Source organism: Acanthochromis polyacanthus, chromosome 12 (assembly GCF_021347895.1).
Source record: "Acanthochromis polyacanthus isolate Apoly-LR-REF ecotype Palm Island chromosome 12, KAUST_Apoly_ChrSc, whole genome shotgun sequence".
Taxonomy (NCBI): Eukaryota; Metazoa; Chordata; class Actinopteri; family Pomacentridae; genus Acanthochromis; species Acanthochromis polyacanthus.
In genome coordinates this window covers 7,934,375-8,006,463 of record NC_067124.1, presented here as the reverse complement: position 1 = coordinate 8,006,463, position 72,089 = coordinate 7,934,375, and the positions used below count along the sequence as shown (strand labels likewise).

Genomic DNA, 72,089 nt, shown 5'->3' with positions numbered 1-72,089 from the left:
CCTGGACAATTGTAGTCACACGGGGAAAGCAACAGTATACTATTAGTCCACGAATGTTGGTTAGCAGTATGCAAACCTACTAAGTATTAAAGATATTTATATTAAAAATATCTTTACACAACAAAATGCTTCTGCAATCATCTTAGTGCCAAATTCAAACCAGACACAGGAAACAGTATGTCCTTATTGATCTGTTTGGAAAACAAAAAGTGCAGAAGTTTGGTGGACTGGTGTGCATCGCACTGTACTTTCAAGGGTAGACTGAGTTCACAGACATTAATAATTACTGTTCAAAAATATTGACAATATTCCAAATTTATTTTACATCAAAGACGACAATTCCTACCCCCATTACTTAAAATGGTTGTTTGAAGAAATGCCTGTGGAAAGGGTGAGGAACAAATTCTCCCTATTGAACAAAACAAAGTGAATATTCATGCCCTTTTGAACAACATTTTCTGGTCTGATGCAGCTATCAAGAGGACAACAGTACTGTTTCAAAAATGAAAACATTTTCAGATTGAGATTTGGGCAAATAAAACAGTGTGGTTAGGATTACAGATGAATCCCATTTAGGGTTGTCAAGATTAACCGGTTTCACGATTACCGCGATTATAAATGGACACGGTGTGATAGTCGTAGCTATATTTAGAAGCCACGATAACCGCAGAAATGTCTCGCGAGAGGCGCAAAGCGAGAGACGTAAGTTTCGGGGAGGCAGACACAGTGGCGCCACGCCAGAGCACATGCTGCAGTCAGAGCGGTCAGAGCACAGAGCGGGCTTGCTTTCACTCACCGGTGAGAATGGCAGAAGGAGGAACTCCCCGGCCGGAGTTGCATCCACCAAAAAAACGTTTGAAATCAGCTGTGTGGGATCACTTTGGGTATCCAAAAGATGATAAAGGTGAAGTAATTGCAGATGGACACCCGACGTGCAAAGCTTGTCGTCGGAAAGTTGCAGCAAAAGGCGCAAATACATCAAACATGATCCAACATCTTCGAGATTATCATCCTTCTCTCTTTGTTCAATTCAAGGTAAACGCACAGTTCCCCAAAAAGCATGTAAAAAGTTACAGCGCATAGGCGAAACAAACACACACGGGTCCTGGAAGCGCTGTGGAGCGGGGGAGAGGAGAGGTGCGGGAGGAGGAGGAGGGGTCGGGGGCTTACGCGCAGCATCTCCCTTTCAGCACGAGTGTTGATTCCACATATAGTGTATAATATATTGATAGCAGACAAGTAAAATAATGAATAGCCTCTAAGAAGTAAGAAATACTAATGTTATTTGTTTATATTTGATATTACTATATTAAATAGTTCAGTACATATTTTATTCTCTTATTCAAAATTTAATATAAACGTATTCATTAATTTATTTTAAAGATTTATATTTATTTATTTCTTCCAGCAAAAAACTCCAGGTGCCCTTCCTGCTGCTACTGCCCAGCCAACAGTTGAAGAGTCATTTTCCAAATGCATTAAATATGCACCTTCGTCCAAACAAGCCAAAGAGCTCAATCATGCAGTTGCATATTACATAGCCAAGGACATGTTACCGTTTCATAGTGTGGAAAAACCTGGATTTCAGTATTTGATGAGAAAAGCCGTTCCACAATACAAAGTGCCATCACGAACCCACTTTTCCACAAATGAAATACCCAAATTGTACATGGAGGTGAGAGCAAGCATCGAGGAACAAATAATAGGAGTGGAATGGTTTGGGGCAACAACAGATGTGTGGACAAGTAGTGGAGGTGGAGGAGAACCTTACATCAGCTTCACTGTTCATTATGTGAACGCTGATTGGGAACTCAAGGCTCATTGCCTTGAAGCCTTATACTTTCCTGAAGATCACACTGCAGATCATATAACAGAAATGGTTGAAAACATGCTTCAGGACTGGGGCCTCTCTACAGAAAACCTAACTGGCATCACCACTGACAATGCAACAAATATGAAAAAGGCTTTCACAAATTTTCCTTGTGTATGGTTTTCATGTTTTGGGCACAATCTGAACCTGGCGATAAGTAAAGTTCTCAAAATCCCAAGAGTGGAGAAAGCTGTAAGAGCATGCCGCCATCTTGTGCAAGCTTTCTCACGCAGCTGGAAGAAGAAAAGAGAACTAAAGAAGAAACAAGGAGAGCTTGATATCCCTGCACATGCCCTAATTAATGATGTGGTCACCAGGTGGGGATCCACATTTGCGATGATCTCCAGATTCCTGGAGCAGCAGCAAGCAGTATGTGCTGTTTTGGCTGCAGACAGAAGTTCATGGCATCTAATGCCATCTGATTCAGACATCACTGTCTTGGAGACAGTGCACGAGCTTCTGAAACCACTGAACGAGTTCACAGATGTAATGGCTTCAGAGAAACAAGTCACACTCTCCTCCTTGAAACCAGTGCTCGAACACATACAAGGTCAAATCCTAACCCAAAACCAAGAAGACAGCAAACTTACTGAAGAAATGAAGAGTGCTGTTCGAAATGACCTGCTACTTCAGCTGAGGTACACAGAAGAAATGAAAAAGGTCATTGATATTGCTTGTTTTATTGATCCCAGGTTTAAAGGCAACTTCACAGAAAGCCTAGAGGACACTGTGAAATCCTGTGCAGCAGAAGCTGTTGCACTTTCTCCAACTACTGAAATGGCACAAGAACAACCTCATTCAAGCGCCACTGCTGGGGATGATGACAGTGCAGACGAAGGCACCAGCGCTGCATGTTCTAGAAAGAAAAGCACAACGTTGTCAGGACTCCTTCGAAGAATCACAAAAGCTCACACACCAGCTGCGGTACCCAAGACATCTCAGGAAAAAGTAGACTCAGAGTTGAAACTGTACCTATCACTGCCAGTGATTAGTGCAGATGAAGATCCATTGTCTTGGTGGAAGACACGAAAAGAAGAAATGCCTCTTCTTTCAAAACTGGCCAAAAAGTTTATGTGCATTCCAGCAACAAGTGTGCCCTCTGAGAGAATATTCAGCACAAGTGGCCACATTGCATGCCCTCAACGGTCCAGGCTCAGCACTGAGAATGTGAACATGCTTACATTCTTGCATCATAACTTGCAATGACTGAATAAGTTCTGAAAAAAACTCTTGTTCAACAATCTATATTACCTCTGTTATCATGTTATTTATTTGGTTAAATTGACATATTTGTTTTGTAAATTATGTCTACATTGTATTTTTATTCCAGTAAAGGCAGCAAAAGTAGCTTAAAATCTTGTGCCTACAGTTCCTAAAGTTAATTTATGTTCATGTTCTATTCTATCCTTTATTATATAGTGTGTAGTTTTGTACCTTAAAACACTGGATGTTTTAAAATTTCACCAATAAAAATGTTTAAAGTAAAAAACATAATATTTCAGTTGTTTTCTTTCAAAACGCCGATAATCGCGAATAATCGCGAAATCGTGATTATTTCTCTGACAATAATCGTGACTGAAAAAATTGACATCGTGACATCCCTAATCCCATTTAAGGATAAAAGTACTACTTCTTCACTGTTACTTAACAATTGTAGTCACAGATAAAAGAAACTAGTGCTGACCCATACATGTATCTGACCCCTCTCTCTCGCTGTGGACTCTATCACTATGCCACCCTCCATTGTTCAATTCTTGGCTGCATACTTGAGCAAAACCCTTCCACATTTATTTTACCACATGTTTACAACAGGATGAATTTGGACAATTTGGAGAACACTGTGGGAGTTTGGCAGCGGTGGGCACCATGGCGGGGGCTTCTGTGGTGGTTAATGACCTCCAAACAGCGGTCATACATTTGAGACAAACTTGGATTGATTTGGACACTGTATTACAGCTGATGGAGGCGTCATTCGGAGGACAGACAGTTCATGTTGGCAAAGTCATTTATTAAAAAGAGATAGAGCTCCATAGGCATTAGAGAGGTCCTACGAGCAAGCAGCACCATGACACACAGACTTATATGATGCTTAATGGCCTCCAAACAGAGGTCATACATTTGAAATAAACTGGGATTGACCAGGACAATATTTTATATCTCAGTCACTTTCCACTGTGTTCAATTTGATCGATATTGATCAATGAAGCTGTAATGAAAACTGTTCATAATTTGCAGCTCTAACATTCAGCCACAAATTGTGTTCTCCCTTTATGACATGTGTTTCGGTGGACGGAGATGTCACTCAAACAGCAGGCAGTTCGTGTTGGCGAGCTGGGAGCGTTGTGGGACTTTAGCAGAACAGCATCAACAATACAAATCATGGCTGTACATAAAGTTATTTGGGAGGTTTTATGCATGGCCAAACAGCCATAAATATAAGCATGGGTGAAAGCAGTTAAACATGAATAAAGTCCCAGCTGATGACAGATAAGGCATCTCCAGACTATGACAGAGTGGCTCCTGGGGAATGACTAATATATGCTGCACTGAATTTCCTTTCTATCATCCTGATAAGAGACAAGTGATAGCAGATAGCGATCTGTGTCAACACAAACTAAATTAAAAATGTAGAGACTTAAAAGTTGATAGTATCTCAAAACATAAAGCAATTTATTCTGCTGGCATTACATTTTTAACTTCTGAGGTGATGGTGGGACGATGGAAAAATAATGGCTGCTGATTGACAGCTGCTGGTGAGAAAATGTATTTACAAGGACAGGCACTTTTGTTAGCTCATGTTACATGCACAATCTTTAGGATTCTTACTATCTCAAAGCCATTATTTGTGCTCAGAATAGCATTTACAGGGTTATTAATATCACAAAAATGTACTAATTGTGTAGTAGTAAAGGTCAAGATAAGAGATATTTCATGTTAAACAAATGAACATGTGCATGTAGAAATTTTTATTAACTTGCATTTTATTTTTTAACAATTTGTTTATTGGGTTTTCAAATAAGCCAGCAGTTACAAAATTATTGCACTAGTAAAATATTTGGCAAAAACAATAACAATAAAGCTGCAAGCAGCATTGAACGGGTCCTCGCATCTTTGCTGGTCAGCGACCCGAAGCATGTCCATCAGGCGATGTTGCAACTGAGAGTGTATTTAGGCCCATGAATGTGACGAGGGCTGAATTCTGAGCACATAGGTCAGATTTCGGGCAGATTGAAGCATGTACAGGCTATTTATACAGCACTTCCTGTCCATCCACCAGGTGGTGCTATCACTGTGACTGTAAATTGGCCTATGGAATTCATAAGGACTGGACTGTGATCACACATGTAAAGTTTGAGGCATATTGCAGCATGTGCAGGGGATTTACACAAGTCTTCCTGCTTGATAGTGAAACATCAAGGTTCAGTCGGCCTCTATGGCCACGTCCTTTGAGTTTTGTGTGCAATTTTCACAAATTTTCAATGTGAAGGTGTGTTGTATATATTGTCCCAATTTGATGTGTTTTGGAGTTATTGCCTGTGAGAAATCAATTGTTGAAAATGATCAAAAACACCAAAAATCTGACATTTAATTCAAAACGGCGGACTCCCTGTTGGATTTAGACAATGGCTCCAAGGGACTTTTTTGTTTGTACCAACGTGCTACATATGCATGCCAAATTTGATAGTCATAGGTGAAAGTCTCTGTGGAGGCTATTTTTAAAATGCTGCAGGGGGCGCTATGGTACATGCTGTGAATCTATTTTGCCATATGGATGTGATCAGGGCAGGACTGTGATTAAACATATGAGGTCTGAGGTAGATTGGAGCATGCAGAGGATAGTTAAATAGCACTTGATGTTTCATGGCAAAGCAGCAAAAATCTGGAGGCGGCCATGGTCATACCCTTTGTCAGGATCCTCTCCTCACCCTATTCCTACCTGACATCCCAAATATTCTGTCTGTCTTCCTTCTGTTTTTCTCCCTCTTTTTCTCTCCTCTGTGTCTCCCTCCTTTTTCTCTCCCTCTCGTGTTCTCCTCTCTCTCTGCTCTCCCTCCTCAGCGCTTCACCTGAGTGGGTGTGGCCTCTCAGCTGCTACCACTCAGGTGATTAGCTTCATCAAGAGACCCAGACAGCTGAAACTGATTGCCAAAATTACACCTGCCTCAATAAAGACTGGCTGAACCATCCACACCCTGCCAGATCGTCGAACTTGACTACCTAGTCAGTACTTTCTAGCCACCCAAGAAAGGTACGTTGCAAATCTGGAGGTTTTTAACATCTTCTGTCTCTCTCCTGCCCAGACTCCTGCTGTCTGGGTTCTCACCTGCTCTGTCACCTTGGGACACCCCCAGAACCCATTCAGCCCACTTCTTTTTCCCCTGGACGGCCGGCTCCACTTTCCCTGTGTCTGTTTACCCACTGGCTTCCCTCCTTCATCTGCCGCCAGCTCTGGAACTCACCCATCTCCATAAATCATTCCTACCACAATAAAAACTGTTTTATTAACCCAGCTCTGGTCGTGTGGCTCTCTGCTCGGGTCCAGATTCCTGAAATCGTGACACCCTTTGACTTGCGCAGGAACTTTTAATAACTTCTGATCATTATGCTGTGTTGTATATACGGGCTAAATTTGAAGTCCCTCTCTGGGAGGAGTTCGTTCTCAAAAATGAAAAAATAAACCTGCAAAATTTGTCCAATTAATTCAAAATGGCGGATTTCCTGTTGGGTTTAGGGGATGGCTCCAAGAGGCTTTTATTTGTGTGTCCTGGTGTGCTCTACAAGACTTTCAAATTTGGTGGATGTAGGTGAAACGTGCTGTGGGGGCTGTTTATTAATAATACGGTAGTAGGCGCTATAGTACATCCAGTGCCGAGATGAATACAGTGTCCCTCCTTGGATTTACAGTGATGTGTGTGGTGATTTTGGTGAGCTGCTGAGCATTGTAAACCTGTGAAAAAGTACTTTGTTTGTCACGGAAACAACGCGTTGCCACGGCAACAGCATTGTATTAAATGTCAAAATCTTAACACTGTGGCATTGTCAGGGGGTGAAGAATCAGCTGACCAATTTTCAGAATATGAAAAAGTTTGGAGCAATGGTGTGTGCAAATGTAATTGTTAAACTTCTTGTTACCAATAGGTGGCGCTATGACTTTTCCTAAATTTTTGAGCACGGATGTCCTCAGACTGGGCCTGGTGTCCAGCACATGAAGTTTGGGGCAGATAGGATCAGGATTTGCTGAGATATAAACATTTTAGCTGTCATGGCGAGACATCAAAATTCGCCACGCCGCCACAGACACGCCTTTTGATCACACGTCACATTTCCACTGTGAATCATCAACATGTTTAGGCTTATATCACCACATTTGAGGTGAATCTGAGCAAGAGGCAAAGAACAGCACATCAAAGTGTAAAAAATGACATTTTCTGTTGACAGCAGGCGGCACTCTGACTGTGAATGGATTTCATCATGTGGATGTGATCAGGGCAGGACTCTGATCATACATGTAAAGTTGAGGACAACAGCTCCTTTCAGCTGGGTAAACGCCTGTTGACAGATGGGAGACCAGACATATTAATAATATATATATAATATATATATAATATCCAGCCATTCCTAAGAAACGCAACAATTCCTGTTTGGTGGTTGGAACAGGAAATTCTTGTACAGCCTGGACCTTGTCCTGCAGGGGACACACTTCACCTTGTCCAACCACCCTGCCCAGGTAAGTCACAGTGGCCTTGGCAAATTCACATTTTGCCAGATTGACGGTCAGCTTTGCCCAAAGAAGTCGGTCAAACAAGGCTTTTACGCGCACTAAATGATCTTCCCATGTATCACTAAATATGACAACATCATCTAAATAAACTGCACAACCCTCAAGTCCCCCGCACTACTTTGTTCATTAACCTCTGAAAGGTTGCAGGAGCATTGCGCAGCCCAAATGGCATAACTGTATATGAATATAAACCAGATGAGGTCACAAATGAACAAATTTCTCGGGCTCTGGCCAAGAGTGGAACCTGCCATTAGCCTTTAAGAAGGTCAAACTTACTCACATACTTGGTAGGCCCCACAAGATCTATACAGTCATCCTTACGGGGAAGAGGAAAGGAATCAGACTTCGTTATTGCATTGACTTTTCTAAAGTCAGTGCATGGCCTGAAAGTAGAATCAGGCTTTTGTACCAGGATACAAAGAGACGACCAGCTGGAGGTGGAAGGAATAGCAAGGCCATTTTCAAGCATATAATCTACTTCTGAATCCAGTATCTGTCGCTTTTCTGGATTAACCCGATAAAACCTTTGATTGATGGGCTTAGCATCCCCAACATCAACATCATGCTCTATTAAGTTGGTGCATGTAGGGGTATCCGAAAACAGACCTGGATATGCTTGAAATATCTCAATTAGTTTTTTTCGTTTGGTCTCGTCAAGTTGCTCCAGTAGTGAGTCTAACTTGGTCAAAGATTCTGAATTTTTTAGCCGGGGTTATAATACCACTTTGTCGTACATCTCCTCCTCTGGACGAGTCCCAGCCATGAAAACAGGTCCATCTGAAATGATTGTGTCACCACAGGCAAGGTAAGGTTTCATAGAATTAACGTGACACACTTTGACAGATTTCTTCTTATTTGTCATCTCAACCATGTAATTTTGCTCTGAAACTCGTTGAACTACATTACAGGGACCAAAAAATTTACCCTGGAATGGAGAATTAATCAGCAGCTGTAAAACTAAAACCTGGTCACCTGCACAAAATTCACGCTGCTCCACTTTTCGGTCATACATTTTTTTTCATTTTTTTCTGAGCCATCCTCAATTTTTTGCTTGGCCAACTCCCCTGCCTCACGAAGCCATTGTCTAAATCCATTTACATAGGAGATCAGGTTTTTGGGTGGATCAGAATTAAGCCACTGATCTCAAATTACAGAGACTTTATGAGCAAAGACAAGTTCATTGGGGCTGAACCCTGTACTCTATTGCACTACTTCTCTGGCTGTCAACAAAAGCCATGGCAACCCCTCTTGCCAATCAGCCTTTAACTCAATACAATAAGTGCGCAGCAATGATTTCAAATGTCAGTGGAAATGTTCAAGGGCCCCTTGACTTTGTGGATGATAGGCCGAAGACATATTAGACATTATAGTAAAGGACCACAATGGAAAAGCAGCCAGATATCGTGTAGACAGGCACATTATTGTTAGGTAAGTACGTACAACCAGATTTAGATCGGGGAAGAGGTCCAACACAATCTATTATTAAATGATCAAATGGCTTACTCTCTGCAGGAATTGGACTCAAAGGCACTTGTTTCAGAGGCTGATTTGGTTTACTGGCAACCTGACAAGTATGACATGTCTTTATGTAGCCAACAAAATCATGTTCTACACAAGGCCAGAAAAAATGTTGCAACACACGATTGTAAGTCCTTTTGACCCCCATATGACCTGCAATATTATCATGTGCTGTCTGAATCACTGATTTTCTAAATTTCTGAGGCAGTACCACTTGCAGAATGGGATCTCCACTAATCTCATCCCCATGAGGAGTCCAAATCCTCAACAGAAGGTCATCCTGTAGTACATAACCTTGTCTCAAAGTTCCCACCTCACTGGATGGCACCACCAATGCATACAGATCTTTCAAGGATGAATCTTTTTTCTGCTCATACACCAGATCTGCACGAGAAACACAAAGATTATTTGGCACAGTAAGGGAATAGACTTTGCTTAAATTCTTAGATATACAAGTATAGGGCAATGCTGCTGCCACTGCACACACAGCAAACGAAACTGCTGCTCAATCTGTACCAAGGTGGGATTTTGAGATGCACATACAGGTCTTTTATCATCGGGCCACATACGACCATCAGGTACCAGGTCATTACCTACGATGATATCAACTTCCCAGACTGGAAGTTCTTCCCGAACAGCAATCTCCACCTCCTTCTGGAAGAAACCACATGATAAAAACATTTTATGCACCAGAACATAAAGAGTTTGGAGTACCAAACCTCTTCAGGGCACACAGCCCCCAGTGTCTGACTGTGGAGAAAAAAGCAAAACAGCTGCCCTTACAAAAGAGTGCATGGCTCCTGAATCCCTCAGAATTCTGACTGAGGTTTGCTGGTCTCCATCCCTTAATCTTACAACTCCAGCAGAGATGAAGATCTGATAGCATGAATCAATGTCAGGGATGCCCTTTGATTTACCTGTAACCTCAAAGGGTTCAACTAAGTCTGAAGGCACATTTTCGCGTACTGGTGCCACTAAAACAGTGGATTTAACCTGCACCAACTTGCCTTTCCCAGCCAGACCCTCCTGGACAATTGGTTGGAGACTGGTACAAACTTTTAACTGAAACAGAACATCTTCAAAACTCACATTTATTTGTGTTTTCATGATTACCAAAGTTGTAGTGAGATGTTGTTGTGCATTACTTTCAAAGTTGACACCTCTACCTCTTATAGAACCCAAGTTGTTAAATGTCTTGTTTAATCCAATTTTACCACAGTCCCACAGTGCCCCCTGCTGACGTTTGAGGATACGATGATTTCGGAATGAATTCCATTATTAACTTTTGAATTTATTTTCCATTAAGAATGTAAAAGGTGAAACTGTGTTATTTATTACCATATGTATGACATGTAATCATATCTTCACTGAGACATATATTTTTAGTATCCAGAGCACATTCACATATAGTTTTTTGAATTAAATAACTCACATATTTGTTAGCCTGTATAATCAGGATATGTTTACCATTGGTTGTGTTAAAGTATGTTTTAAGGATTATGGTGAGACATAAACAGATCGCGTTTGCGCGTTTAATATCACATATTTTAATCCATTCTTGACCACCTCAATTCTCCCCTCTGATGAAGACAAACGGGGAGTTATCAACTTAGTGAGAATCGCGCCAAAGTATCCTATCCACGCCTCCTGGTCGAACAAACTGATAAAAACAGACCGTGCCTTTGTTCTGTCTCTTTTTACTCTCTGACTTGCTCAAAGCACGCTGTGGAGCATCTAAATTTCCTTCTCTAAGATGCGTTCTTTTCTCTTCTGAAGTTCCTTTATTCCAGAGTTTGGTCTCTTTCACCAATTTGTTCTGGACATTTTTGTAATTGAAGATAGACATTTTCGCTCACTTTCAACGCAAGCCTGAACTTATTTCTTCTTTGATCCCTAATTTTTGAGAAGAACTAATTAGAACCAGTTTTCCGTTTTTCCAAATTTTGTGGCGGCTCTCCAGTCAACCTCCATTACACGGCTAACACCGGCTAAACTAGAACGAGAGCCACCATTTTAATCAAGTTACTTTTTCATCAACCCCGGACACCGGCTCTGCTCAACGCCTCAGAGATCTGCTGGCCCAGATCCACTTGTGCCAAACCAAGCTCCCACGGCAGGACGTCAGTGCATTGCCATAAAGACGATACGACGCTCCAAAACCAACGAAGTCCAGGCACGTTGTAAAGACGTCACCGGCCCACACGTCCCAGCCAGGAGGAGACTCTGATTGACATTTCTACTGACAGTAAGAGACCAGCTGAGCTTTCTCTGTTCCTCATTTGGGTTGATGTCACTAACCACTTGATTATTGAAATTCAACCACTTTGTGTTCTTTTTGCGTATCGATCGTAGTCCAAATTATCGTTTCATTGAGTCAGGTCGTCCGCTATCTGGCTTTCTGTCACCATAATCCTCATGTTTTAATTTGCTGATTTGAATCTGATCTGCACACCCACACACACAATCTCACATACACACACGTATTCACGCACCTACATACACGTCACATTTCTCACTGTACATAGCTCACTTGTGTTGTTTTGGTAGAATATTTAATAAATGTTTTCACTTAGACCGATCCACCGTCTTGTGCGTTTTCTGTGTGTGAGAACTGAGGTCAATTTCAACCGAGAATTCTAGACTTTCAGATATCAGACTGATTAACTGTATTTCAACAGGAATATCCTTGAGATTCTGCCTAAATTAATAATTTCCCCGGATAACCGGGGTGGTGCCCCTTTTAATTTAACTAGTGCAATAATCGCTTCAGTAGTTACCCTATACCTACCACAGGGGAACACCAGTGAAAACTTCACGACAGTATATCAACCAGTGTATATCCAATTTAGACAAGTCTGTGATATACTAAACTCTAGTCCTACCATATATCTGAAACTCTCCACCAATAATCACACTATCACCAAAACCAGTGCTGCAACAAATTGGCTTCGGACGAGCCCCCATTTTTGTTACGTTCTGTAGCAAAGAACACAACATTTGGAGACTATGCTGAATAGAATATAAAGTAATTTATTTAACCAAATAAATGAATATAACAAAACAAAGAACTAAGAATTGATCAAACATAGTCCACTAAATCAAAGAAAAACCAAACATATTCCTCTAAACAAAAAGGAAAAAACCCAAACTAACACCAGGTGTGGGAAGCCAGAGCCAGACTGACTGCTCTGAGCAGCACTTTGCAAACCCAGCCCAGTGGCCACACCCACTTCCGTCCAGGTGCGACCAATCCTGCCTGATGCAGCACCAGGGCTTGGAGGAACCTCCTCCATCCATCACAGGGATTCTACATGACAAGCCGAACCAGTCAGGTGATTCATTGCACTCAAGTGTGTCAAATGTCATGAGTCATGTGACCAAACCATGCCTCAGCACAGTGGTTCGATACATTTGCTTCATGAGCTACGCATGTGTGCCAGAGCCTCAGGTGTCAGAGGACTTTCACTACCACTCTCACGGACAAACAGAAACTCCCAGAATAAAACCTGAATCAGCAAAGGCAAGTGAGGTCTCTGTCTGTTTCTCCTTCTCTCCTCATTTAATCCTCTGTTCCTGAACCGACTTGCAGCTTTATTATTTCGGAATATTGTCTTCCCTCAAGGTGAATGAACAGTTAAAGACCTTCCTTGTTTTGATTTTGCTTTCATTGGATTTCAGGTAAACCCGAGGTGGATTATTTTAGTTTAACTGGATCGTTAAGGTATTTAAGAAAACCCAGAGTGGACTTCCTTTGTTCTTGGCCTCATTTTTTACTCTGCCAAGGAACGGCGGATTTATGTGACTATCGGCCTACGTTTGTTTGTGAATCTATGAATCTGTCTGTGTAAAACATTACTCAAAAACAGACCAACAGATTTGGATAAAATCTTAAGGAAAGGTCAGAAATGACACAAGGACCAAGTGATTAGATTTTGGCATTGATGCGGCTTATAATCTGGATCCACGGATTTGTTAAATATTTCCCATCGCCAGATATAGCTGCCGGCATAGCGTCGCTGTAACCATGACGTGAACACTGCATCAGTTACCTGCTGACAATCACATGATTGCGATCCAACTACAAATTGACTGTGATTTAGCATTCGGAAATCATACAAGGAACAAACGATTAGACTGTGGGGTGTTTCTGAGTTCCATCAATTCCTGCTGCCCGCTACATATTTAGGTCACATGATGTAGCAAACCCCAGCCAGACAATGATGAACCTCCTGATGTTTTACAAAACCTTTATTTACATTCAGCCATCAGCCTTATTTTGAACAGAATTTCACCTTTCTGTACTTCATTCCTTTCTTCAGGAAACATCGTAAGAGCTTGTCTCCATTCCAGCTAGGTGCTTCTAAGTTTATACATGTCCTTTGCTAGGCAGCAACAGCGTGGAACCGTTTCCTTTCATCTTTAGGTGAATTATTGGACTTCTCGGCAGCGTCTTCGTCATGTCAAGAAACCACTTCTGCGATAAACACTTCCTGTGTTGCTTGAATGTTGACAAAATAAAAGCCCACAACATTAATAATATGCCTTTGGTTATTTTTTACATCAACAAAACAAAAGCTTGCCAAAAGTGATGAACTGATCAACAGAGCTTTATAAGATTAATTTACACACAATTTGGTATCTATACATGACATACACATGCATAACACATACCTGTGCTCAGCGCAAGGTAATTTTTTTATTAAAGAGTTCATCAGTCAGAAATGATATGTCAACTGAGCAGTCTTGGTGGAGTACTGCGCTCTCTGAGTGCTTTTCTTGTTTATTTTGCAATAAATGGAAAATGACGATTTTTGAAAACTTTTGTTCTTCTACTTTCTTATGAGTGAAATTTATCTTGTGTTATGATTTAGTGCTTTGATGTGACAGTTAAGGATTGCTTGTACTGTCTGTAATAGAGACAGAGTTACACACGTGGACAAAATTGTTGGTACTCCTCAGTACCACATGTCCGTAAGAGAGTGAAGGTGGGGGCTGCTTAGGCTTATATCAGGCCAAAGGGACCATGGGAGGACCCCAAGGTGGAGGGAAGCTTCGGCGTGAATCTCTGGGTGGTAACATGACCCCTTCCTTTGTTTCAAAGAGGAGAGATGGAAAACTACTCCAGAGGGAATTAAAACATTGGGATATTAAACGATTAAAACGCGATCTGTCTATCGCTCCACAATATTTCAGTTGTGTGAAAGAGACAGGCATGTTCCTCAATGTGTAGATTAATACATATGTTCATATGAGGTGAATCATTTCATTCGTAACTGTATGTTTATGTTTATGACATTAAAAATATGTATCACAGTGAAAATATAACAACAAGTCATAGATTTGGTAACAGGTAAATACAATGGTCATCATTCAACCTAAATGGAGAGGAAATTCAGAGGTTAATACTGGAATTCATTCCAAAATCAAAGTATCCTGGGGAAGAAATGATTAAACATCACAAATTAATAAACCGACATGTACACACGTGGACAAAATTGTTGGTACCCCTCAGTTAAAGAAGGAAAAACCCACAATTCTCACTGAAATCACTTGAAACTCACAAAAGTAACAATAAATAAAAATTTATTGAAAATTAAATAATCAAAAACAGCCATTACTTTTGAATTGTTGATTAACATAATTATTTAAAAAAACAAACTAATGAAACAGGCCTGGACAAAAATGATGGTACCTCTATAAAAGATTGAAAACTATTTGACCAGAGTGACATGATTAACTCAGGTGTGTCATTTAATTGACATCACAGGTGTTTCCAAACTCATAATCAGTCAGTCTGCCTATTTAAAGGGAGACAAGTAGTCACCCTGCTGTTTGGTGAAAAGGTGTGTACCACACTGAACATGGACAACAGAAAGCGAAGGAGAGAATTGTCCCAGGACATTCGAAAAAAAATGATAGACAAACATCTTAAAGGTAAAGGCTATAAGACCATCTCTAAACAGCTTGAAGTTCCTGTGACAACAGTGGCTCATATTATTCAGAAGTTCAAGACCCACGGGACAGTAGCCAACCTCCCTGGACGTGGCCGCAAGAGGAAAATTGATGACAAATTGAAGAGACGGATCGTTGGAATTGTATCCAAAGAGCCTAGAGCAACCTCCAAAGAAATTAAAGGTGAACTCCAAGGCCAAGGTACATCAGTGTCAGATCGCACCATTCGTCGTTGTTTGAGCCAAAGTGGACTTCATGGGAGACGACCAAGGAGGACACCACTGCTGAAAAAAACTCATAAAAAAGCCAGACTGGAATTTGCAAAAATGCATGTTGACAAGCCACAAAGCTTCTGGGAGAATGTCCTTTGGACAGATGAGACCAAACTGGAGCTTTTTGGTAAGGCACATCAACTCTATGTTCATAGACTCAAAAACCAAGCATACGAAGAAAAGAACACTGTCCCTACGGTGAAACATGGAGGAGGCTCAGTAATGTTTTGGGGCTGCTTTGCTGCATCTGGCACAGGGTGTCTTGAAAGTGTGCAAGGTACGATGAAATCTGAAGACTATCAAGGCATTCTGGAGAGAAATGTGCTGCCTAGTGTCAGAAAGCTTGGTCTCAGTCGCAGGTCATGGGTCTTCCAACAGGACAACGATCCAAAACACACAGCCAAAAACACCCAAGAATGGCTGAGAGAAAAGCGTTGGACTATTCTAAAGTGGTCTTCTATGAGCCCAGATCTGAATCCCATTGAACATATGTGGAAGGAGCAGAAACATGCCATTTGGAGAAGACACCCATCAAACCTGAGACAACTGGAGCTGTTTGCTCATGAGGAGTGGGCCAAAATACCTGTTGACAGCTGCAGAACGCTCATTGACAAATACAGAAATCGTTTAATTGCAGTGATTGCCTCAAAAGGTTTTGCAACAAAATATTAAGTTATGGGTACCATCATTTTTGTCCAGCCCTATTTCATTAGTTTGTTTTTTTAAATAATTATGTTAATCAACAATTCAAAAGTGATGGCTGATTTTGATTATTTAATTTTCAATAAATTTTTATTTATTGTTACTTTTGTGAGTTTCAAGTGATTTCAGTGAGAATTGTGGGTTTTTCCTTCTTTAACTGAGGGGTACCAACAATTTTGTCCACGTGTGTATGTCACAACACTCATCCAATGCAACACTAAAATACACACATGCTTGAAAGTCGGAGTGCAACTGTGATTCAATAGCCATGTTGATGTCCGATATTCTGTGTTCAACAGTGCGGCACGACAGTTGGATTTTGGATACCATTCATTTTAGTTTGGCATTTTCAGAAGACAAGATTTCAACAACGTCACTGAGGCATTTGTAAACAAACTCTCCTTCATTTTATGGCTTTTTAGCCTGTGCAATGTTCCACGCCAGTTGATACGATGTAAGTGTTACGGTCTCTAAGTGCTTCTTAAATTTTTGAAACAACTGTGTCTGCTTTTCTGCCTGACTTTTCAAAGTAACCAACTTGTGCTTGAGAAGTTCAGTCCCCTTTGGAAATTACTGGTCAATGTTAGCATGAAGTGGGCTGACGTGACGCTGAAGATTTGAAGCCTTGAAATGCACTAATGACACCTGACAAATAAGGCAGAATGGCTTGCCATTACATTCATCAACAACAAAAAAACTCTCCCAGGGGGTATTCCACGAAGCTGGCTAAAACAGGCTGGGCTCACTCCGGTAAGCGTGGCTTGAATAAGCGGCAACTTTAATCTCAGCTGCAAGTAGTTCCACGAACGAGGCTCAGCTGTTTTTCAGAGACGCTTATTCAAGCCAGGCTGATCCAAGCTGCGGCTGAGCGTGCGTCCGGGGGAGATAAAAAGCCCCGACGTGTCGATCGTCGAAATGATGACATTATGTCTAAAAACAGAGCTGAGACTTTCTCTTCGGCGGAGCAGAAACTTCTCACGGAGTTGTACGAGGACTACAGGGAGATTATCACAAGAAAAGGCAACACGGTTTGCGATAAATAAACCTCGAGACGCTGCCTGGCAAAGCATTGCCTACCGTTTAAATGCGTAAGTGTTTATTTTCTTTTTAATGAAGCACTTAGTCTGAGCGTACACACGCACACATGTCTGAAAATTTAATTTTCAGAGGGCAAGTTTTTGACACTGATTAGGGATAACCCACAACTGCAGTGGTTGATGACTTTTTTTCCTCACCCTGAAGTTTGTCACACTACTGTGGCCCAGAGGAGATCAATCTTGATGAAATAAAGCTTTTCAAAACCCATTGAAGACATTTTTTATTTGTGTATAAACATATATATATATATATATATATATATATATACATATATATATATATATATATATATACATATATATATATATATATATATATATATATATGAGAGAAAGAGGCTACAACATAGCCTGGTTTTGTGTAATGTGATGGTGGTTTTCACTTTTTACTCTGGTAGGCCTAATTCATGTTCTTGATTTGACAAATATATATCCACCATAGATGAATAAAGCAGCAGCATAGGTAACACCTAAACCAAAGGAGGAATACTTTGGAAAAAAAGGGGCAACTTCATGTGGAGATGTTTCATCAAACACTCAAACTTTGAATGAAAAAGCAGAAAAAAACATTTAGGCCTATAGAGGAGATGCCATTTTTATTAGAGATGATAGTGCTACTGTGCCCTACATTTAAATAAGGGAGAAGACACAAATGAGCTTGTACACAAAACAGTTATCTCATTATTTGGCATCACCTTTGGATTATCATCATGATCAGATTGGACCGCTGGTAAAAGGAAGGTATTCTTTATGGAAAACTGTGGTTGTTGTGTCCTGCTTATTTTAAGACAATCTGTGCCTATTCCTGTTACGTGTTGACTGCACTTTGAGGGTGAAAGAAGAAAGAAAATCAGATATTTCCAAGTATTTACCGCTGGTGGATTCAAACCCACGGCGCAATGAAAAGTAAACCACATTTAATCTACTTAACTATGCTCTAACCACTGAGCCACAGTTGCACACTGTGACAAAATGTGTAGTGTAATATGATATAGTTTGATTCACGGTTATTCCGGCGTTGTTTAAAAAAGGTCTCAATGTATGTCACCGAACAAGAACATCATTGATTACAGATCAAGATGAATTTAATGTGTAACATGCGGTTCACAGGCATCTTTCTGAAGCTCGTCAGAACCTTCTCTGACATGGGGCTAAAGTAAGCTTGACTGTTAGCCTGCCCCGGACCAGGCTTGTCGCTCTGGCTGAGTTACCATGGTTACCAAGCCAGGCTAGCCCTAAGCCTTGTTGGTGGAACAAAACTCTCACTAAAGTTAGCGAAGCTGACCGAAATAAGCCAGGCTTAGACCTAAGCCAGCTTCGTGGAATACCCCCCCACCTTGTTAAAAACATCCTATGTTCATCTTCATACTTTTGTTTTGCTGCATATTTTCCCTGTCAGTTTGAGAGCAAACTTGACACAATAATCAACAATAAGGTTTTCCCTCTTGAAAATCTGGGTCAAGCGCATGTGTATGTGAGATGAAAATACCGTATTGAACTCAAGCTAAGCGAATGCACATACACATTTAAAAAAAACAAAGCACAAATACAAAATTTGACATGAATGTAAGACCCACATGAAACCAGACAAAGAGCTGCAGGTTGGCCAGGCCTGTTTTAGTACAGTCGACACAAGTATGACACGGACAGTCCCTGAGATCACAACCTCCCTGGCAGAGCCTGATGTTGATAATGTTTTAAAAATTTACAAAGTGGAACAATATCAATAAGAAGCAAACCAAAACATGCACAACTCTTTCTTATAACAGGGAGGAGGCTGGGGAGGACGAGGAGAAGATTGATGATATGTGGTGTAGGGGTACTACGTTATGATTTATAGCTCTCGTTATCAATAATTGGGGCACCACCTAGCGTTCTAATGGCTAGGACATTTATTAATTAACATTAATAAAATTATTAATATTCATAAAAATTTTGATCAATCTCATATCAAAAAGTCTTGAATCCTCGGTTAAATTGACCACATTCTACACAAAGAAACACTTGAGACTGCAGTTTGATCTAAAATGAGGTATTTATTAACTATTCTATGAAAATAATGACAAGTGAACTATATACAATGGAGATATGGTGTGTGTGTGTGCGTGCATGTGTGGAATGTGGGAGTGTGTGTGTGGTGTGTGCGTGTGTGAGAGAGAAGGAAATATGTGTGAGAGAGAGGGAAATATGGTGAGGATTAGCCAGAGCTAACCTGACGAGGTAACCGGTAATTTGGATTAAGAATTCTAATGATTTGTAAAAGAATAAATTGATTAAATGAATTAATTGACCAAGCGGTTAGTACATCACCCATAGAATGGAATTAGAGCAAACTCAGCTGGAGTGATTGAAGTGAACCGTCATGGGGCTGGGACTTGCGGGCCTTCAGAGGAGCAGCACAACCGTCTGGACTTGCAGGTTCGGAGCAGCGTGTCGTCGTTGTGGCCACGCCTGGATGTCCTGCCGCGGGTTGATCGATTCTATGCAAGTGACCTGATCCAGCAGGTCTCCGGAGTTCTCAGCTGAGTGTTGCTTGGCTTAAAAATGATGGTTCTCAGGCTTTAGCCAAGAAAAACGGGTATTGATGAAAAACGTTCAAAATTAAGAAAAATAAGTGCTGGTTCTGAATCTGTTCTTCAGATTAAAACGAATAACGAGCAAAATGTCTCCTTAAGTTACAAAAATATGAAGAGATAAGTAGCTAACAAACTTAGATGGTGAGGGAATTTCAAAGATAGGAAAAACGCGCTTTAGGTAAGAAAATAGTGGGAATCTCTGTCATGGATTCCTCAGGTAATAGAGAGTAAGAGAGGGTAAGAGGCGGTAAGAGAGTGAAGGTGGGGGCTGCTTAGGCTTGTATCAGGCCAAAGGGACCATGGGAGGACCCCAAGGTGGAGGGAAGCTTCGGCGTGAATCTCTGGGTGGTAACATGACCCCTTCCTTTGTTTCAAAGAGGAGAGATGGAAAACTACTCCAGAGGGAATTAAACATTGGGATATTAAACGATTAAAACGCGATCTGTCTATCTCTCCACAATATTTCAGTTGTGTGAAAGAGACAGGCATGTTCCTAAATGTGTAGATTAATACATATGTTCATATGAGGTGAATCATTTCATTCGTAACTGTATGTTTATGTTTATGACATTAAAAATATGTATCACAGTGAAAATATAACAACAAGTCATAGATTTGGTAACAGGTAAATACAATGGTCATCATTCAACCTAAATGGAGAGGAAATTCAGAGGTTAATACTGGAATTCATTCCAAAATCAAAGTATCCTGGGGAAGAAATGATTAAACATCACAAATTAATAAACCGACATGTACACACGTGGACAAAATTGTTGGTACCCCTCAGTTAAAGAAGGAAAAACCCACAATTCTCACTGAAATCACTTGAAACTCACAAAAGTAACAATAAATAAAAATTTATTGAAAATTAAATAATCAAAAACAGCCATTACTTTTGAATTGTTGATTAACATAATTATTTAAAAAAACAAACTAATGAAACAGGCCTGGACATAAATGATGGTACCGCTATAAAAGATTGAAAACTATTTGACCAGAGTGACATGATTAACTCAGGTGTGTCATTTAATTGACATCACAGGTGTTTCCAAACTCATAATCAGTCAGTCTGCCTATTTAAAGGGAGACAAGTAGTCACCCTGCTGTTTGGTGAAAAGGTGTGTACCACACTGAACATGGACAACAGAAAGCGAAGGAGAGAATTGTCCCAGGACATCCGAAAAAAAATTATAGACAAACATCTTAAAGGTAAAGGCTATAAGACCATCTCTAAACAGCTTGAAGTTCCTGTGACAACAGTGGCTCATATTATTCAGAAGTTCAAGACCCACGGGACAGTAGCCAACCTGGACGTGGCCGCAAGAGGAAAATTGATGACAAATTGAAGAGACGGATCGTTGGAATTGTATCCAAAGAGCCCAGAGCAACCTCCAAAGAAATTAAAGGTGAACTCCAAGGCCAAGGTACATCAGTGTCAGATCGCACCATTCGTCGTTGTTTGAGCCAAAGTGGACTTCATGCACTGTAAACCCGAATGCTCAAATTAATCAAAAAATATGATTCCCATTTAATTAAATAACGTTAGGATGTTCAACTTAATTAATTTTTTTAATTTAATGACGCATGTGTCCAATGTTTTGCACATTAAATCAGTCATTTTGATTAGTGCTTACTTGATTTTTTAATTAACTTAAAATTATATGATTCATCTTGCATTAGCATTTTTTTTAATTTATAATGAATTAATATTTTCAACTATCCAACATCTAACAATTGCATTATACAACATTTGTATCATTATTTTTCAAGATTACAGGACTATAATCGCCAATATCAAAACACTTTAAACATAAAGGGCTTTATTATAACATTGTGTAAACATATATGTACTTTTAATGTAATGTCTTAAAACTAAAGGTATAGCATGACTCCTTTTCATATTTGTTGTATTTAAAAGCGCAGACTTTATAAGGCTGCAGTACTTGTTCCCGTGAGTGGGTAATTTTTTGGGACTTTAGATGCGCGTTTCACGTGGGGCTGCTCTACATCACTCAGAAGCCTGCATCGATGCTGCCTATCAAGAAGGTTATCACCAACTTCTCCTCGCTGTTGAGTCTGTTTCATACAGGCATGACCCATACACTCTGCACAACAGTTTGCACTCTCACGCCAGCAGCTCATAGAGCTCATTATAACTTAGTTTTACTCCCGATCTTGTCCTGCTCACGTGAATCATCCTGACGGAGCATGACGGACATCCTGATGGAGCAGCTGGGTCAAGGTAAGATACAATCCCACACCAATGATGTAGACCGGTACCTTCCGTGAGCAATCCACGCGGGCAAAATTCTCTTTTAAAATAAAAAAGCGTTGTATTCTCAAGAAAGTCCCGCTCGGCAATAACGCAAATAATGTGTCAAGTTAAGAACGCCTAGCTTGCGTTTACGTCTGGGAGGAAATGCCAATGTCAGTGTAATGGCATATGCATTGTTTGTTTTTATTTATTTATTCATTTTCAGTAAAAGTAGAACATTCTATCCACATTTGAACTTTAGCATAACAGGCTCTGAAATAAGAGAAATCTTGGAATAAATTCACTACTTTGCAAACAATAAAATGTTGTTAGTCAGCGGACATGACTACTCAGTGTTTTATTTTGAAAGATCCGCTTCTGGTTTGAGTCTCAGCGCATGCGCATTGAGCGTTCTTCTTCAGTCCGGTAGAATCGGCCACGGTCAAGGCGAACTGTCGTCGCAGCATTAAATCAGGTAACATCATCAAAATGCACACACTTTTCGAGCAATTTCAGGTTTCGTTATGACTGTTAGAACCAGGTTGCTTTTCTCTGGTCGACATTTTAAAAGCAGAGGTTGATGTACATCGTGCTTTGATCAACTCAGTCCAGCTACTTATGCCAATGCTAGCTAGCTTATTTCCAAGCATGTGCGTGGCCTTGCACATGACTGTAGCTAACGGTATGCCGTTAGAAAAGTCATGTAGTCATCTGTACATTTCGAAACTATATAGTCGATTGACGCACCGGTGCGTAAAGTCCTATAACCGGTTTAGGACGTGTATAGAGAACGGATGGATGAATATTTGTTTTTGTCGGACAAATGTGTTTTTCTCACCCGCTGTAGTAATCGCATCTGAAAGTGGTCTATACCGGCAGATTCATGAGAATCTAAGCTTTCCATCGGTGTATAGTGTTTGTATAAGTGCGTTTGCGGCCGTCGGACATTCTTGAAATTCCTATGCAAATTAGTCGGTGTACCGCCGGCGGTACACTGAAGCTTAAAGGGTTTAAATGAGGTATTAACAATTTGTAAAGAAAAAAATATATACACTACTCACAATAAGTTAGGGATATTGTTATTTACATGAGTGTTTTTCCAATTTGAGCTGATTTTAATGAAGTATGTAACATTTCCCTTTTATATTACTATTAATGAATGAGAAGAAACACCATTCTCATTATTATTATTATTATTTTTACCCCGAAAATGTATACAACAACAAGAAAGCCCCAAATAACCAAAATTGGTAAAAGTCAGTAGCGGTTGTTTCCACCATTGTTTTAAGTGGAATAACCTAATCACAAGACCTTGAGTTTTTTTTTCTCTCCTTTGCTTTGACATTTGAGTGAGAATTTAGTTTGTCATATTTATCATTGCATGCAGATAACATTACATTGTATATCCATGGCTCTCTGGTGGCTGCAGTCAGCTGTAATAACAAACCCCCTGTGTATGATCAGTAGTTTGGCTCACACTGACACAGAATGATGACATTTAGTAAGAATTTCCCACAGACTTGAGGAGTTTAGGCTATGGAGAGACTGATAAATCATGCCATAACAAATATAGGGAAATTCTAGCCAACAGTAAAAAGTCAGATCAAACTCAGCATTCACTTACTGCAGCATGAGTTCAAATGTTTCCTCTCTGCTGTGTAAGAAAATCTTTTTACTCCACATATAGCCATTGTTTTCCTTCTCCAGTGAAATACATGTGGCCTACTACACATACTCTATATTACTCTAATATTGCTAGTTTAAAACTAATGTTACTTCCTTCATTCATCATTTTGCAATTGCAATATGTGTGATAATAATTGCAATTTTTTTTTTTTTTACAAAATCTTGCAGCCCTACTGTACAGTAAAAGTAGGAAATGTTACTTGAGAAATGTGAGTAAAAGGAAAACACTGAAAATATTAGTCTAGTTTGATTTGTGACAGATATTGTGACACATCTGAAGAATATGCAAAAAATACAAGTACCTTGTATTTGTTCTATATTGTTCTATTGCCTCCTGGCTATGGTTGCGTCACATAGAGTGGGATTAAAAGAGTTTCCTAAAATTTTAACACTTTTTCTCATATCCATTTTATTTTTTGTAAAATTACAGCTTTTAACTGATATTATTACCATTTTATTCTCATGGTGCTTCAATTTATTTTTGTGTGGTCCTTCAGTCAATTGTAATACTGTATAATTATATGACTAATGAGGTTTTGTGAATTTTGACTACTTTTGGGTTATTAACCAGCTTATTTGCCGAAAGTGGAGCAGGTTGAGTCGTCGACTGGACTGGTTTGATTGAAGTGGAGGACGTTTCGATTCAGAATCTTCTTCTTGCTCATGTTGGTCTGAACAAGCGAGCGAGAAGAAGATTCTGAGGAAGAATCAAATGTCCTCCACTTCAATCAAACCAGCCCAGTCGACGACTCAACCTGCTCCACTATGGAAACCTCCTGTTTAAATGAGAGCCTCCACAAACTTACTAGCCTAAAGTTAAAATCAATAGTGGTATAATTTGACTTGTATTAAAAACAATTTGTGTAGTGAAACTAATATTTTCTTCTTTATTTTTCTCTCATTACAGATCTCCAAATGGCGTGGCATTGTAAGTTGTGTGCAGGAGCAGGCTTTTCAACCAGGGCACAACTATATACACATTACAGATTACAACACAGTCACTTTCAAAAGTTAGCCCGTTACCGTGTCTCTATGATGAGTGCATTTGTACTTTTCAGTCACTTACTTCTCTTGCTGCTCATCTGTCAAGGAATCATGGTTCTGAGACCATTCCAGAGCAAAGGCATGAACTTGTGACTTTCAAGTGTCCTCTATGTACATTTGAGCAAGCCTTTTCTGAATCTGTTGTATCTGGCCATATTAGAGTACACCTAAAGAAACATGAAATGGTGAATTGTCCATACAAACATTGTGATTACCGGACAAATGTTACTCTTCTTTTACTTCTCATCAAAGTAGAGTGCATGTTATTGGCCTTACTCCAGACACTTGCGATCACATTAGTGGTAAGCCTATTGAAACTTGAAGTGCTGCTTCTGATGCTTCCTTAGATGTGACTCCAGAACACATAGAACATGATGAAATTTGTGATTCTGAAAAACTGAAAAATCTCATGAAGGGTTAATTTAGCCTCTTTATTTCTTAAAATGCAGGCTATTCTCCACATCTCAAATGCAGCCATACAAGACATTGTGGAGCAACTCAATCAATCTTTGATCTTTCACAGCCACTAATCAAAGAGGCAATTGAAAGAACTCTTCACAAATATGGCCACAAATCTTTCGAGTGATGCATTGAATGAAATGGTTTAGTGTGGTAATGGACTCAAATGTTGTTTTTGTGAAACAACAAAGGGATGTGATTTATCAATCACACAAAAAGGAAAAGTTTATTGAGAAAAACTACAGCATTGTTAAACCTATTGAGTACAGTGTAGGACATGGACGTGCTATTATGTATGTACCAATGCTGCAGACATTGCCAAGAGCTCTTTAAGAAAACTGATATCTTTGATCATCTGACTGTAACTAACACAGAATCCCAAAACTATTCATCATATCGAGATGGATTTAGCTTCAAGGAAACAAGTTATTGAACACTGAAGATTTGACATTTGCTATTCAGCTATATATCGACGACCTCGAAATTGCAAACCTCTAGGAACATCACGCAAGTGCATAAGCTATGCGCAGTGGTACTGGGTACTTCCAATCCGACCCAAGGTATAGGTCAGCAATGGCACACCATACATTGGCTTATAGCCAAGTTACAGATGTGCAAAAATTGGGCTATGCTACTGTGCTTAGCCCACTGATTATGACATCCAAGTTCTTGAGAAGATGGCATTTTTATTGGTCTTTTGGGTCAGAATGTTAAAGGGACCATATTTTGTGTGTGCGGGACAATCTGGCTGCCCATGGACTTGGAGGCTTGGTGGAGTCATTCAGAGGGGACTATGTTTGCAGATTTGTTTGGCTACACTGAGCAATTTCAGCAAAATGAAGGTTGGAAACGATTGTTACCATGAGGACAAAAGAGAGCCATGATTGATTGTCAACAGGTTTGGATACTGGAGTGTACAAGCAGTAATTTGGTGTTAGTAAGGGAGCCTGTGTCCTTAGTGAATCATTGCAGCACTTTCACCCTATCTCAGGTTTCCCTCCAGACTTATTGCATGACCTCTTAGAGGGTGCAGTTCCTGCAGAACTAGCCCTTTGCTTAAAAGAAATGATCAGGTCAAAGCTCTTTTCTTTCGAGTACTTAAACCACAGAATAGCATCATTTTCGTACCAGCACTCAGACAAAGTCAACAGACCACAGGCATTGCCAAAATCTTTCCTAGTAAGGGGAACTATTGGGGGCAATGCCCATGAAAACGCCACTCTCCTCAGGTTGCTCCCTTTTCTTATTGGCAGTAAAGTGCCAGAGGGTGACCTGTCATGGGCTGTGCTTATGGAGTTAAAAGATGTGGTTGAGTTGGCATTGTGTCCATCTTTTACAGATGGCCTGTTGGACTATTTTAGCAGGAAAATAAGTGATCATCGTCAGGCGTTGAAGGTTGGGTTTCCGGAGTTCGATTAAGGCCAAAACATCATTATTGGAACACTATCCAGACTTGGGTAAGCGTTTGGACCTTTAGTTATGTTTGGACCATGCGATTTGAGGCCAAACATCGATTTTTTTAAAAGAGCAGTCAGAGATGCACAGAACTTCAAAAATGTGTTAAAGGCATTGGCCAAACAAACACCAATATATGATGGCGTATCATGTCAGTGCACCATCATACTTCAAGCCTGAGATGCAAGCCACTCGAGTTGATTCAGTTTGGTGTCAGGGTTACCAGAGGTTGCTCAATCGCTCATTCAAAAACATACAGAAAGTGGTACAATCTATCATGCTTCAAAGGTTCAGCATTGATTGTATAGAGTATGCAACTGGAATGTTGTGTCTGTTGGGAGTGATGGTGGCTTCCCAACCTTTGGAGAAATTAGAGACATTTACTTGCTAAACAACTCTGTTTATTTCTCTTGCTTAAATATGTCTGGTTGTTTTACAGAGCATCTGCGCTCATACAGCTGACTCACCCACAACACCTGTCTGTCCACCAGCAAACTGACTTCACTGATCCTACACCTCTCTCTGCCTACAAGACAAACGGCATTCTGGCCCTGACTCCCAAGAAATTCATTCAGGTAAAAGAGTAACTTAAGCAATTCAGTGATTATTTCTTGACAATAATAAAGAAAGCCCCAAATAATAATAATAATTTTCCTACGGAGACCTGAAGACTGTGTGAGGTTGGCATTTAAATTACATTGCAACTTGGGCCACCTCGTGATCACCGGTCAGCTCTTGGCACAAAGTCATATCTTATACTGTATTTCTACTGAAACGGTCACTACCCACATCTGCTTTACCCAGTTACCCAGTTCTGCTTCCATGACAATAGTCACCCTGAGGGTAAGGGGCATGATCACACCAGCTCCATTCACAACGCTCTGAGGAGTACAGTAATGAAGGGGCAAAAAGAAAAAGTTTGAGCACAGAGAACTGTGAAACAAATACTGCCTTTTAAAAGGATACTTCAACATTTTGGCAAATTGGCCCATTAGCGCTGATTCCTTTAGTCACTACGAAAAGGATACTTACTTTTATTTTTGGGGCGACCTGCATATGTTCTGAGGAGGGTCGGAGCGGGCTTCGTTGCGGACATAATGTAAGTGGAAGGTATTTTTCTTCCACTCGTCAAACTCATCAAATACACAATCCAACAAGCCCAAAACACTCTGGCGGACACGTTATAATCCACACATTCACACGCTATGAAATAATTAATGTAAAGTTACAAAATTGAGTTGTTTTGTGAATATGCAAAGAACTGCGCACCGTGTCACTCCGCCTCAAAAAAGTAGTTCCCAGTATTTCCTTCAATGTCGTAACGTTACAATATTATTGTTGTGGTTTCACAGCGTAGTGAAGTACGGATTATAACGTGTCCACCAGAGTGTTTTGGGCTTGCTGGATTGTGTATTTGATAAGTTTGGACGAATGGAAGAAAAAATCCCGTCCACTTCCATTATGTCCGCAACAAAGCCCTGCTTCAGACCCTCCTCAGAACACATAGTAGCTCGCCCCCAAAAATAAAAGTAAGGTATCCTTTACGTAGTTACTAAAGGAATCACGCTAATGGGCCAATTTGCCAAAATGTTGAAGTATCCCTTTAATGGATTTTAAAAAATGTAATATTATAAAGTGCCAAGCCAAAATGCAATGACAGCCACACAAAACATTTATGGCAATTCTGATCAGAGTAGGGCTGCTTACTATGTCCCAATGATATATCAGACACCAGAAGTCTGTTCACATCACTTCAGCATGCTTTAGCCTAAGTTAAAAGTTGGTCCCATAAACTGTAGCTTCTTGGCAAGCTGCGGAGAAGAGCATAAGGTGGAATTTTACAAGTTGAAAAAAGGCTCCTAGTGACTCGCATGACTCTGCTACAAATGTAAAAAGATAAATTCTTTTAAAAACTCTTGAAGACCTGAAAGACTTTGGTTATAGTTTTATTTCCATCTAGAAGCTATGCATTTGAGAAAGCATTTTGCATTTAATGTCGCTTGCTCTTACTGAATTGCACTTTCTACAAATTTGTCTTGCAGAAATGGAGGGGGAAGCCCAACCCATGATTTTGCGTGTTGTTTGAGCCAGACAATGGTGCGGAAATTCAAACTCACATCTCGCCCTTCTTCGGTGCAAGTGCTCATTCGTAGATTGAAAGAGGGACTGAATATTGATACAGACTTCACTCTGATGTACGAAGATCCTGACTTTGACAGCAAGCCTCACAACTCTTGTTGATATTAATGAGCTGCCACAAAAAGCTGTGGTTCACATCAAGCTCACAGATGATTCAAGTGTAGCGTCTACTGAAATTCTGTCGGATGTATCCTCCCCCGAACGTCTGTGTAGATGGCCAACGGGTCAGTTTCCTGTTCCATTGTTTGGTTTGGATGTGGAGCTGATTTTAAGAGATGGTCAGAAGGAATTTGAAAGAAATGGATCTAGACTACACCTTACCCGAAGCCAAAGGGGGGATATTCTGGAAAAATGGCAACAACAATTTACGGATTAAGGCTTACCCAGGCAAAAAAGAGATAGTGAAGGCAGCTGCAGCACTCGTGGAGAAGCACCCATGTTTACAGGATAAAGGATCAGGAACAGGATATGATGGCTGGACAAATAGCTAACATTTAAAATGGCAAATGTGCGAACGAAAATGAGAAATGCTGGATGTCAAGAAGTAATGGTAAATTCCTGGCAAGAGAAGTCGAAGCCAACCTGATGCCCAGTGTTCTCATTCTAATATCAAAAGGCCAAAGCGAGCAGAAATAAACTTTCTGCCTAACTTTCCACAAGGAGAGGATGCATCTAGCCTTGAAGATAAAAGAGAACTAGTAGTAGAGGAAATGAGAAAAGTAGACAAGAACCTGACCACAGTTGGCAAACTAATGCAAACCACCTTTGCCCTCCGAAGACAAAACATCATCGTTTCTGAAGCACCTGTGAAAAACTTGCTGGAGCTTTGGCCTGCACTTCAGTTGCCATCAGAGGTAATCAAAAGCTAATAATCTTATTTTGTTTGTGATGGAATTATGATACTTACGTTTTCTGTTTTTGTTACAGGTGTTTGCTGAGTTTCAGCGGATAACCAACAAAAATCTGCAGAACTCCCTCTATGCTGAGCTCGACAAGCACACCCCCCGTCTGATGACACTGTTCAGACAAAAGGCCTCCAAAACCAGCAAAACCGCTGATGTCTTGGCAGCCATTTTCAAAGTCCATGATGAACAGGTCAGTATTAGTAAGCTTTGTAAAGTTATGTCTTGTAACTTTATATATGTGAATGGTTTTCAACAGAAAATAGGACTGGAGATGCTATTTTTTAGCTTGACATATTTCAGCTGCTATTCTGCTAGCCTTCAGAAGTGTCACCAGTGTGCGGTGACGACATTTATCAGCTGCTGTAAAGGTAAAGTATAACATCTCTGATCCTATACTGTTGAAAAGAAAAATCATGTATGTTTTACAGTGGTATGTATGTATGTACATTAACTTTCTCATATACTTTCTTCACCTATAGTGGTCTTTTTTTCTTTTCCTTTTTCTGTTTTTCTCCTTCTCCTCACTTTTTTCACTCTTCTTGCACTCTATTTTCCTTTTGTTGACTTTGCCACTTTTTTCCCCCACAGATCCAACATGATATATACAGCAGACGTACAACTGTGGCTGCATGCCCTACCGGCATACCTGCGTGAAGAAACATCAGGATTTTACACCACCTGTGATGTAAGTACTATTCTGAACCACCTAACCCCCACCCTCCCAATACTCTAGAATCAAATTGTTGCTGTTTTTGTCCTTTCTTATCATTTGAGATTTTTTTTTGGGCCATTTCGTGTCAAGTGGTACAGGGCGTGCACTCACCATCTTGGATTTTGAAAAAGAATTTATAGGCAAGTTGACACTTGGCCCAAATAGACCTGTGCAAAATTTCATCTCTGTAGCTGTCATAGCTCCCAAGAAACAGCCCCCTCTAAGGTCGATCTCTAACACCAAAAACAAGGCCGGTCCCTTTTTATCAGGGGCTTAACTCAATTGTTTTATGCTTTGTGGAGCTGAAAATCACTGACAAGGCTTCTTTTATACCAAGCATTTCAGTAATCAAGCCATATTTAAACCAGATGAACATACGTAATTTTCCACATTTTTAATGTTTAATCCAGATCATCAGTTATTTAACCATTGTGCCAGTTGTTGATCCTCTTTCTTTTGATTTCATTGGAAAGAGCACTTTCAAGAGTCTTAGTGACCAAAATATCTTTTTGGAGACTAATTTTCTTCTTGGTCAAATGCCATCTTGAATGTGATCGTCTTACGGTTTTTCAGGATCATTTATATCAAGTGGCCCCCCCTCAGAAAGTAGGATTTTGGTGCAAGTTGGTTCACAAGTTGCTAGTAAGCCCATGAAAACGTGGTAAATTTCACCTCTGTAGCAGTTATTATTTCCAAGATATGATACCCCAGTTTTTGATCCTCTATGCAGCGACTGGGATTGTCTGCTTCACAGAGGTGTTTTCAGGTAGCCTGGAAACCACACCCACTTTCTGCAGACAATCCCAGTCGCTGCATAGAGGATCAAAAACTGGGGTATTATATCTTGGAAATAATAACTGCTACAGAGGTGAAATTTACCACGTTTTCATGGGCTTACTACCAACTTGTGAACCAACTTGCACCAAAATCCTACTTTCTGAGGGGGGGCCACTTGATATAAATGATCCTGAAAAACCGTAAGACGATCACATTCAAGATGGCATTTGACCAAGAAGAAAATTAGTCTCCAAAAAGATATTTTGGTCACTAAGACTCTTGAAAGTGCTCTTTCCAATGAAATCAAAAGAAAGAGGATCAACAACTGGCACAATGGTTAAATAACTGATGATCTGGATTAAACATTAAAAATGTGGAAAATTATGTATGTTCATCTGGTTTAAATATGGCTTGATTACTGAAATGCTTGGTATAAAAGAAGCCTTGTCAGTGATTTTCAGCTCCACAAAGCATAAAACAATTGAGTTAAGCCCCTGATAAAAAGGGACCGGCCTTGTTTTTGGTGTTAGAGATCGACCTTAGAGGGGGCTGTTTCTTGGGAGCTATGACAGCTACAGAGATGAAATTTTGCACAGGTCTATTTGGGCCAAGTGTCAACTTGTGTATACATTTTTTATCAAAATCCGACATGGTGAGTGCACGCTCTGTACCATTTGACACGGAATGACCCTTTTATTTGTACAATGTTGAGACTTCTTGGGATTTATTTTGCATTTTGGTCGCATTTTTGAACTTTTTTGTTCACATTTACATTACATTTTTCTGATACTTGTAAAAAAAAAAAAGTTTTTGTCAAATATTTGTAGCACTTTTGTGACTTTTACATTGTTTTTTCCTTTCATTTATTTATTTTTTGCCTGATTTGGTAATTTTGCTGCTTTTTGTTGTGGTGATGTTCTTATTTTCAACTCCCTTTTGATGCTATTTAGGCACTTTTTTCAAGGTTTTTAGATTTGGGTAATGTGAGGGTCATGAGGTTAAAAGCACACAATTTACTTTAAGCTGAAATTGAAAAAGGGCCATGCGTTTTTCAGTCCAGTTGAAGTTACTTACATGCGTTTCCTAAAATGTACACTTTGATTGTCACAGGAGGATGCGGAGGTGCCCGATCTGTCTACTACGCCTGTGGCTCTTCTGTCTAAAGTCAGTGCCGGAGAAGATCGGCCAGTTAACTACGGAAACAAGGTCTCCGTAGTCTTGGAGGGTGAAGAGATTGTGACATTGGGAAACTTTGCCGAAGCCTTCTTGGTAATGTTTGGACTCATGTACGCTTTTCACCTTAGCTACCCCAAAGATCTGAAACTTACCTTCGAGTTTGTGCAGAAGATACTTCTGGGGCTTGAGGATGGAAAGCTTTCCCCCAGACTGCAGACTTTAAAAAATGAGTTAACTGAGTAAATCAAAGCCAACAATGCAATGGCGTAATGCCAGATCACTGATTGTTGTTCAAACATTTTTCTCCTAGATTTTACTGAAATGTTCACACATTAGGGAGAATAAACATAAACGTTTTAAGAAAAAGAAAACTGTTAGAGAATTTGAACTGTTATGGAAAACGAAGAAATGTTTGAGAACAAGAACTGTTAGAAAATACAAGAAGTTAAGGTTAAACTTTTGTACTTTTGAAGCATTTTTCAGCTGTTGGTGTAAACCAAAATAGAATGTTTTTCTTCTAGATTTTACTGAAATGTTCACACGTTAGGGAGAATAAACATAAACTTTTTAAGAAAAAGAAAACGGTTAGAGAATTTGAACTGTTATGGAAAACGAAGAAATGTTTGAGAACAAGAACTGTTAGAAAATACAAGAAGTTAAAGTTAAACTTTTGTACTTTTGAAGCATTTTTCAGCTGTTGGTGTAAACCAAAATAAAATGTTTAAAGTTGAAACTTTTTTTTCCACTCCTTTAGGGTGAATTACTATCTTCAGGTGGGCACTTAAAGTGCATAGTAAAACATTTGAAGAAATGTTAGTAATTATAATTTAGCAGAAATTAAAAAAGTTGATGTAAATGGCTGCCTAACTTTTTTTAATTTTCAGTATTTTAATTGTTTTGATTGAGGTACATTAATTATTTTAACTATGTAGTGCATTGTTTTTTTAATTTACTTGAGTGTGAGTTAATTAAAAAATATAATTCCAGGAAGATAGAAAAAAATAATTGTTAAAGTTCTATGTTTTTAATTATTTTGTAATCAAAATCTTTAATTGTTAAAGTTCTAAAATTTTAGTTATTTTGTAATTAAAGATTTTGATTACAAAATAATTAAAAACATAGAACTTTAACAATTATTTTTTTAATCTTTCTGGAATTACATATTTTAATTACCTAACACTCACGTAAATTAAAAAACAATGTACTATGTAGTTAAAATTATAAATTTACAGCAATCAAAAAATTAAAAACACTGAAACTTAAAAAAGGTTAGGCAGCCGTTTACATCAACTTTTTTAATTTCTGCTAAATTATTCAGGTTTACAGTGTGGGAGACGACCAAGGAGGACACCACTGCTGAAATAAACTCATAAAAAGCGAGACTGGAATTTGCAAAATGCATGTTGACAAGCCACAAAGCTTCTGGGAGAATGTCCTTTGGACAGATGAGACCAAACTGGAGCTTTTTGGTAAGGCACATGAACTCTATGTTCATAGACTCAAAAACCAAGCATACGAAGAAAAGAACACTGTCCCTACGGTGAAACATGGAGGAGGCTCAGTAATGTTTTGGGGCTGCTTTGCTGCATCTGGCACAGGGTGTCTTGAAAGTGTGCAAGGTACGATGAAATCTGAAGACTATCAAGGCATTCTGGAGGGAAATGTGCTGCCTAGTGTCAGAAAGCTTGGTCTCAGTCGCAGGTCATGGGTCTTCCAACAGGACAACGATCCAAAACACACAGCCAAAAACACCCAAGAATGGCTGAGAGAAAAGCGTTGGACTATTCTAAAGTGGCCTTCTATGAGCCCAGATCTGAATCCCATTGAACATATGTGGAAGGAGCTGAAACATGCCATTTGGAGAAGACACCCATCAAACCTGAGACAACTGCAGCTGTTTGCTCATGAGGAGTGGGCCAAAATACCTGTTGACAGCTGCAGAACGCTCATTGACAAATACAGAAATCGTTTAATTGCAGCGATTGCCTCAAAAGGTTGTGCAACAAAATATTAAGTTATGGGTACCATCATTTTGTCCAGCCCTATTTCATTAGTTTGTTTTTTTAAATAATTATGTTAATCAACAATTCAAAAGTGATGGCTGATTTTGATTATTTAATTTTCAATAAATTTTTATTTATTGTTACTTTTGTGAGTTTCAAGTGATTTCAGTGAGAATTGTGGGTTTTTCCTTCTTTAACTGAGGGGTACCAACAATTTTGTCCACGTGTGTAAATATGATTTTCGAATATGTCATAGATGAAACACTGTGAGTAACTGTGGTAAATCTGGAAAAACCAAATGCATATAGAAATATTAATTTGGCAAGTGTCTTTGTTTAAGTTCAGTTCCAGTCTCTTTGTTTCAGTCAAAGAGAGTGAGAGGGTGACTCCAGCCTTCAGCCATAAAGTTTTACGACTTCTTATCTGATCTGTGGAATGCAGAGACGTCTCCGGCTGAGGGTCTCCTCAAGCTGAAAAGGGATTTTAGCATGAAAGTTCATTAAACAAACATCCTTAGCATATAATTGAAAGTCATTGTCTTTTAAAAAGAAAAAGTTATTCCAGGGGTTTAAATGTTCACAGGAGCTCCATCCTTCTGTGAATGAAAACCTACAGAAATACCAATGTCTCAATCTTCCTGTAGAGATGGATGTTGGTCAGTGCTGAAGAGGGACAGCTTATCTGAGTTTTGATCAGCTCAGGAATTCCGGGGCCTTTGCAGTATTGCTACAGTGGCAAGCACAAAGCGAGTGGAAAGAACGAACTCTGCCTCAGTTATGAAGCTTGCTAATAAGGAGGAGTGAACTGAATACAAGCATGATTGGAGAGCATAGAACCTTGTGACTGGCCTGACTCCTTGCAAGTATGAACTTGCATGAGGCAGCATTTTCCATAGTGTAGGTGTAGCGGTTTTATTGTAGGTGCAGCTCCAGAGTCTACACAAGGGAACAACAAGGAGGCTAAGCTGTGTCCATTACAGATCTCCACTCTTCTGACTCACTCAGTGATTGCCTTTATGGATCTTTGGGCTGCCAGATTGAGAACATTCAAAGTTATGAATGTTATGAATGTGCCTCAAGGAGGCACAACAGTTGCTGCTCTGTTCAGGGTTGATGTATGTTTGTACATAATGGATGATTAATTTAACTCGCTAATTGGTGCTTTGATTAAATACTGTCTACTTCTTAACCCCTTAAGCTGAATTGCGCTGTTTTATCATTTGAGTTAAGGATAAGCAAAATCTACTGATGCCATGTGCAACTAAGGAAACTAAAGAGAGAAGAAAATGCTAAGCATATTGCTCTTGAACCAGAGTGCTTGTGGGAGTACTATCGTTATTGTTAATTGACTTTTCAATCATACACCAGTTCAAGAATCGCTGGGGCGTGCAATACATTGCTCCCCTTGAAATAATTTTCCTCTTCAATTGTTTCAGCATTCTCGGGAGTCTTGCCTTGTCCTTGATTTTTTACGTCTAAAAACTCAGTTTATTCTCAAGTTGTGTTTGTCCAGCTTGCATTGTTGAACCATGATGTGTTTGACAACCTTTGGCATAGCTTTATTTAATACCAAATACTCGAAATCTGGGATTTTTGCCAGTACCGGGCTTTGCAAAAGTTCTGTTACACTAGGTTCATGATCTTTAGAGACGTTTACATGTCAGAGTGAAAAATTCCATTAAACAAACTGAAAGTTCTACCTTATAGGCAGGTGTCATTAATACAAATTTTTTCTCCAGTGAAGTTGTATCAAGATGGAAGTCAAAAGAGTTGAGATATCTGCTCTCCTTTGTGCTGGCCACAGCAAGTCTGACAGAGCCAAACAGCTGAACATCAGCCGGATGACCGTCCACAGAGTCGCAGAGAGGCTCAAGAATGGTGAAAACCTGAAAGATCTTCATCATTCTTGAGCCTCTCCATATCAGGGATCGACCAGGAGAAAGCCAACAGTTGAAGGGGTGTGTTAGCCTGAAAGTACAGTATAGTATCAACAGGGCCTACATCATGGTCTGTGTACCCTTATACTGATTAGAGCTGGGTCATCTATGTACAAGATAGCACCTTCTGACCTGCTGACCCATAAGATTTGACTGGGTAGCTCAATGAGGGGAAATGTGTTGTGTCTGTCATAATCAGCTACCAACTTTCCGCAAGTCTCAGTGACTTGGTGTTAGATTGTGACAGTCGTAGAGCATTGTGATTCTTTGGTGATGGTGTACCACCTAGCTTGTCATGTGCAGCTACATAGTCAGGCTGCACCTGATATTTAGGCTTGGGGTCTAAATATTGTCCAGTCAGTGAGAATTAACAGAGGAGACTCCTGTGCTGAACAGAGAAGAAAGGACAGAAGCTGCAGTCAGCAGCGCTCCAATAAATAATTTTTCTCACTTACTGGTTCATCTCAGTTCAGCTCAAATGATGGTAAACTTTTGGAGCTAAATTTCCATGTGTGTGACATCTATCTCAGCAGGAGCTCTAAACTCCCTGTTCCAGCTAATGCCAGCTTAAGTGGTTAGCTTGGCTACACCAAAAGGGAGAGCACACAGAGCTGGCAGAGTCAGGATCAAATTAAGTGAGTTTTATTACAAAGTAATGGTTAATACAAACACAGCTGAGGGTGGGGGTTATAACTAATAACTATCTAGATGAACTTGAATTAAATTATGAACAAAAAATAAACTAAGTCAACAATACCTACATTTACCAAGCCAGGCAAGGAATAAGTACTAATACAGGGTCAACTAATTTAACTTAGACTGAACTCACTACAGAGAGGGAGAGGGGAAGACAGGCTCCCGAGGGTCGGTGGTCCCGGAGGCACACGTCGGTAGTGTAGGCTGGTGGCAGAGAGTGTTGGTGGCAGCCAGAGGGAGAGTCCAAATCCTCCCTGGGAGTGGGAAGGGTTCCGGGGTCTGGCAAGCAGCCAGGCAGAACAGAGCAGGCAAAGGAATCCACAGCCTTTTCCTGAGGGGGAACAGAATTCCAGCGGACGGTTGGATGAGCAGAGCAGTGGCAGAACCGGGCAGAGCGATCAGTGGACCTGCGGGCAGAACAAACAACAGCTACTGCCGAACAGACACAGAATTGTAAAACATGCAAATATGCCCTAACCATCTAACAGTTATGGTACCTGTAGCTGAAGTTATGACGTGTCGCTGAATGGAGTTCAGAACCCAGCTTTATATCGCAATGATCAGTGATCCGATGCAGGTGCGTAGATGCAGCGCCTGGAAAGGAAAGAGAGAAGAAAGCAGAAGGGGGACCAGGCAGGGACCCCGACAGAAAGGCTGCACTGAACGCATATTGTTTCATTTCAAATTCAATGTGGTGGTGTACAGAGCTGAAACACCAAAAATTGTGTCCATGTCCAAATATTTATGGACGTGACTGTGACTGCTTCATGTGTGTTGCAATTTGGTCCTCTCCTTTACTTCTTTGAAATGTCACAAATGTTATTCAGTTGATGTGCCATTAAAATGGTGAAATGATGCATTCCACAAAATTGCTTGTATTTCATGATTTTATGTTTGTCAGTATAGTAAGTGAGTTACCTTTACCTTGCTCTTGATAAAAAAGGTAGAAAAACACTAGAATTTTTTTTTTGCATGTTTTGAAGGCAGCACTCTCACTAATAACACAAGGGAGGTTTTTGTTTTTAGTTTTTTATGAGAGGTATATACAACAGTTATAAACTTGTGACTACACTTTAGCTCTGCCTCAAGACGAGACTTAAGGCTTTCAGACAAAAAGATGGGGAGATTTGGTGACCCCCAAAATTTTATGCTCTGCCTCTATAATTTTATGACTAATCATTAACACCTAGAGCCAACATCTCCATAGCCTCTAAACCTAATCTGCACATAAACAAGTGGTCTGTTTCCTTCCTTGCACGTCTCTAATTCTGAAGTAAAAATCTTTTTTTTTGTCATTTACTTTTTATTGGTTTTTGATTTTACATGTAAACAGACTAACAGTCAAACAAACAACCTGAAGACCTATAGATAAGTACAGATGTATCGAGGAGAAAGTAAAAACTTACATAAGTGGACTGGTAATCACCTCCAGTTGAGAAGATATAAGTATTCTGTTTGTACAATCTGAAATTACCTGAAATCCGGTCTTATGGTAGAGACAAGAGCACACCATTTTTGCCAATTATTAATAAATGCCTTTTTTTGTGTTCTTAAATTAAACGTGAACGTGATTCTTTCCATTACAAAAATGCTGTACACTATATCAGTCCATTCATCTACACTAGGTGCCTCCCTCTTCATCCATTTCTTCGTTATTGATTTCTTACAGGCCACCAGTAATATTCTCAGTAAATATTTATCTTTGTTCCTCCAATCTAGTTCCTGTAAATCCACCAAGTATAACAAACTAAAACAAAAAGTTATTTTTGTTGAAAACACAGTCTCTAGAGTTTGATGTACACGTAACCAAAATGGGGTCACAACAGGGCAACACCAGAATATATGATAGTGATTCGCCTCTTTGCTTCCACAACCTCTCCAACATTCGAACTGATTGGAATATGTTCTCTTTTGATATGGAGTACAGAAATAGCGAATGACATTTTTCCATGCATATTCTCTCCAGAGCGGAGAATTTGTTGTTTTCCATTGTTGTTTAAAAATTTCCGTCCAATTCTCCTGGGAAATTATGGTGTTGCCTTCAGTTTCCCATCTTGATTTTACATTAGATGTATTTTCTTTGTTAAGAGATTGAAGACTTGTGTATAGTTTTGAAATTATCTTCTTGTTTGGTTCATCTTTGTAAGCTTTTACAAATACCTGTAGGATATCATTTTCAGGTTCATAATTTTTAGAATTTTTTTCCAGATATAGTCTCTTATTTGTATATACCTGAACAGGTCCTGGTTTCGTAAACCGAAATTGTCCTTGAGATCTTGGAAACTTCTAACCGTACCTTTATTTATTAGCGAATAGTATGTTGTAAGCCCTAAGGAGGTCCATTCCTTGAATCTATGGTCGTGTTGATTAGATGTAAATTGTGGGTCATAAGCAAACCATTTCAAGACTTCGGATGTCTTTTTTAAAATTGAACTGTTTTGATACATCACTCAAAACCTTTAATGAATTAGTGATCCATGGATTATCTTGATCAGTAAGTTGTTTGTGTAGTGATGGGTCTCCAATCAACACACTGACTGGAAAACCATTTCCCATTGTTTGTTCAATATTTTCCATACAGCCTTGTAACTAGGTGTACACCAGTAAATGAAAGGCCTAAATTGGGCTGCCTTGTAATAATCTTTTAGAATAGGAAGAGCTAGTCCTCCTTTTTCTTTTGAAAGCTGGAGTATCTTATAGCGTATCCTGGGTTTCTTCCCAGCCCATATGTACCTAGAAATTAATCTGTCCCATTCTTGAAATTGTTTTTCTGGTGCTTCTAAGGGCAATGACTGAAAAAGGTATAAAACCCTTGGCAGGATGTTCATCTTGACGGATTCGATACGTGAGTTGAGGCTCAGATATGGTATCAGGCTCCATCTATGAATATCTTCCTTGATTTCCTTAGTCAGAGGTTTATAATTGATTTCAGCTAATCTTGACAGATCTTTAGGGATATGAATTCCTAGATATTTTATAGAATTTTCATCCCAGTTTAGCTGATATTCCTGACGGAGATCAGCAGGAGAATTGTAATCAAAACTAATGATCTGTGTTTTTTTAACATTTAATTTATAACCTTAGAAAGAGCCGTATTCATTTAAACATGTCATTAATGCTGGCAAGGATCGTGTTGGGTTACTCAGATATATTAGTACATCGTCAGCAAATAACACCAGTTTCTGGTCATCTACCATTTTTATCCCCTCAATTGTTTCATCTTGTCTTATTCCTTGAGCTAAGGGCTCTATAAAATGGCAAGAGAAGAGGGCTCAGTGGACATCCTGTCTCGTTGATCGTTCTAGTATAAATGATTTCTGAGAGTTCTCCATTAATCTTCAGCCGTGCTGTTGGGTTTTTTGTATAGTGTTTCTATTGTTTGTATTATTGTCTCATTAAAGCCAAATTTTTCCATTACCTTGAATAGGAAGGTCCATCTTACAGAATCGAAGGCTTTTTCTGCGTCCAAGCCACTATCATAGCCTGGAGAATGTTTTGGTTAATATGTCTAATAATCTGTAGTGTAACGTCTTATGTTGTCTTGGGTTTGTCTACTTGAATGAAACCCTGTTGATCCAAGTGTATGATCTGTGGTAGAATCTTGTCAAATCTTTTAGCAAGGATAGAAGTGAACATCTTGTAATCTAGGTTAAATACACTAATTGGCCTGTAATTAGTGCATTCTGATTTATCCTTTCCTGGTTTTGGAATAACCAATATTGTTGCTTCCCTCCAGGAAGTTGGAGTCTCTTTTGTCTGCACAACCCAATTAAATGTTTTCACTAAAATAGGCATCAATACATCCTTAGAGTTTGTACCATTGTGCTTGTATCCATCAGGACCTGGGGATTTATTTGTTTCAGTCTTGCTATGGCGTTTTGACTTCTTCTGTTGTTATCGCTGACGTTAATGTATTATTTTGAGTTTCAGAAAGAGCTGGTAGATTCCAATGATTCAGAAAATCTGCATTTTTGTGTTCGTTTATCTACCTGTGGTTGGGTGTATAATTTTCTTGAAATTTTAAAAGCAATTTTTAATATTATCAATGTCATGGTAAGTTGTTAGTCACTGGGTCTTTTATGGAGTAAGCAGTATATCTGCTTGTTGCTTTCGCATTTTAAAGGCAAGGAGTCGAGCATGCTTACTGCCTCCCTCGTAGTATTTCTTGTTAGTGTACATTAATTTTTTCTGGATTTCCTGTGCGTATATCTCATCTATTTCATTTTTAAAATTTTCATCTCTATTTTTATATTCAAGTTTAATGAATTTTTATGTCGCTGTTCTAATATTTGTAGTTCGCTATAAAGTTTATCCAGTTTTTCCTCCTGCGTTCTAAGCAAGGATGTCATAGCGATTAATTTGCCTCTCATTACTGCCTTACATGCATCCCAAAGCACAGTCGGTGACACCTCTCCGTTATCATTAAATTTTAGATATTCATTTATTTCGTTGTTAAATGTTCTGCCGTGTCTTTATTTAAGATACTGGAGTTCAGTTTCCAGAGTGTTTCTTTACGTCTAGTTCCTATGTTTACTGACAAATAAACTGGGCAGTGGTCTGATACATCCATACATCCTATTTGACATTTTTCCACCCACTGTTCATTCTTCTTGACCATCAGGAAATAGTCGATTCTTGAGTATGTCGAATGTGGGGAGGAGAAGTAAGTATAGTCCTAGTTAACAAATTATTTCTCTCCATACATCAAATTATATCTAACCTGCCATTAAAGCGCTGTGTTTTTCTAGCAGCATTATTGGGTTTGTGCGTTCTTGTACCAGAGGAGTCCATGTTTGGGTTTAAAGTTAAATTAAAGTCTCCTCCACAATTGTTATTCCCTCTGATTCCATCATTATTTTGTCAAATATTTGTTGATAGAGTTCCCACCCTGACCCTGGTGGTGCATATACATTATACAGAGTTATTAAAACACCATCAATCTTGCCCTTTTATCAAAATAAAAGTACCTTCCTTGTTTGTTATTTGTTAGATGTTCATAAACAATGTTCCCTGAAATCAAAATGGCCACCCCTCTGTTGTGTTTTGATCCATTCGAGGATGAGAACACATGCTTAAAACCTTTCCTTTTAAGTTTGTTATGTTCTATTTCTGTGAGATGTGTCTCTAGTAGAAAAGCTATATCTATTTTTTCGCTCTGTAATTTAGTTAAAATTTTATTCCTCTGAGCCGGTTTAAGAATCCCGTGAACATTCAGAGTAACAATTTTCACCATTTGTCCTATGATGTAAAGTAACTTAAGACCTCCCCGTGTACTGTACTACCTTCAGTTATTATTGCAGATGTATGTAGATCTTCAGAACAGAAACAAAAGGGACAGAACAATGTCCCAACAGAAATACGAACAAGAACAGTCTCTTCCGTGAGTAGGGTAAACATTATTCCCTTTGAGTCCCTGTTGGTGGGTGGGGGGATATTCCCTTCCCCAAGGGATGGGCCCCCCCCTAGGGGTGGAGTAATATCTTCCATTCCTCCTAGACATGTCCAACATTGTTCCAAATGTAATCTAAACAGTCGGATACAATTCCTGTATTCTTAGTAGTGACCAAGCAGTTTTATAATGTTAGAGAGGGCTATATTTTAGAGGGGTCTATAAAAAGGAGGCAAAGAAGAAAATAAGAAGAAATGCAAATCTTACATCTTAAAACTAAATGCATTATATATTTTTAAAAAAGGGAGGGGGGGAGTATTACTTTGCCCTTATGTTAATCAAAACTGAAAATGTATCTTTCCTGCACAATGTCCTTGAGTGTCTTTCACCCCAGTCACCTCCATCACCTCTACTACTAGTTCTTTTAGATTCAGTCCTGCATGGTCACTTATCTGTCTCATCACCCGCTGTGTTTCTCTCCTGAACTCCTGCAGTCTCTCGCTCGTGATGCCGTCTGGTTTCCGTCATCTCTGAAAGCTCTCGTAGGTCCGAGTCCCACTGCTCCAGTGGATGCGGATTCTTGCGAGAGGGGTCTGGAAACGTATTCCTTTTTCCTTTAAAGCCTTCTTGATTTCTTTATAGGCTCGGCGCTTTATCATTACTTCATTCGAGTAGTCGTGATCAAAGAAATCTGTTTTTCACCCACACACACCTTCTTTTTCCATGCTAACTTTAACACCATCTCTTTGATTTCGAATCGTAGAAAGTTCACGATAACAGACCTGGGTGGTGAGTTTGGGTCGGGTTTTGCGACTGGTGCTCTGTGTGCTCTCTGGATCTCTAATTTGATTCCGTCTGACAGGGAGAGTTTGGTGGTGAGCAGATTGTTGACAAAATCCATCATTGAAGTGCCTTCTGTATTTTCTGGTACCCCCCGTATGTTGTTTCTTCTGGATCTATTCTCCAAGTCGGTCAGTTTTTCTTGCATCTTACTATGTTGATTAAGAAGCAACAGGAGGGCGTCTTTCGCCACCGGACCGCTGGCTTCCAGGTTTGATATGCGTGTTTCAGCTGTGCTGATAGCCTCGCCTTGGGCCTGTAGTGTAGTGGCAGTTTCGGTTAGCTTCTGGCTAATATCCTCTTTGAATGTAGTTAACTCTTCTCTTACGTCTCTTCTGAGGTCGGCTTGAAAATCTTTAAGAGTATTTTACATCTCTCGTTTGAATTCCGGCAGGTTTTTGGTAACCGACGTTAATTCTTGAAGTATGTCACCAGCTTGAGTTTTCTCATTAGCTTCGTCGTGTCGCCATTTTCTTCCGCTCTGAGTCATCTGAGTCGGGTAAGGGATGTAACGACGGTTTGCGTTATATATTTTCCTGCTCTCTGTGCACTTTTTTGTCCTCTGTTTGTCTTTGCTCCTTTCATTGTGATGAAACACAGCCTCTGAAGTCTTAATATCTCGAGTATTATTTAGTTTTGCAACCGACTGGTATGGAGTCACCGTCTACTGCTGGCATTCCACTATGCCGCCATAACCCGAAGTGAAGTAAAAATCATTTACCAAATGTGCTAGCTGTTGCTTTTTTTTTTTTTTTTTTTTTTTTTTACAAATTAGGGTAAATATCACCCTGTTTTCAACACAAAAGTGGAGGGATGGGCATGGGAACTTGTTCTTTAAAATAATAAACTGTGATAGCATACAATGAGCATGTACGCCCACATATATGAACATATAAGCCACAATTTTTGAGCAGCAAGTCTCTGGTTTTATCCTGGGCAGGCCAGACTATTTGCAGCATGTGACTCCCCTTGCTCTCTCAGACATTTCCTATCTCTCTGCTTTGCCCTCTTGAATAAGGAGCCCGCCCCCAAAAAATCTTATAATAATAATAAAATATCAAATAAAATACTTTTGTACTGCAGCTTCAAGATAACCTAAAAATAACTAGTGAACATATCATTTGAAATTGTTTTATTTCATTTGGAATAGGTAAAATCCCATAAACACGAGCAGGACAATGCACTTTATAATCTTCTGAGGACACCATCTTGAAGGATGTCTCCAGTTCTAAAATTCATCTCACGAATTAAAGAGCAATTACAAAGATGCTGCAAGACAGAATTCATCCAGCATAAAAGTCTTTACAGCACTCATGACATATAAAAGAGATGCGAAACACAGCTGCAATGTACAAACCTTGGCTTGTATGCGTGTGTGTCTGCATGTGTGTACAGTTGAAGACAAAATTATTAGCGCCACTATGAAATTTTACGCTTTTTTCAAAATTTTCCCAGGTGCCTTTTTGAGAGAGCAGAGGATTTTCAACATAACACTTCTTTAGAATGCATAAATTAATTGTTTTTGGCCACAATAACACAAATTGTTTTAGAAAAATGAAAAATTACTAGGGTCAATATTATTAGCCCCCTTAAGAACGCGACATTTTATTGAGTCAAACACAAACCACTGCTGTGCAATCATGTGCTTTAACTTTGTAATGGTCACAGTTTGTAATCAATTAATAAATCACTAAAGTTAAATCTAGGATTGTCCTACAGTTTACACACAGTATAAAAACTTCATAAGGATTTGAGCTGTCACTTGTAAAAGCATCATGCCAAAAAACAAAGAAATCAGTTTTAGACCTGACAAAAAGAATTTGTTGATGCTTACAAAGCAGGAGAAAAGTATACAGCATTATCACAGCATTTCCAAGTGTCGAGAAGTACCATCAAGAAATTCAAAGAGAGCCACACAGTACAGATAAGTCTGGCAGAGACACCTTCAAGCCAGACTGAAGTATGCTAAGGATAATCTGGAGAAGATTATGAACACTAAAAGTCTGGCCATTTTGTCAGATGAGACCAAACTAGAGCTCTTGGCCATAAAGACATAGCTTATGTTTGGAGATAGAAGGGAGAGGTGTAGAATACTATCCCCACAGTTAATGTGGTGGGAGTGTCATGCTGGGGGGATGCTTGAACTGGGAATCTTGTCAAAGTTGAAGGAATCATGAAGAAAGAAGGATATATGAAGATTTTTTTGGGGAAAAAAATCGTCGTTACATTGTGGTACAATGTGACCTGACTTCAATGTAAATATAAAGTAATTATAAACATTATCAACACTGCTATGCTCAACTGACAGATCATAAATTGCAGTGGTAGGCAGCAACATACCTATGAACATATGATGCAGCTGTGCCATACGTCATATTGCTTTAAAATGATGGCTCAGAAAAATTGGTGCCTTATATTGTAACATACTAGCTGCCCTGGGTTCTTCGCTTCTTGTGTTTCCTCTTCTGCTTGCATCTAAGGTTTTTGGACTAAGGCTTCGTACACTGCTATCCTATCGTAAATAGCAGCTGTAGGAGCAGCTCCACAGCACCTAGTAAGGTTTTGCTTGGTGCTTCGACATACAGTAAAATGAAAAGAGGGCTGACTCATACAGATAGATATATTTTCTCAGTGGTGATGACTATGAGTCAATTGTAATTGTCTACAAAACAATAATAATAAAATAATTATCAGTTATTTAAACTAACATGATCTGCTAGGGGCTGCACAGTGGGTCGTGGTTAGCACTGTTGCCTAGCAGCTAGAAGGTCCCCAGTTTGCATGTGAGGTTATTTTCCAGGTACTCCAGCTTCCTCCTACAGTCCAACAACACACTGAGGTTAATTGGTGATTCTAAATTGACTGCAGGTGTGAATCTGAGTGTTTGTCTCTCTGTGTATCACTGTGATAGACTGGTGACCTGTCCATGGTGTCTCCTGCCTTCACCATAAATCAGCTACGATAGACTGCAGCCCCCCACGACCTGATGAGGATTAAGCAGTGTATATGGATGGATGATCTGATAGGATGTCTTCACTCGTTTAGCAATTTCAGGTGCAGAATCCTTACCAATTGTTAGAGCTTTCACTAAACTGTTGACCTCGGGTCTCTAGTCATGAGGTCTGCAGTTGGACCTTCGTCATTTAACTGGAAAATGCATACCCTTAATCCCAACCATTGTGTTAGGAACAGCTCAGGGCCTCATTTATAAAGCTTGCGTACGCACAAAACAGGGCTAGAAAGTGGCGATGCTTGCTTAAGCACACTTGAAGACAGAGGGAACGACAGTGCCGGAGGGTGAAGTGGCGAATTGAAACCAGATTGATGTCAAACCTTTATTGTTATCACATATTAGACTTGTAGAGCCGGATAGTCATAAACCCTCATTGTTGTAGATGTTCATATAGTGCGTCATTCGGCCGACGACTGTATTGCAGAACTATGTTCATATATCAACAGGGGCGGATTGAACGTTATTTTCATTCGGTCGTTTGACCGAAGGGCCGGTCCACATCTGGGGCCGGTGCGGTGATCTTATTAAATAATTTTGTTTACTGATCATCCGGCGTCCGTACGGCTCATCGGGGAAAGCAGAAGACCATTTGCAGGGGCTGGTCTCCGACGCAGTGGCCCGGGTTCGATTCCTGCCTGCGGCACTTTTATGCATGTCTTCCCCTACTCTTCTCCCCATTTCCTGTCACTCTTCACTGCAACTATCACAGTAAAAAGGCAAAAAAAAAGTAAAGAATTTTGTTTATTTATCCATATGCGACCGAATGGGATGAGCGTCCAACCATTAATCAGCCGTGTACAGGCACGCAGGCACACATGATTCACACCACAACCCCGAGTGAAAATGAATTTGTCTATGTGCACCGAAAAAATGTACATTCAATCAGTTTACAAATTATTTGTACATCGGACATGATCATAGCAAATTTAGTGGCAGGGTGGCCTGGGTCAACACATGATTCATTCATCCTGACGCACAGCAGTGAAAAGACTGCCGGCCGGTGCTGCGTGAAATGCCGTGGATCCCGCAGCTTATTTATATACAGATACATTCATGAGTTACTTTGCATTGACCATTCATGGTAAAATGTGGGTGTGTTGTGGGCGGAATGTGAGGTGGATCCACCTGTGCAATCTTCCAGCTGGTGTGTGATTTATCAAGAAATTGCATGCAGCTGTGCTTACGCAAAGTTTTATAAATCAGGGGCAAAGGGCATACGCCCATTTTGGATTTTCGGCGTACGCAAACTTTAGTATGAATCCTACGCAATGTTTTATAAATGAGGCCCCAGATCTTTTGGTGGTCTGTGATAATTTATTTTAAAATTTTGTCCTCAGTTGCAAAAGATTAAATTAAATTAAATCCAATTTTGGGATTTTGGAGAATAGTTGAGTATCAGTGTTCTTGTCTGATAGGGAAGGAATCAGAAAATTTTTTGTGAAAAACTTCCCTGAACAGTGAAGATTGCCCTAGAAACAGATTATTATATATCATTTGTGATGCCCCCAGGGCCTTTGCAGCTGCTCCTCTCCCATCTCTCTCTGTGCAGGTGGGCTGTGCCGGTTGTGTGTGGGTATGGCCCCTCCTCCTAATCTGGGCTATTTAGGTAGATCTGGCACACCTGTTCTGGCTCTGCTCCTGCTCCCTGGCCACCATGCTGTCTCCTTCTGGTTTAGTATGATTTATCTACACATCCACACACCACATGCACTGCACCTTACACTTACACATTTTATTGTTTAAATAAATCTTTTGTTAAACCTTTGACTTTTGTGTGGTCTCCCCATCTTTGTGCCACTCGTTGAGCCAGAGTGGTAACAAGTGGGGGCTCGTCACCAGAGACAAAACCTGGATTAGGTGAGTTTGTCAAATTACTTACTTTTGCACAATACATTGTTATATTTAGTTAAATTTTTAGGTTTAGTATTGTGTTTAACCTTGGTTTTGGGGAGATCACACATGTTTAGGTTAAGTTTGATTAGATTTTGCAACATTTTGTGATTGTTTGGGGTTGTAGTTTGTACTTTAGTTTGGGGCAGCATGGTTGGTTATGGTTGGAGTAGATTTAGTGGCAAAACCTCTTTGTTTTTGGTTATAGTCTTGAAGCCTTTGAGTTGTTTTTTGATAACTTGGAACTTGTTTTGACCAATTTTTTTGAAGCACTGGCTAGAATTGGGCTTTCTCTTGTAGGCTTTTGGGGCTTGCTCTTTTGGTTAAGCCTTTTTTTTGTTGAGTCATGGGGAAGCAGTTAGTGTTCACCGTGCAGTTTCTGTACGTGTGTTCTCGGGAGCACCTCCAGGTTCCACTGGTTTTGAGTGCATAAGTGCCCGCCGCAGAACTGTGTGAAGACTAGGGTTGAGTTTAGTTAGTTTTGGTTAGGCAGTTAGCGGGGGGAGCCTCAGTTTATATTGCTGTTTTGTTTCAGTTTTTTTTTTTCCCCACTATGGCTTCAGTGGAAGATTTCTTTTCAATTGCCATCAGAAGAGCTGCTAAATAGTTGCACCAAGGACCAACTTTTACAGCTAGTTCAGCACTATGGCATTGATGTTGGAGAAAGTAAGTTAAAAGATGAAATTAAGATGTGTTTGAGGTCTGTTTTGGTTCATCGGGGGTTTTGCCAAGTTAAGATGGAACTTTGGGGGAAAATTTTTCTTTAACTTTTGAACAGAAAAGGGAGTTGCTTAAGTTAGAGATGGAGAAAGAAAAATGGCCATGGAGCAGTTGAGGCTTGCACTTCAGAGGGAAAGAGTTCAATTAGAGCAGGACAAGTTAAGAAAGGACTCTGAAAGTACTGGTCAACAGAGAGAATTTGATTTGGTGTCCAATTTGCGTCTTGTTCCTAGGTTTGAAGAGAGTGATCCAGATACATTTTTTTTTTCACTTTTTGAGAGGGTTGCTAATTCAAGAGGGTGGCCTGATTCAGAAAGGGTAGTTATGTTGCAGTCAGTCTTTACAGGGAAGGCTCAGGCAGCATATTCAGCTCTGAGTGAACATGAAAGTAGGGTCTACAAAACTGTTAAAGAGGCTGTGTTGAAGACTTATGAGTTAGTTCCAGAGACCTATAGACAATGTTTCAAGTCATGGAGAAAAGCTGAAAAGCAGTCAAATGCGGAGTTTGCCAGGGATCTGACAAAACATTTTCGTAGGTGGTGCTCTGCATTAGATGTTAGATCATATGAAGAACTTTGTGACTTGATAGTACTTGAGCAGTTTATTGATTGTGTTCCACCAGAGGTTGCTACTCACATAATTGAGAGAGGGATTTCGACAGTTTCTGAAGCTGCAACTGTAGCCGAAGAGTATATTTTAGCACACAAAGGTAAAAGTCATAGAAACTATCCCACAGATTTTGGTACAACTTGACCTGCAAATCTTTCTAAATTTAGTAGGTTTGAGTCTCCCAGGCCCAGTCGTTTTTCAAAGGATTTACAGTGTAATTATTGCCATGAAAGGGGTCATTGGAAGTCTGAATGTCCTGGTTTGCGAAACAGAGGTGGTCCTTCTAATGCTAAAGTTAAACCTGCTGCATTTACAGCATTGGCTAGAAGAAAACTTTCTCCAGTTTCAGAGGTTAGGTCTAAAGACTTCTCAGGATTTGAAGCTTTTGTTTCAGATGGTTTTGTATCCTTATATGATAGTGATTGTAAAGTGCCAGTGAAGATTTTGAGAGATACAGGAGCGACAGAGTCATTCATTAGGTCTTCAGTGTTGCCATTTTCAGAAAGGAGTGATACAGGGAACTGTGTGATAGTGAGAGGGGTTAGTTTGGTTCCTTTGAGTGCCCCGTTGCACAAAGTTTTCCTGACTTGTGGATTTATTGAGGGAGATGTTCACATTGCAGTTAGACCAGCTCTTCCATTAGAGGGCGTAGATGTAATCTTAGGTAATGACTTGGCTGGTGGCCGAGTTTGGCCTTCTGGGGGTCCTGTCAAAGTTTCAGCTCAACTGAAGGAACCAGATGACTGTGAGAGGAACTTTCCAGAGGTATTCACAGCTTGCGCTCTCACCAGAGCCATGACGAAGGCTAAGTTGGATACTGAAGAGTGTGATTTCAAACTTGACTTTAAACTACCCGAGTCTCTTTCTGTTTCTCAGCAGGAATTGGTCAGAGCAAAGAGCAGATGCGTCTCTGGGTGAACTGTTTAACCAGGTGCAGCCCACTCAGGAAGCAAAAAGTTCAGCATCTGGGTATTTTCTACACGATGAGGTACTGGTGAGAAAGTGGATTCCTCAAGGAACGGATCTCCTGGGAAATCCGTTTTTTCAAATTGTAGTTCCTTCCAAATTCAGAGAGAAAGTGTTATCTTGTTCCCACAATCAAACAGGTCACCTTGGAGTTAACAAAACATATCAGCATATTCTCCGTTATTTTTTTTTGGCCTTGGTTAAAACGTGATGTTGCATCATTTATTAAGTCTTGTCATACATGTCAACTCACAGGTAAACCAAATCAGTCTATTAAACCAGCACCGTTTCGTCCAATACCTGCAATTGAAAATCCATTTGGACATTTGATAATTGATTGCGTCGGCCCGTTACCAAAATCAAAATCTGGTTCTCAATATTTACTAACAGTAATGTGTTTGGTAACCCGCTATCCAGCAGCTTATGCTTTACGTAACATAACTGCAAAGTCTGTTGTTAAAGCATTGACTCAGTTCAAAGCCATCTTTGGGATTCCAAAAATCATTCAGAGTGATCAGGGTTCAAATTTCTCTTACCTTTTTGCTCAAGTTCTAAAACAACTTGGCATAAAGCACAATCAGGCTTCAGCTTATCACGCACAAAGCCAAGGAGCATTAGAGAGGTTTCACCAAACCTTAAAATCACTGTTGCGCTCCTATTGCACGGAGTTAAACAAAGACTGGGAAGAGGGTTTACCATGGTTATGACTTGCAGCTAGGGAAGTTTGTCAAGAGAGTACTGGGTTCAGTCCTAATGACCTTGTCTTCGGCCATAAAGTCCGGGGTCCGTTGGCAGTTCTGCATGATAATTGGTCCAAAGATGAACCTCCAGCTAATCTGTTGGACTATGTCAATGGGTTTCGCCATCGTCTCTATACAGCAGGTCAAATGGCTAAACAAAAATTGGCTAAATCTCATCAGACAATCAGACAAAGATTTTTCCATGTCTCACAGGAAAAGCAGAAGGTTATTGACAAAGAAGTGAAATATATGCTTGATGATAATCTGGCTGTTCCATCTGCTTCCAGCTGGGCGTCTCCCTGCCTTATTGTGCAGAAGTCAGACAAGTCACCACGCATGTGCACAGACTTCCGTAAAGTTAATGCGGTAACCAAACCTGACTCATTTCCGTTGCCAAGAGTTGAGGACTGTGTTGACCAAGTCGGAAGTGCTCAGTTTGTAAGTAAGCTAGATCTTCTGAAAGGGTATTGGCAAGTGCCTTTAACCCAAAGAGCACAGGAAATTTCAAGTTTTATCACTCCATCTGGCTTGTTTTCCTGTACAGTCATGGGTTTTGGTTTAAGAAATGCTCCAGCAACATTTCAACGCTTAATGAATCGTCTTGTCAGTGGTTTAAAGGGCTGCACGGTTTATTTAGATGATGTCGTTGTATACAGCAATACTTGGGATGAACATTTAGACCAAATTTGGGCACTGTTTGATCGTTTGGCTAATGGGAACCTTACTTTAAATTTAGCCAAGTGTGATTTTGCTAAAGCTACTGTTACATACTTGGGAAAAGTTGTGGGACAGGGTCAAGTACGGCCTGTAATGGCAAAAGTCACAGCAGTTTCTCAGTTTCCCACTCCAACTACAAAGAAAGAACTCATGAGATTCCTAGGCCTTGTGGGTTACTATCGTTGTTTCTGTCGAAACTTTTCCAGTGTTGTAGCTCCTTTAACAGATTTGCTTAAATCCAAAGTAAAATTTGTTTGGTCTCAGTCTTGTCAGCAAGCTTTTGATGAAGTTAAGGCCCTCCTTTGTTCATCTCCTGTTCTCCTTGCTCCCAGGTTCGATCAGCCATTCAAGCTACATGTTGATGCTAGCCATGCAGGAGCAGGAGCAGTGTTGCTACAGTCGGATGACAATGGAGTGGACCGCCCTGTTAGCTTCTTCTCTAAAAAGTTCAATTCATATCAGCTGAATTATTCAGTTATAGAAAAAGAAGCTCTTGCTTTGATCCTGGCTTTACAGCATTTTCAAGTTTACATTGAGTCTAGTTCTTCAGTCATTGTGTATTCAGATCACAATCCTTTAACCTTTCTAAATTCTCTACAAAATCCAAATCAGAGGTTAATGCGCTGGGCACTATTTCTGCAACCATATCATTTAGACATCAGACATATAAAAGGCAAAGAGAATGTGTTGGCGGATGCTCTGTCCCGTGCCCCTTTGTAATCTGTTGCTCGTCCCATCTCTAGGTTCTCCTCTCCTCCTCTTAATTTGCTCCTAGGCGCCAAGGCTGCTGAGTTGGAGTGGTTGAGCTGGAAGTTGGTGTTTCGAATTCTGGGCCAGACCCGATCTGAAGCAGCGTTTTTGGACACCTGTGGGGTCTTCAGGATTGATGTCCGTTTGTCCATCCGCTGCGGTGATTCCTGATGTCTGCTGCTGTCCCGGGGTCTGTCTTGTGTCCTGGTGTCCTGGGTTTCTGGTTCCTATGGTTGCATTGCCTGGTCCCCCTGGTCCCTGTCCTTTGGGTGCGCTTTCTCTGGCTTGCCACTGGAGGAAATCCGGCAATATTGAAAGTGTATGCTCTAATTTGGAGACGGTCCCCTACAAGGGGCCCTTTTTTTTTGTGGGAGGGGGTGTGACGGCCCCAGGGCCTTTGCAGCTGCTCCTCTCCCATTTCCCTCTGTGCAGGTGGGCTGTGCCGGTTGGGTGTGGCTATGGCCCCTCCTCCTCATCTGGGCTATTTAGCCAGATCTGGCACACCTGTTCTCCGGCTGCTCCTGCTCCCTGGCCACCATGCTGTCTCCTTCTGGTTTAGTATGATTTATCTACACATCCACACACCACATGCACTACACCTTACACTTACACGTTTTATTGTTTAAATAAATCTTTTGTTAAACCTTTGATTTTTGTGTGGTCTCCCCATCTTTGTTGCCACTTGTTGAGTCAGAGTGGTAACACATTTTCAGGTGACATGCTGTAGGGACATTTTGGGCCTTGGAATTCCAGAAGAGACACCAACTCAGATAAGAACAAACTCTCTTAGGATGGGGGTTTTAGAACCCACATCAAAGTGCCATTTTGGAGGTTTTATGACCCCGGAGATCTCTCTGCCTTCCCCAGGAGAAACACCATAATTTAATTATGGAGACATCTGACTCTGGCAAAACAATCCCAGTTTCTGGAGGAAAATTGGGACGTGTATTTCTTTGTTTCTAACCTTTACAGTGAAGGACACCCAGACCTTCTGTAGAGAGATGGAGTTCCCTGCAGAACTTTGACACCTTGGGAGACAATGTCTCACTTCTGCTGTGAATGCTTTGTTGGATCAACACCTTATTCATGCTAACACCCCTTCCCCCTTTGGAATGCTCTCTCTCCTCTTGGCAGAATCAGATAAGAGAGTCGTAAATATTAATGACCTCCTGGAAACCTCTGGAGACTGGCAGAGACGTACTCTCTTCAACTGAAACAGAACATCCTCAAAACTCACATTTCTGAAATGTATTTTGTGTTTTCACGATTACCAAAGTTGTAGTGAGATGTTGTGCATTACTTTCAAAAATGACACTTCTATCTTTTACAGATCCAAAGATATAAAAATTCCTGTTTAATTCAATTTCAGTCCCACAGTGCCCCTACTGATGTTGGAGAACACAATGTCAGAATGAATTCAATTTTTTTTTATTATGAATGTTTGTGTTATTCAGTTTGGAAAAGGTGAAAACTGTGTTATTCATCACCATATGTATGTCATGTTATCATATTTTCACTGTGACATATAGTTTAGTATATAGAGTGCATTTACATAGTTTATTGAATTAATAACTCACATATTTATTAGCTGGTATAATCTGGAATATTTTACCTTTGATTGCTTTAAAGTAGGTTTTAAGGATCATGGTGAGAGATACACAGATGGCGTTTGCGAGTTTAATATATTTTAATCCACTCTGACCATCTCTCTGCCTCTCATGAAGACAGTGGGGGTTCTCAGATTACAAGTGAGAATCGTGCTGAAAAGTATAATCTCCACGCCCACCTGGCCAACAAACTTATATAAACTGCCCTCGCCTTTGTTCGGTCTCTTTTCACTTCCTGAATTGCATGGTGTTGGCTTTGCCGTGAAAAACACACTGCTGGACAATGTTAAACTTGGTTGCTCATCCACTGAATGATTGATGTCCATGAAAATAAACACATCTGACGGACCAATGAACCTTCTTAGTGTCTATGCACTAACTTTGAAAGCTACTGATGACACAAAAGATGCTTTCTACAGTCAGAGACCCTCATCAAAGTCTTTCCAAGAACAGAACAGCTCATTATTCTCAGGGACTTTAATGCCCGCGTAGGTAGCGACTACGAAGCATGGCCAAATAGCGTGGGTCATTTTGGCATCGGAAAGTGCAACGACAATGGACAGAGGCTTCTGGAGCTGTGCACACACCATGACCTCTGTATCACAAACACCTTTTTCAACACAAAACCACATCACAGATTGTCCTGGAGACATCCTCGTTCGAAGCGTTGGCAACAGCTGGACCTAGTTCTTACAAGGCGCCCATTCCTACCAAATTTCAAGATAACTCGCACCTATCACAGCGCTGATTGCGACACAGACCACTCGCTTGTGTGCTGTCAAGTAGAAATCTATCCCAAAAGGCTGTACCACACTAAACAACCTGGCAAATCCAAAATCGATGTCAGCAAGACAAGACACCGAGACAAGATCAAAGCCTTTGAAGAGAATTTCAATTCAACATTTAAATGTGGTGCAGACCTCTCAGCATATGAACAGTGGACAAAGCTGAAGAACACCACTCACTCCACGGCTATTTCTTGCTTTGGGAGTAAGAATAATAAACAACTGATTGGTACATCGAGTATGCTGACACTATGGACCCTCTGATTCAGGCAAAATGTACTGCCCTACTAGCCTACAAGCAACACCCAACTCAATCTACTTTAGCAAAGCTTCGGTCAGCAAGAATCAAAGTCAAAGTCAGTGCCAGGAAGTGTGATAACGAGTACTGGAACAATCTTTGCAGGAGTATCGAACAAGCTGCTGATACTGGTAACGCACAAGGATTGTATGAAGGCATTAAGAAAGCAGTCGGACCCAGCGTCCACAAAACTGCCCCAATCAAGTCCAAGTCAGGGGAAGCAATCACCGACAAGTCCAAACAGCTCGAACGATGGGTAGAGCATTATGCTGAGCTGTACTCCATAGACATCATAGTCAGTCAAGCTGCCCTTGATGCCATTGAATGCCTTCCCATGATGCCAGAGATCCTCCTTCTCTAGAAGAACTTGAAAAGGCCATAGAGAGACTCCCATCTGGTAAAGCACCAGGTAAAGACTCAATACCAGCAGAGGTAATCAAATCTGGCAAATCATGCTTACTGAAGCCTCTCTATAACTTGCTCCTGCAGTGCTGAGAAGAAGGGGTTGTTCCCCAAGATATGCGCAATGCTAACATTGTGACCCTATATAAGAACAAAGGGGACCATAGTGACTGTAACAATTATTGCGGTATCTCCCTTCTCAGTATTACAGGGAAATTGTTTGCCCGGATCATACTGAAAAGACTGCAACTACTCGCTGAAAGAGTTTATCCCGAGTCACAGTGCGGTTTTCGACCAAAGAAATCAACTATAGAAATGATATTCTCTGTACGCCAGCTACAAGAAAAGTGCAGGGAACAGCATCAGGAACTCTACATGGCTTTCATTGACCTGACGAAGGCCTTCGACTTTGTTAGTAGGGACGGCCTCTTCAAGATGTTGCCTCTCATTGGTTGTCTATCAAAGCTTCTTTCCCTTGTGAGGTCCTTCCATGATAGTATGACGACAACCATACAGTTTGATGGTGACATCTCTGCAGAGTTTGGAGTGAAGAGTGGAGTAAAACAAGGCTGTGTCCTGGCACCTACACTCTTCGGCATATTTTTTGCACTACTTCTCAAGCATGCTTTTAATAACTCATCCGATAGCATCTACCTTCACACAAGATCAGATGGAAGCCTATTCAACATCTCTCGACTGCGCTGTAAGACAAAGATGAGAACAGTTCTTATCCGTGACCTGCTTTTTGCAGATGACGCAGCCATCGCTTCCCATACACAGAAAGGGCTCCATGCCTAATCGACAGATTCTCTTATGCGTGAGACCTCTTCAACCTTACAATCAGCCAGAAAAAGACCCAAGTAAAAGGACAAGGCACAATCGAACCACCAGACATCAAACTTCACGGTCAAAGTTTGGAAGTGGTCCACCAGTTCCAATACCTGGGATCTACCATCACTGACAACCTCTCACTGGACACAGAAATCAGCAAACGCATCGGCAAGGCCTCAACTACTCTAGCCAAGCTAACTAACATTCTGGGAAAACAAGCTTCTCAAGACATCGACTAAGATCAGCGTTTACCACGCTCGCATCCTTTCCACCCTGCTGTATGGGAGTGAGTCATGGACCACTTACTCTGTCCAAGAAAAGAGACTGAACTCCTTCCACATGCACTGCCTACGACGCATCCTTAGAATCACCTGGCAAGATCGTGTCACAAACAACTCTGTCCTCTCCAAAGCTGGTATCCCATCCATGTTCACACTCTTGTGCCAGCACCGCCTCAGATGGCTCGGTCATGTACGCAGAATGGACGACGGTAGGATACCCAAAGACCTACTGTATGGAGAACTGGCCAAAGGCAAAAGAAACAAAGGACGTCCTCACTTACGCTTCAAAGATGTCTGCAAACGAAACTTGAAGGCTTGCAACATTGACCCCAACATGGGAAATTAAGGCAGCTGTCAGGTCTGAATGGAGGGAAGTTACAAAAACTTTGCCTGGGGACCAGACAGCCTTTATATTGTGTATTACAAATACACATAAAGTCAGTCTGGAACTGCTCCATTGAACCAAATCTAGCCCAGAGGCGGGACTACCGATCACAGCTTGAATTGGAGAGAGCCAATCAGCGTAACACATGTGTGATGCTGAGGGCTAGACCGTATTCCCGTATATCCCTTATAACGGGAATACAGTCTAGCTAAGCTAGGCTAACAAAAACTGGTCTAGCTCAGGGCGAACACAACATCAGAGCCCTTTACACGGTGAAGAGAAAGGAAAAGCAAGAAAGTCGGCAAAAGGATCAATCAAGAAATGATGATGCACCTGTCTTTACATGCGAGGGCTGTGGCAGAGTATGCAGATCCAGGATCGGCCTCTACAGTCACTCGAGATGCTGCTCATCTACTACCTCACACGGCTCTTATCCATAGTCTACAGACTAACGGATGCCAACAATTCAGAATAAATATTTTAGCTCACTTTCGACAAGCCGAGTTCATTCTTTATTTTACCTGTGATTTTTAATAAGAACCAATTAGATCCCGTTTCACAATTTTTCCAAATTTTGCGGTGACTCCATTCAAATATTTGTTCTTTTTGCTCTGCTAAAGCCTGCTAACAATAGAACAGGAGCCATCATTTTTAATCAAGTAATTTTTCATCAACCCGAGAAGAAGAAAGGGCCCCCGGCTCACCCCATCAGCTGAGATCAACCAAAGTCTGCTGGACCAAACTCGGCGGCGACAAAAGGCTTTTGTGAACAGGACACTCAAGGTTGCCGTACCGACAGAACTGCACGGCTCGGAGCCCGATCCAGGCATGTGGTAAAGGCGCCGTTCAAAACCGCAACTGTGTCCCAGTTCCAGAGCCTCTGTTTGACCATTCCACTAACAAAGTAAGACCAGCTGATGCCTTACCTGTTTCTGAATTGGGGTTGATGTCACTAACTACTTGATTATCTGAATTTAATCACTCCGTTTATACCTTTACCAATTGGTCGTCTTCCAAATTAATGTTCACTTAGGTCGCCCACTATCTGGTTTCTCCCACCATAATCCTCATCTTTTAATATGCTGATTTGAATCTGACCTATACACACACACACACACACACACACACACACACACACACACACACACGCATGTTTGTTTATCTATACAGGTGAGGACATACCATTGACTCCCATTCATATCTTAACCCTAACACTAACCCATCAGACATGGATACAGCAGAACCCAGACCAACCCCCTTCAGGACACACACGGCTGAACCAGGAACAGGAGAGGAGAACCCAACAAAACCTAGAGGATAATTATCTAAACAAGTAGAAATCAGGAATGGGAGGAAACCCACAAAACCCTCAAAAAAATATTTAAAATAGACCTAAAATTAAAAACATAAAAAACAATTGGCTATGGGACACACCCTGGGACTTGATCAACCCCAGCGGGGCCAGCCTTAGGTGAGAGTGTCTCGTGATAATGGCCGAAACACTCTGTGATCCTAAGGTTCACTACTGACGACTGTGTCCTAAAATTCTTAAAAACTCTGAAACATCTAGACCTAGATCAGCAGCACTCTTAACATCCTGGAGACCAATAAGGATGATCCAGTCTCCCAAAATAGACTACAAATTCAATAAAAGGTTTACATTAAAATACAAGCCTAAAACCAAGATGCAGTGGACCTGATGCTAATTCCAAGCAACCAAATGCTAACCCTGACCTGAAGATCTGACCCCAACCTCAACTACAGTGGAGCACATGCTAAACCCAGAAGAAACGCCTAAAACCTGGACGCAGTGGACCTGAGGCCAATTCCAATCAACCAGATGCTATCCCTGACCTGGAGGCCTGATCCTAACCTTAACTACAGTGGACCTTATGCCAGCCCTGGGATGAACGCCTAAACTTAAGTCCAAACGACCTGATGCTAATCCTGACCTGGAGGTCTAATCCTAACCTTAACTATAGTGGACCTGATGCCAATTCCAATCAACCAGATGCTATCCCTGACCTGGAGGCCTGATCCTAACCTTAACTACACTGGACCTTATGCCAGCCCTGGGATGAATGCCTAAACTTAAGTCCAAACAACCTGATGCTAACCCTGACCTGGAGGTCTATTCCTAACCTTAACTATAGTGGACCCTATGCTAATCCGGGGATGGACGCCTAAACTTAAGTCCAAATGGGCTGATGCTAACTCCAACCTGGAAACCCCCAATGCCGACCCAGAACCCACTAGGAGGAACCAAATAGCAGGGATGAGATGACAGCCACATCCACCGCCTTTACAAAATAACCACCATAAATAATACTTACCCAAAACAGGACTCAACTGGAATAAGACTCACCTGCAAGTGATATTCAACTGGAAAACCACCCACCTACAGAAGACGACCTCCTAGGTGAATCCTCAACCTGAAAGAGAAATAGTCAAATTATCAAATCAGGACAGATTCGACCTCTAAGACAGAAATGAAATCAGAGATGTACGCACCCCAGAAGTTGGCCAGTGCCTTCCTTTGGTTTACCTATTCCAAACTGTGTCCGTTGACATGGGGGTGCCATCGAGATAAATTTCCCCTAACCTAACCTTAACCAACACCAAATCAATGCCTAACCCTAAAGAAACGTTTTTGCATTTTTACATTTTTTAGTAACAACAACATGACCAAGAAAACGCTGATGCCACCCGTGGGGACCTCATTTTAGGTCCCCACCATAAGACGAGTCCCCATAGCAAATAGTCAGGTCAAAGTCCCCACCGGTATAGCAGAAACAAGTACACACACACACACACACACACATATATACACACACACACAATCCCACATACACACGCACACACATATACACCCGTATTCACGCACGCACACACATACACACACACCACATTTCTCATTGTATCGAGTTTACTGTACTGTTTGGCAGAATAGTCAATAAATGTTCTTCATTTAGACCAAATTACAGTCTTGTGCATTTCTGTGTGTCAGAACCGGGGTCAATTCCACCGAGAATTCTAGACTTTAAGATATTAGACTGTTTAACTGTATCTCAACAGGAATCTCCCGGAGAATCGGCATAAATTAATAATTTCCCTAGAGATCTAGGGTGGTGCCCTTTATTTAACGAGTACAATAATAAATTACCTTCAGTAGTTTTTCCTACAATGCTATCAGTGTAATGTCCATACGTTTTTTTTTTTGCTGGAACATGTTGTAGTTGTGTTTTTGAACATAAGTGCATGTGTGTCCAGCAGCTCCTCAACATTGCATACCTATCGGAGGGATAAAAGCTGGAGCACTCTTCACTCTTGGGATCTCATTTAGAACAAAGCAGCCTTGCCTCTCTGTCATTCAAATTGGAGGATTACACACACACAGACACAGACACACACACACACACACACACACACACACACACACACACACACACACACACACACACACGAGCCAAGGCTTGAATATTCCTTTTGTGTGTCATGTCTCTGTCATATGAGAACAGCACTGCAACCCTGTACACACTCTTCCTACTTCTCCGACTTATTAACTCACATTGGAGTTTGTTGTTTTGTTGGGCTACTCAGTGCGAGCACAGGCAAGTCAATCAGAAGTGTCCCATTATCTCTTTATCCTCTGGCATGCCCAGAGCAAATCAAATTGCTGGAGAACCAGAGAGGTTTCACGGACACACATCAGCATCTCCACACAACTTCAGGGGTGTTGAATGGAGAGAAGTAATCTTGAGGTCTGGCAGTGGAATAAAACAGTAATCAATAACACTATGTTAAGGTGTGCTGATAGAAATTAGAGATCAGATACATTCATAAAAGCAAAGACAGTGGTGGAGAGGAGGTTTAAAGTGCTGGCTCTGAACAGGTATTGATTACTCAGAATGGTCAGTGGTCACAGGGGACGGGAGGTTGGCATTGTTTTGTGGACTTGTATAGAGAGACATTCAGCCATAGCACAGTGGCACAGTATCTGCTCAGTAATGCTTGGTTTATATGCCTCAAAGAGCCTTATCTCACCTTACATTAATTTAACAGCTCACCACATCAGACTCATTAAAGCAGCCAGGCAATCACATAGTAGTTACAGCCTGATTGGAAGTTACAGTTGAAACAGTCTCTCACAACAGTGTTTTCAAGAACAAGAAAGGTAGTGTAGGCAAGCTGAGAATTGGTGTTGCTGCAAGGGGTGAAGGTCTACCCAATTACAAGTCTGCTAGTGCAAAATAACATTTCAAAAAACAGCTATGAGGCTCTCTGCAGTTTTCAGCAGGGATATATCGTTTAATGCTGCAGTTAGCAGCTGAATAGTTAAAGGGGCCATTTGTACTTACACACGTGGACAAAATTGTTGGTACCCCTCAGTTAAAGAAGGAAAAACCCACAATTCTCACTGAAATCACTTGAAACTCACAAAAGTAACAATAAATAAAAATTTATTGAAAATTAAATAATCAAAAACAGCCATTACTTTTGAATTGTTGATTAACATAATTATTTAAAAAAACAAACTAATGAAACAGGACTGGACAAAAATGATGGTACCTCTATAAAAGATTGAAAACTATTTGACCAGAGTGACATGATTAACTCAGGTGTGTCATTTAATTGACATCACAGGTGTTTCCAAACTCATAATCAGTCAGTCTGCCTATTTAAAGGGAGACAAGTAGTCACCCTGCTGTTTGGTGAAAAGGTGTGTACCACACTGAACATGGACAACAGAAAGCGAAGGAGAGAATTGTCCCAGGACATCCGAAAAAAAATTATAGACAAACATCTTAAAGGTAAAGGCTATAAGACCATCTCTAAACAGCTTGAAGTTCCTGTGACAACAGTGGCTCATATTATTCAGAAGTTCAAGACCCACGGGACAGTAGCCAACCTCCCTGGACGTGGCCGCAAGAGGAAAATTGATGACAAATTGAAGAGACGGATCGTTGGAATTGTATCCAAAGAGCCCAGAGCAACCTCCAAAGAAATTAAAGGTGAACTCCAAGGCCAAGGTACATCAGTGTCAGATCGCACCATTCGTCGTTGTTTGAGCCAAAGTGGACTTCATGGGAGACGACCAAGGAGGACACCACTGCTGAAAAAAACTCATAAAAAAGCCAGACTGGAATTTGCAAAAATGCATGTTGACAAGCCACAAAGCTTCTGGGAGAATGTCCTTTGGACAGATGAGACCAAACTGGAACTTTTTTGTAAGGCACATCAACTCTATGTTCATAGACTCAAAAACCAAGCATACGAAGAAAAGAACACTGTCCCTACGGTGAAACATGGAGGAGGCTCAGTAATGTTTTGGGGCTGCTTTGCTGCATCTGGCACAGGGTGTCTTGAAAGTGTGCAAGGTACGATGAAATCTGAAGACTATCAAGGCATTCTGGAGAGAAATGTGCTGCCTAGTGTCAGAAAGCTTGGTCTCAGTCGCAGGTCATGGGTCTTCCAACAGGACAACGATCCAAAACACACAGCCAAAAACACCCAAGAATGGCTGAGAGAAAAGCGTTGGACTATTCTAAAGTGGCCTTCTATGAGCCCAGATCTGAATCCCATTGAACATATGTGGAAGGAGCTGAAACATGCCATTTGGAGAAGACACCCATCAAACCTGAGACAACTGGAGCTGTTTGCTCATGAGGAGTGGGCCAAAATACCTGTTGACAGCTGCAGAACGCTCATTGACAAATACAGAAATCGTTTAATTGCAGCGATTGCCTCAAAAGGTTGTGCAACAAAATATTAAGTTATGGGTACCATCATTTTTGTCCAGCCCTATTTCATTAGTTTGTTTTTTTAAATAATTATGTTAATCCACAATTCAAAAGTGATGGCTGATTTTGATTATTTAATTTTCAATAAATTTTTATTTATTGTTACTTTTGTGAGTTTCAAGTGATTTCAGTGAGAATTGTGGGTTTTTCCTTCTTTAACTGAGGGGTACCAACAATTTTGTCCACGTGTGTACAAGACAAGCCTCAGCAGGCAATATTTGCGTGGTCTATGTCTAATGATTGCATGATCGAAGAAGAACTCCTTCATACTGTGCCATTAGAAGACAGAGCCTGTGGCATAGATTTGAAAGAAACAATGATGGCTGTGTAACCAGGTCCAAACAACCTGCAAAAATAAACCTCATGGTCTGGGATCACCACCAATAATGTACGGCGTCCTGGTTCGAAATTTAAAGACCAAGAGATTTACACTAAAAATGTCTAAGTCTTAGGCAGCAGAGAAATGATTGATCTCATGCAGAGAAATGAAACACACAACTCAATTCACTTCTTTTCAAATATTATTATTATTCAACAGTCTTCAAAAACTAACGACAAGAAACAAAAAAACTTCTGGCTAGAAGAATGTATTTGCTGCAGCTTTTGGTCTTTTAATTCTGTTGTGCACAATGAATTATCATTTCTTGTTACCTAGAGCGGTTTCACTCTCTGTCACGACGGTAGGAACAGAACAAACCCCACTGAAGCAGGATATCAGCAATCCACAGGTGCTCCAGAAGGTCAGCGATCCAAACTGCTCCAGAAGATCTGCGATCCCAAAGTTGCTCACGAAGGTCGGCGGTCCAAAACTGCTCCAGATGATCGGCGGTCCACATTGCTCCAGACGATCAGCGGTCCACACTGCCTGAGACGATCAGCGGTTCACACTGCTCCAGACGGTCGGCGGTCCAACCAAGCGCCGTCACACGGCACACACACCTCGCGGCTGTCCAATCTATTGCACTATTGCACACAAATATTTTCAGACACAAACTCCAGTAAGTCAGCGGTCGGTCCCGTCTATCCCTGCTATGACGAGCTGCAGTCTCATCTACCTCCCTCTACGTCCAGCATGGAAAAGAACGTGGACAGCGGAGTACCGCTGCCACCTACTGACAGCTACCACCAACCGTTCATCACTGCTGCAAAACTGTCGAAAATAACAACAGTTAATAATGCAAAAAAATGGATGACCTCACCAGGAATTTTATGTCTAAACAGTGCAATAGGAAGCTCACATAATTTCAACCACTCAGTATATACCATTTTAACCTCTGGAATGTGTGAATTATTTCATATTTACTCAAAACCATGCTTATTTATAAAAAATAAACTTATAACCATGTACAAAACATATGAAGTCTTTGTTTGTTTGTTTGCTTGTTTTTCTCTCTTTAAATTTTAGAGATAGAAATTTGTAGGTGGGTTACAGCTGCATTTGAGAAACCAAATCTGCCCATTCTGAAACTAGCTGCAATAGCCATGGATGGAGCGCCAGCCATGATCGGATCTGTGAACAGGCATGTGGGCAGAGGTGGGTAGAGTAGCCAAAAATTGTACTCAAGTAAGAGCAACGTTAATTCAAAATAAGATCACTCAAGTAGAAGTAAAAAGTAGTCATCCAAAGAATCACTCAAGTAAGAGTAAATAAATATTTGGTGAAAAGACTACTAAAGTACTGAGTAACTGTTTGATTGTAATGTTCGATTTATTTTTCAGAAATGATGTGATCAGACAGACAAAAATGTAAAATAATGTGCAAATTCTGGTATTTCCAAATAATTAAATAGCAAAAATAAATAACACCTTTACAAAATGACAAGTTAAGGCACAAGAAACACAAATTTCCAAATCTCAGTGTTTCACAACATAAAGCTTTGAAACAAACACCTGTAGTAAGGTAACGGTTTTATGTTTGAACAGTGCAAACTACTTCCAGTGACAAGATATGCTGTATTTCAGTTCCCTCCAAATGGCACAGGCTCAGTAGATAGAAAATAACATTACAACTCGGGCTGGACACGAATATCCAAATATTCGGTTTGACTATAAACCAGATTTGAAAAGGATTGTTCAAGGCAAGGAATACCAAAAGTTCCACAAAGCAACATGCATGGTAAGAGAAAAATGCTCATGTAAATTATTATATCTTTGTTTGTAGACTTGGTTGAACTGATTGTTTGTGTGAGACAAGTGCATACAACGTTTATTGTTGAAAATGACTGGTCTGTGGTCTTAGTACTTTAGGAGTTAATTTCTGTCATTATCATGTTGATGTGTGATATTTACAGTAAATCTGGCTGAGCAGAGGTAAGGTAGTTGTGTGTGTGTGTGTGTGTGTGCGCGCGCGTGCGTGTGTGTGTGAGAGAGAGAGGGAGAGTAAGTAAGTAAGTAAAGTTTATTTATATAGCATTTTTCACAGATATAAAAATCACAAAGTGCTTTATATTAAAAGAACAGAAAAATAAAACATAAAAATACAGTAAAATAAGCCTCCACGATGTCTTCTTCTTCTTCTTCGTTTGGAGAAAGATCTTGCAGCAGAAGGTGTAAACCATTATATCTCTGGGCAGATGTTAGTCAGCCAACTGACTAAGGTCTCATCTGCACTAGTCAGATGATGTAAAACCACATTTCTCATAAAATCACACACATAAAAGCACACGTAAAATCATACACATAAAATCACACATGTAAAATCACACACATAAAATCACATAAAATCATCCACATAAAAGCCCTCTCTCAACTAAAAGCCTGCTTGTATTAAAAAAAAGTTTTTAACTGTTTTTTTAAAAGAATCAGCTGAGTCTAAGCATCTCAAGGAAACAGGCACCGCATTCCACAATCTCGGAGCTACTGCCTGAAAGGATCAATCACCTCTAGTCTTAAAAAGCGTGCGTGGAACAGATAGCAATCGCTGACCTGAGGGCCTCGGTGCACGAGCCGGTGCATGAGGAACAATAAGGTCAGAGATGTAAGAGGGAGCTTGATTATGCAGAGCTCTAAAAGTAAGGACTAAAACTTTAAAATGAATTCCAAAATAAACAGGTAACCAATGAAGAGATGCCAAGACAGGGGTAATGTGAGCTCTTTTGTGAGAGCGAGTTAAAAGCCAGGCAGCAGCATTTTGTACGGATTGAAGACACCCAAGCTCCTTTTATTTAAACAGGTAAAAAGGCTATTGCAAAAATCCAATCTCGAGGAAATAAAAGCATGTATAATCATTTCTAGTTCAATTTTGGACACTAGAGCTCTCAGTCCCCAGATAGCAAAAGACGTTATTTCAATTTTGATTTTTGATCAGATTGGTTATTTTTGGTTGAGGGTGAAAAAATTATTTTATATCAATCTTTTATCACTCATGAAATATAAATGGTTGTAAAAGACACATTGAATAAACATTGTTTCAATGTCCATAGACCTGACAGTTCTGCAGGTGCAAAAAGAGCGGGGATTTAAACTCTCACGTGACTTGAAGTGACGTCCAGCTCTTTCTCTCTTTTTTACATTTGTAAATTGTGCACACTTCTCGGCAGCAGATGGAAGCTCTTGAGGTAAGTCTAATGAGAATTTCAAACTGATATGCCTGAAGAGTATTAAAATCATGTCACACATCCGTACGGGCGTTAACATTCCGTTAGTTAACTGAGTTATGACTCGTTGCCGTGCCAACCACAGTTTTGAGCAATGAGCCTAGGTTCAAGTTGTCGGCTGGCTAATTTTCTCCTGGACTTCTGAGTATTGTAAGTATTGTGTGTCTCTGTGTGTGTGTTTAAACATAAGCGATGTAATTTGGCTGGTCCTAAATATATTCAGAATTTTGCTGAACACGATTTCTGGGGGGAAAAACCAAACCATCCTGCTTTTCATGTAAGTTAGCACTAGCTGCTAGTTAGCTCGCCGATGCTAGGAAAATGCTAAGACGGAACACGGGGGTTTTCATGGAATGGACTGCATGAGCGCGGGGATCCATACTTTCTTGCGTGGAAAATTATTGAGGGGAGTTTAAAAATATGATTTAAAGTAAGTAGTGTTAACAGTTAATACAGGAATAAAAATATATCTGTGTGTGAGTAGGCAGGCCGGTGTTGATGACGAGCAAGGGGCTAGCTAGTTAGCTTGTTGACCCTGGGAGAAATATTATACAGGGATATTGTTTTCTCCTCGTAATAATTATGAAAGAGGGTTTAACGGTATGATTGGCTACCAGTATCACAGCTAATGCAGAGTCAAAATCTGTGGGGGAATGCGTGCTGATGTTAAATCAGGGACTGAGGATTAATATACAGTCGAGTTCGCATTTATGGGCACCCTTGCCTGACAAAATTTTACTCAAACTTTATTTAATCAAGCCAACAATTTTCTATTTGACTGAAAATGACACAGGTGTTAAGTGAATGTCCAAGAAGTGTCATTGTTGAAAAAATTAAATCACAACTTTAATTACATTTGAACAAAAAGTGATATGATTCAGCTCTGTCATAGACCTGGTTTAGTCCTGGCTCAGCTCTGTCCTAGCTTAAATCTGGTGTAGTCCTGGTTTAGTGAGAATAAGCAAAGAGACAGAGGAGATATTATTGCTTATTATTGATGTATATTTGTGCTTTGTTTTTCAAGTTTGACTACAGCAGACAGGCCATTAAGACACCAAAGGCCACCAGGACACCCACGGCGCCAGGAAACCAAATACAAAGTAATTTGTTTTAATTAGTATTATTATTGTTCTTAATAAATATTATAATTAAAGTGTTATTTGTTTGCTAAAGTGCATGCGTAGATATTTAGCTCTGATTTAGTCCTGGTTCAGCTCTGTCCTAGTTTGGAGTTTAATCCTGGTTCAGCTCTAGATTTTATATTTTTGTCATGTTTTTCAGGTTCGACCAGACTTTCATAACACAACACAGGCTTCTAACACAAGAAACACTATCAAGTAATTATATACTATTGGCTATTCTGAGTTTAGTTTTATCTTGGAACTTAACATAGCTGCATGATGAGTGGTAGTATTGCAGTGCTTGGTGCTGGGTATAGTTCTGTTACTGTTAAGAGTAGACCAAAATTGGAAAATGCCTGTTGTATTTGCTTCCTGCTAATTGCTTGCACTCTTTTTTCCGCACATTCCATTATTTTTTAGAAATTATATTTTATTTTTCAGCACTGCAATCCATTCAACACAATAGCCACATGGTCCTTAGCCAGGCAACCTCAGGAGGACCTGGGCCTTACTATTATTACTATTATTTTTATCGTAATTATTATTACTGTTATTATTACTATTATATCACGTGTATAAATCACGTTCTTTGGGAAAGCTTAAACGTGAGAAAAGTAGCCAGAGATGAAGAATTGTCTACACCAAAAATAATTCCATCATAAATCAGGGCTATTATTAGATCTATCAGATGCTGTATCCTAACCCACCAATTACTGCAGTAAGTCTGTTTTCTTTCTTTGTAACAGGCTGTTGCTACGAACGCTAGATTCATAACATCGAATTTTAAACAAAAAATTGTCTCAGATTAGTTATTTCACCGGTAAGCAGCTGTGTAATACACAGGATGATGCAGAGAGCTGGTTAGATCATAGGTAGAAGCCAGACATGGAGCTGATGGGGTTCTACCCCTCTTTTCAGCGTTTATTTCATTCTAGCTATGACAACCTGCTAACTATATTATTCCTTATATACATCTTACATGTGAAAAGTAATCCCACAAGCTCTTGTCTCCTTACAGCGCTCATTAGACCATCCGTAGGCTGAACAGAAGTCCGGAATCTTTAAATAACTATGCTGGAGTCAGAGGGAGATGGTGTGTAGCTTAAGTGTTGAGTGGCAAAACAGCATTGTAAAAAATATCCGAGCACCTTGTATAGTAGCTACACGTGACATTTCTAAAAATCAAACAGTTTGGCAATCGGTTCAAAATTCAGGGAATAATTCCACTTTGAGATTCAGCAGTACCTCTTGCCTCCGTAGATGTCTATGCACCGCTGCCTCCGCTGGTCCCATTCCGAGATGGCAGCGCTGGAGGCACGTCTCTCGACAGCCTATGAGGCGTCTACGTATGTTGACCGAGCGCCGGGAATCATGGGAGGTTAATGACATCATACAAAATGACTGTCCCCATGAAGAAAACATAGGCAGTTCAGCTCGGTGATTTTCGGCTAAAACTTGGATTTGGAGGTCAGTCGCCAAAATCAAAATATTTTGGCCCCTAACCAGGGTGGTTTTTGTCATTTTTGGTCCCCAAAATCGTTTTTTAGTCGCAAATGGCGACCTGGCGACCGTCTAAATCGAGCGCTGACAACATGGAGATTTTGCCCCAAGACCATCTATGTCAGGAAAAACTGGGGTGAGCTCAGGAGCAGAGAATACACAGCGAACGTAAATGCAACACAAGCTTTTATTCTAAAGAAACGGAATTACTACACACAAACAAAGGGTTAAGGAAAAAACTGAAAGCGACAGCTCTGGCTGTAAATGTCTAAACCTACTGGTGGCTGACGACAGAAAATTCGATGAACCGAAACCGCCGTCGAATGTTGGGCTCTCATTAACTTCAATTACTCAATACTCAGAGAAAATGCTGTAAGTCACTCAGGTTCTATAACGGTCACTACAATCTCAAATTCTTTACTTTAACCAAACTACAAGATTCTAAGCCAACAAGGCTCACTGAAACTTCTTCTGTAATTCAAACTCCGATCAATTACTGGGAAGACAAAGGGAAAACTCTACGCTTTCTCTCAAAATCCAAAAGACTAAAAACTTATACACCAAAGATGGAGATGCTCGGGGTGGGTCCACAACAGGGCTGGAAACTGAAGTCAGCGGTATGCCAAGGAAGAGAGGAGACGACGTGGTTTAACAGGTAAGCAGCCACAGGAACCGGTAATCCAACTGAAAGGAAATGGAGGACAGGAGAGTTTAGCGAAAAGCTTTGGCAACTGAGAAATACTGCACAAGCTGTGAACCCTACGAGCACTGGCTACGATCCGGCACAGAAGAGTGGCTGGCGTCTCCCTTTAAGCAGCAACAATAGCAGGCACACCACCTGTCGCAGAGCTCACTGATTAAGTCAATAAAAAAAACACCTGCAACCTTGCTGCCGGAGATACCAAAAAAAAAAACAAAGGGCAGGGGAGAAAAATTAAAACTATTCAGGCCTGGCTGGCGTCAGCCTGACAGTACCCCCCCCTCTACGGGCACCTCCAGGTGCCCGAACGGGATGATCAGGGTGCCGGCGGAAAAAGTCAGAAACCAGCGTCCGGTCGAGCACCCGCGAACGGGGAACCCAACTCCTCTCCTTGGGACCATAACCCTCCCAGTCCACGAGGAACTGCAGTCCACGACCGCGACGACGGGCATCCAGCAACCGCCGAACCGTATAGGCAGGCTCCCCGTCGATGACCCTGGGCGGAGGAGGGGGACGGACAGGGGGGCCAGAGCGCTCTCCACAACGGGCTTCAGCTGTGACACATGGAAGGTGGGATGCACCTTCAGGGAGGGGGGTAGACGAAGACGCACCGAACCTGGGTTTATCCGTCGCTCAATCACAAACGGTCCAATATAGCGGGGAGCAAGCTTCTTGGACTCCACCCGGAGCGGGATATCCTTGGCCCTTAGCCAAACCTTTTGGCCTGGTTGGTAGTCCGGCGCCGGTCGTCAGTGACGATTGGCCTGATCCGCTATCCTCCGGGCGGAACGCAGAAGAGCCTGGCGAACCTGTCTCCAGGTGCTGCGCATGCGGCGGACGAGCGCTTGGACCGAAGGGATGTTGATCTCGTCCTCCTGGGAGGGAAACTCCGGTGGCTGGTATCCAAGAGAGCACAGAAAGGGGGACAGCCCAGAGGACGAGTTGGGTAGGGAATTGTGGGAGTATTCAACCCAGGGAAGCTGCTCACTCCACGAGGACGGATTCTCAGATGCCAGACATCGAAGGAAAACTTCTAAGGACTGATTGGCCTGCTCCGTCTGACCATTGGACTGAGGATGGAAACCAGAGGTAAGACTAACCTTAGCTCCCAAAGAGTCACAGAACTTCCTCCAAACCTCTGATGTAAACTGAGGTCCCCGATCTGAGACGATGTCCTTAGGGATCCCATGGAGGCGGAACACATGCTGGATGAAAGCTTCGGCGGTTTCTTTGGCTGTAGGAAGCTTAGCCAGGGGGACAAAGTGAGCTGCTTTAGAGAACCGGTCAACAATGGTAAGTATTACTGTGTTACCTCGTGAGACAGGAAGACCGGTGACAAAATCCACAGCGATGTGCGACCAAGGGCGACGAGGAACAGGAAACGGCTGTAGGAGACCAGGGCTAGGTTGATTTGAGGTCTTGCTCCGAGCACAGGTGGGACAAGCAGCGACGAACCCCTGGACATCGGCGGACATGGTTGGCCACCAAAACCTTCGACGTAGCACCTCCAAGGTGCGGGTTACCCCTGGGTGGCAGGAGATGCGGGAGGCGTGTCCCCATTGGAGAACCTGGGGGCGAACAGACTCATGGACAAACATCTTCCCTGGGGGGCAATTACCTGGAACTGGGCTTTGGCTCAGTGCTCTACGAACGTCCTCCTCCATCTGCCAGGTAAGAGAGGCGACGAGGCAAGCCTCCGGCAGAATAGGGTCAGGGACCCCCGTGTCATCCTCCACTGTGAACTGCCGTGAGAGAGCATCGGGCTTGACGTTCTTTGACCCAGGGCGATAAGAAAGAGAAAAATTGAAACGGTCAAAGAACAATGCCCAACGAGCCTGGCGTGGATTAAGTCTCCTGGCAGATCTGACATACTCTAGATTCTTGTGGTCTGTCCACACTATGAATGGTTGTGCAGCTCCCTCCAACCAGTGCCTCCACTCCTCTATGGCTAACTTAAGTGCTAACAGCTCACGATTACCAACGTCATAATTTCGTTCAGCTGATGAGAGTCGACGGGAGAAAAAGGCACAAGGGTGCAGTTTCTGGTCCTCTGGGGAGCGTTGTGAGAGAACCGCCCCTACGCCGGTGTCGGAGGCATCTACTTCCACGATGAATTGGAGGGCGGTGTCTGGCTGGG

General features: G+C 40.8%; 1 long non-coding RNA gene across 2 annotated transcripts; it reads right to left on the bottom strand.

The window, feature by feature from the left end:
• Positions 1-14,736: 14,736 nt before the first annotated feature.
• LOC127536554 (uncharacterized) lies at positions 14,737-63,139 on the bottom strand. Of its 2 annotated transcripts, none has more exons than XR_007945586.1 (2): positions 62,230-63,139; positions 14,737-15,278 (listed from the first exon to the last, which is right to left on the bottom strand). It is a non-coding gene; the product is annotated as an uncharacterized LOC127536554 (long non-coding RNA). The 2 variants fall into 2 exon arrangements; XR_007945587.1 differs by lacking the exon at positions 62,230-63,139 and adding an exon at positions 21,159-21,246.
• Positions 63,140-72,089: the final 8,950 nt, after the last annotated feature.